At 43.6% G+C, this 63,598-nt stretch overlaps 2 protein-coding genes across 4 annotated transcripts; one reads left to right on the top strand and one right to left on the bottom strand.

Annotated features, from left to right (window-relative positions):
- Positions 1-4,933: 4,933 nt before the first annotated feature.
- Positions 4,934-23,667, bottom strand: LOC122187274 (acyl-CoA (8-3)-desaturase-like). Of its 2 annotated transcripts, none has more exons than XM_042884642.1 (12): positions 22,534-23,667; positions 12,431-12,541; positions 11,658-11,855; positions 10,826-10,927; positions 10,513-10,641; positions 8,618-8,675; positions 8,105-8,181; positions 7,010-7,107; positions 6,406-6,502; positions 6,005-6,084; positions 5,678-5,803; positions 4,934-5,581 (listed from the first exon to the last, which is right to left on the bottom strand). In XM_042884642.1, the coding sequence occupies exons 1-12, from the start codon at positions 22,609-22,611 to the stop codon at positions 5,530-5,532; spliced, it is 1,206 nt and encodes a 401-aa protein (XP_042740576.1). In that variant the 5' UTR covers positions 22,612-23,667; the 3' UTR covers positions 4,934-5,529. The 2 variants fall into 2 exon arrangements, with proteins under 2 accessions (XP_042740576.1, XP_042740577.1); XM_042884643.1 differs by lacking the exon at positions 22,534-23,667 and adding an exon at positions 14,928-15,440.
- An 11,729-nt stretch (positions 23,668-35,396) lies between these two features.
- Positions 35,397-60,086, top strand: LOC122187201 (acyl-CoA 6-desaturase-like). Of its 2 annotated transcripts, none has more exons than XM_042884482.1 (12): positions 35,397-35,522; positions 46,051-46,161; positions 46,973-47,170; positions 47,484-47,585; positions 47,822-47,947; positions 50,289-50,349; positions 50,842-50,918; positions 51,149-51,246; positions 53,842-53,938; positions 55,082-55,161; positions 56,256-56,381; positions 56,887-60,086. In XM_042884482.1, the coding sequence occupies exons 1-12, from the start codon at positions 35,397-35,399 to the stop codon at positions 56,936-56,938; spliced, it is 1,254 nt and encodes a 417-aa protein (XP_042740416.1). In that variant the 3' UTR covers positions 56,939-60,086. The 2 variants fall into 2 exon arrangements, with proteins under 2 accessions (XP_042740416.1, XP_042740415.1); XM_042884481.1 differs by lacking the exon at positions 35,397-35,522 and adding an exon at positions 42,309-42,730.
- The last annotated feature ends 3,512 nt before the right edge of the window (positions 60,087-63,598 follow it).

The following is a 63,598-nucleotide window of genomic DNA, read 5'->3' as shown; positions in this document are numbered from 1 at the left end:
TTAATTATTTTTTCATATATATTACCATTGTGATTTTTTTTTTCCTAGTGGTGTGCATAACTCTAGTGCCCATTTCAATAAATGTTGAAAAATATAAGAAATCCTCCCTCAGCTTCACAAGGACCCACAGCCTATTCACATCTATTGTAACCAGACAGAGTTGCTCAGGCTATTTTATAATTCAAGACAAACAGAAGCAAGACTAGGACTCATTATTGTGAGATTTCAAAGGTCCTAATCAGTCAGTGGGAGTGGAATGAGTAACTTCTGAAAGATACCCTTTAAATCAGTGTTAATAACAGTCTAATTTGCCAGAACTGCTATTAGTTTCTTTCCCAATTGTTAAGTCACTACACATTCAGTCTGTGCATGTCCTACATGATCCCAAGTTACCTGACTGACGTATACACATGTAGGACAAAGCTGCACCACATTTACTTTAGAACTGGGAACCTAAATTAAATTTCTAGGGAATATATTCAACGGAGTAAAAGTTTAAACAGCTAAGAACATGTAATGATCACGGAAAGACCTCCTTTAACTACACGATCACTGCAAAACCTGAAGGAAACACTCAAAATCAGTACAGCAAGGGTGAAGCTGTACATTATGCTTGATATTATGTAGTACTGAGAGATAAAGGCACGTAAAATAATCTATCACACAACAAGCTGTAAAATATTTACATTTAAATGCAAAGTTGCTAGTAGAACTGCCATAGGAAAACATCTACATTTATTAGATAGACTTTTCAGAGTGCCTAGTACAACCTAGTACAAACGCCTTTGCAGACAGTCCTAAAGATACAGGTAATTGAAGCTTTAACCTGTCTGTAGACATTGATATAACAGGTTGTATGCCCATGTAATCAAGACCCAGTTTCATACTGACTGGCGTACAGCTGGCATGCACAGCGCTAGTTACAAAAAAATGAAATTATGACTCACAGGGAAAATTACAGTCGCACAGATTTCTGAGTGTGGCAAGCCTTGTAGAGTATACAGGCTTATTTGCATAATTAGCTTGTGCTTACACAACGTTCTCCATACTGTGCTGGCTTAAAACTGCATGTATCAGCACATCGTTATTTATTGGCACAAGAAGGGCAGCAATTAAACAGGCCCTGCTGCTGTCGCACAGCAGAGCTCAGCGCTGCCCTCCGCTCCCTGTGAGGAGCTGCCATGAGGCCTCCCCTCAGCTCCTCTGCTCTGGGCTGAGCACACCAGGCACCTCAGCCGCTCCTCACACCTTGCCCTCCAGACCTTTCACCGCCTTCATAGCCCTGCTCTGGATGCCCTCTGACAGTTTTATGTCCTTCTGGCATTGTGGCACCCACATGGCACGCAGTGCTGGAGGCGAGGCCCTGCAGAGCAAAGCGGGACAAGCCCTCCCCTCACCCAGCAGCAGTGCTGGGCCTGGCGCATCCCCTTTGGCAGCCAGGGCACACTGCTGGCGCACATCGACTTGCCACCAGCCAGAACAACAGAGCCCTTTCTGTGGGGCTGCTCTCCAGCCTCTCACCCCTGCATCAGTGAACGCTGTCTCTAATACAGCTCAAAAATGGGGATAGAAGTAATCTGAGACACCTTAAATGAGAGGCCAACTGCCACTCTTGAATTCAATTTTGCACCCATAGTACAGCCTCCATAGAGAGGAACATGCTGCTATCCAATCTGTAGGTGGTAAGAATAGCAGTGGCTTGAATCATTTCTGCTACGGAAAGAACTGAATCTAGACAATCATACTGCCATAGCAAATGTGTGTTGGTGTACTGACACAACCATTACGTTATGAAAAAGTGAAGAAATACCTCTTCCATCTCTCTTTTAGAAAGAAAATAAACATAAACCTTCTCTGAAAAGCACAGTCCAGCCAGTATGTCAAGTTTGTTACAAGCATGCCTATGGATCAGACCTCTTGGGCAACACGGCAGACAGGAAAAACTAAGATCCACCCTCAAATGGATGATAAGAGGAAAATTGCTGAGGCAGATCTCTACATGCACAGAAGTGTAACTCAGCAATTGAAGAGCGTTGGAATAACAGCAGAACACACCTACTGAGCCAGGTGTAGTCAACACCTTAAGAAAAGATACTTCAGGTGGCAAGCTGAAATATATTCACCTGTGTCATCAGATTTATTGCAGAGATTGTCTATTTCTTGTTGATTGCCCCATAACGGATATTTATTCTATTTTGTGACTTCTTTCATAAAGTTGTCTTCCAGCCAATTATTTAAGAATTTATGAAGTAACACTGAACAATACCCACAATTTCTTGCAAGACTGGGGGGGAGAAGAGAGGAATCAGTGAACAAGTCTTACACAGGAATAATTTAATAATAATTTAATAATCTTTGTTGGAAAGAGTGCAGGGTTTTTTTACTATGTTTTTGTCTCTAAAGTATCTGTACTCTCTGAAGTTTTCATTATTCAGAAAGGCTTGCCTTGAAACAAGCCTTTTTCTTTAGCAACAGGCTGAGTAACTGAATTGAATGTACATACAACGACCAGCTTAAGGCAAATGAATTTTGAGAACACAAACACAGTTGGTAGACAAACTGGACAATAACAAGGCTTTTAATTCCTTTTTTTTTTTTCAAATAAAATTAAACTTTGAATTCCTGTGAGAGTAGAGACGTCGGGTTGCTGTTTAATAGGAAGCACAGCGCATACTCTGCACAACACTGTATTCACGCAAGTAGAACTCAATTCTGAACAACTGATGACACTTTTCTTTTGCTTTGCAGTTCTTGCTGCCTTCCTTACTGTTAGGGCCCTCCGAAGCTTGGTACTTGTTGACTGTGTCACAGGGTGGCCATTTGTGCCACCCTGTGAGGGAAAGGACCCTCTGACACCTGTGGTAAGCAGACAATTTTGGTGTACACGTGTAAGAAAAAACACTACTAACAGAATCTTAGTATAAACTCCTAAAGAAAGCAATATTATGTGAACAGTTTCCCTGATTTCCTTCTTTCTTCCATGCATTCCTGATTATACATGTTGTCTTTTAGGGAGCATTACTGTTGCTAAGAACTCTAATGCCAACTAAAGTGGCTTGCTAACCTCTCATCAAGGGTTACACCAAACCCTTGAAGTTTCTGAACCATGTTAGAACAAGACAAAGGTAAATCAGTTTCATGTATGTTAATAACCGTTATGAAACAGATAAAGAGGTAAATCAATATTCACATAGAGCAGCACACTGTTAGATCAGCTAAAGAGGCAAAAACATCTTGATTTAAATGAGGTTGCAAAAAACTGACTGAATAAATTACTACAGTCAAACAAATAGAATGCTGGCTAAATGGGACAAAGAATCAGATTGATTCATGAGGCTGACATCAGAAAGAACTACTTTGTGTTAGTCTTGTCTTCAGGGAATTTCAGCAGAAATCAAGATCTAATCACCACAGCTATCATGTCCCATTGGTTAAAAAATAAAAAATAGTAAAAACATCACCAGAATCCTTAATACCAGAACAATAGTGCAGGTAATGAAACACCTGCATTCATCTTAAGAAAGTACCATCACTTAGATACTCCTTATAAAAACATTTCTACTCCTGCACGAAGTTGTGGATAACTGACCTTTGAGTTGGGAGCACAGAATTATTTTAGATTGTAGTAGTTAGAAAAGGCTTTCAAAGCACATTCTAAGTAGTTTTTGAACAACAGTACTTTTTAATCATAACCTTTTTCAATGATATGTATCAGCAATTATTGGGAAATAACCAAAATAATGTTACTAGGCCTGCACATACACACATAAGTTATAAATAAAGCCAACGTTCTTAAAACAGAATAATTAATAAAATAAAAAAAGCAAGAAGAAAATTAAGTCCAAAATTCTTCTTAGGATCTTTACCTTATGAATTTGATAATATTTGTTACTTGGAAGAGGACTGCTGTTGTCTGAAGTTTGTAATGCGTGTAATTTAATCATCAGTGGGTTGCAGATATGTCTGGTTGTCCACAATAATTTTTCCCTTTAAGGTCTTCCCCTTTTTCCTTCCCTGAGCGGTTTGCCCACTGAAAGCCAAAGGCGTAGAATTCTGGGCGTGAATGGCAGAGGAAAAGAATCACTTTTCTTCCACTTGGTCTTTGCTTTTATGGGCAAATTGTATACTCAGCACTGCAGACTACATTCATAGTTTCAGGACATTTAGGTGAATATAATACAATTCAGGTTTTGCTAGTAAGGCTCAACTGTATCCTACTGAACTAAATTTGTTATGATTCATATTAGAAAATGTTATAATTAAATGAAGAACAGACACATTAATCAGAGGTCATATACCCTTCCTAAGGAGACCTGCTATGCCTTGTAGTCATTATGCTTTCCGCTAGAAGCAGCTTTGCAGAACCTTAAGTATGGAGGGGCTAGGTCCTTCCCCTCCCTGTTGGAGGGGCCAAACAGCTTACCGGTACAAAACCTGTAAGAGTTAGTTCTTTGGGATGCTGAAATGGAGGAAAAAAAAATTTGTAAAGGCCAGAGGGGACTGCATGGAATTACAGAATTAGGTATGATTTAATTGTTTTTCAGGATACAGGGATGGAGCCACAAATGTACTTAGTGACCTAATGGCTCACGTATGTAAATACTCATATGTCCTTGAAATCATTGGAAGGTATTTAGAGGGAAAATAATACATGTAAAAGTCAATAAAAGTAATAGAACCCTATAAACCCTTGTGATCTGAACCCACCCCCCAATGCCTACATTTCCAAGGCTCGTTCAAAGTAGATCTACTGAAGCTAAGAATTTTAAAGCTAATCTAACATCAGCAAAAACACATAACACATCAAATCAGAAAGCTAATCAGACAGCACACAATAAAATATATATATTTATACATATAAATTATACATACTATACAGACTTTTTGGACCATATTCAAATTAGGTCTTAGAGAAGTAAAATGCAGCATCCAGTTATCTACTTCCCCATGTATTTCACGAACAGCACAAGTTATAACACTTCAGTTAACTAGTAAGAGAAAGTGGTGCACACACGATCACTAGACACAACAACATACTGCAGGCCATCTTGCTCTTTGCATACTTACCAATCTTGGAATATCCCATGAAGATCCTCCCATCCTAATGTGTGCTGACTTCCTGCAGTTTGCTTTATCTAATTCCATTTTCACTGAGCCATTAAGCAAAAAATGCTAAGAATTGCCATTTAAACTTTCCCCATAATAAAGGAGTTGAGGTGTTTTATGCCCCACCTACACAGTAAATTGATCCAGCTGATTCAAGAGCTACGACTCCCAAATTTAAAGGCCCAGTTTGTCATGGCTCTGAATACTGAGTTTGAGAGCAGCAAAAAATAGAGATATCGTGGTTCAGAACAATGAAAAAAAAATATCTTTAATCCACTTCCCCACCCATCATTCTTACTGCAATTAGCTTCACCCAGTTCCCAAGTTCCTATGTCAGAAGCCACAAACACTCTGCTGATCTGTGCTGACTCTTTGCAGCAGTAGTTGTCTGGTGAAGAAATTCCCTTCAAGAGCTGCCAGCATCTATCCATGCAGATAGGCTTCAAGCCAGTGTTCCCCTGACTCTTTCAGTGAGCTGCAAGAACAGAAAGTTAAAACATCATTTATGAGGAGACACTATTCAGCTTCCATTACAGAAAGAGTGCTTCTACATATCTTAATTGATACTTACTTCAAAATATCTACAAAAGCTCTGAGTAAAGTCTTGCTTTTATACTCAATGCCGTGCTTATCACAAAGGGCTTTCACCAAAGGAGCTGCTTTCCAGTAGTTGTGTCGAGGCATTGTGGGGAAAAGGCTGCAGAATTCAATGACACACAGTTATTGAAAGGCTTGGCTTGCAAAATGCCCTGTACCCATTGTTCAAATTACTTCCCAATCATCCCCCAGGATGAGAGCAAAAGATCTTCTGATGAATGTAGTTTTATTTGAGATAACACAGCCTTTCTCACTTCTAAGTGCCCATTATTATCACACTTCTCCCCATAGTCATACTCACTGGTGCTCAATTTGGAAGTTCAAGTGCCCGGTGAACCAGTCATTGAAGAAAGATTGGTTCACATTACATGTTGCATGAAGCTGGGAGGAAAAAAGACAATGATTTACATTTTATTTTTCTGGAAGTCTAGATAATTACACCTTACCAATCACCTTTGTCTAGCATAACAGACAACTTTTAGTGTCAGAGATTATTGCCTTAATTGACCTGAAGAATTAAACAAAGTCTAGCTTAAAATGGATTCTTGGAATAGAGGTCAATTTGGGTAGATTTTGCCTTAGGAAGAATAGTTTTTTTCACTGATGTGCACACAGGCCTGACTGATACTATGGGATGACAGGACCTTAGTGTATAATTGAGAACTGCAGGCCCATGGCTTCCAGAAGAAAGAGAATTCTCACCTGAGTAGATACCCAGTCATTGTTCTTGTCATAATCAATGTGCATTGGAATGTGGTTCATCTGCGAGACCCAAATAAACCATGTACTCTCTAGGTACCTGACCAGATAAACATAGAAACACATTTAATGTATCTAATTGCATCCAAACTTGCCATTAAAGCAGACATTTTGACATCTGACACAAAAAAAGGGCTGTGCAGGGAGTAGGGGCTGAGAGCTTTTCAGTGGCAGTTACCAAGACTCAAAAAAGTAATGGTCTTAAAATATCTGTCTATCTACCCAGCCTCTTGTAAGACTTATCTTACAGAGCACACTCGTAAAATTCAGCATTTTCTATTCCATTCCTTTGCCTCTTAAATTTTGGGGGAATTGCCTCCTAACTTTCTTTTGAGCCATGAAATCTGTCATAGCAGAGGTCCTTGAGCAGCCTCCCTCCACCCCCAACTTGTAATGATTTTCTCGGCTCACTACTTATTTATGAGCAAACTTTAATTTTGTAAAGTCTGACCAGTATGAGTTATACGACCATTTTAGTTATTTCCATTGACACTCGATATTGTTTACCAATATTAGTCATGGGGACTTTGAGTATGCTGTGTGTTACCTGGACATCCAGTAGTACACCATGAAATTGTTAAATCCCATTAAAGGAATATACATGAGGCAGACTCGGATGTTGTAAGACACCACCAGTAACAGCTCCTGTTAAAAAAAAGAAAAAGATGATGCCTTTTTTGAAGATATCCCTCATTTCCTCTTCTTCACATTATTTCAGCATAATAGATGTTCTTCCTATGATCTCTTACTTATCAAGTGTGAGCTCCATGCAATCATTCAGCCTGCTGTGTGTATCCCTGAAATATTCTCAGAGCACTAACTTTAAAATCATTAACTAAACGTATGTAATCCCACTCTGTCTAGGTCCCTTACTTTTCTGTTAGCTTTTGTCTACCTGCTGTGATGTTAAAAGTCATCTCCTGACAAATTCACTCTGGACTTGTTGAGATAAGCATTCCTACTGCAGCAGCCTAAAAAAACCCCTTTTTTATTCCAAACATCATAATCACCTTGGTTGAAATTTGACATAGCCACCTGGAAGTGCTAGGGGTCAGCCTTAGTAGGCAGCTAAGCACTACACAGCTCCTCGCTCACTTCCCCATCCCTGGGAGATGGGAGAAGAGGAAAGGAAGAGTAAAAGCAAGAAATTTTGTGAGTCGAGATATAAACTGCTTAATAACTGGACATGGAAGACGGAAAAAAAAATACACAGTGAAGCAAGAGATGCAAAAGCAATCACTCACCTCCTCCCACAGGTTGAGGTAGACTGATGTCCAGCCAGTTCCCAAGCAAAAGATGACTAATCTCCCTAAATCTCTTTTTTCCCCTTTTTATTGCTGAGCATGACATTTTATGGCATGAATAGCTCTTTGGTTAGTTTGGGACATCTGCCTGGTTGCATCCCCTCCTCTCACACTCTTGCACTAATCACTGACAGAAGGCAGAGTGAGAAACAGAGGTCTTGATGCTGCACAGAAGCTGTTTAGCCATAGCTAAAAGTGTGGTGACAGCACTGGTTTACTCACAAATCTAAAACAGCACTGTATGAGCTGCCATGAGGAAAATTAACTCCAACCTATCCACAGACAGTACAAGTGGTTACATTTTTGAAAGATTTCTAGACAGTGTAATCGGTGCTTACCAACCACTTTTTCTTCCTGATTGCAAAGTAGAATGTGGACAGCTGGAAGAAGGGTATAAGTGCAAGTGGGGCCAATACTGCAGGAAAGAATGAAAACAGAGAGATGTTTATAACTTTGCTGCAATATAAATCTTTCAGAAATATTCTCCTCTGCAGTGAGAGGAAAACTTGCTGGTTTCCATTTGAGTAGCTTTCATGTGCCCACATAATCTGTTCATTTCACTTCAGCACCCTTCATTCCTTCATTTCTTTCCCATTTAATTTTCTTTCCCATCCCTTACACCTGAATAACACTTATGTTGTTACCAACCATCACGTAGTAGGGGAAGTTCCTCCTCACGTGAAGAAATGTCCCTAATTTTAGAGATTTTAGGATCTCCCTAGTGTTGTGATTGTCTCTGAAGCTGTGATTTCAATGGGAAAAATCTTTAAACCTACTACTTTGGGAAGGAGACGAAGTTGGAGTTCTGTGGCGATGTACCTACAGCATTATAGGAAAGCAGAGATACTCACAGCTGAAATACTTATGCTGATAATTGTAAGGCATGAACTTCTTCTTCTTTTTTCCAAGCTGAAAAAAAAAAAAACAAAGAACACTGTAATGATCTAGTTGGAGAACTGAGATTCTTCATAAATGCTTATTCTTACCTAATGAACACATCAAGAACTACCTATTAAATCTCTTTAATCCAAAAGCAGGCACTGAAGGTCTGAAGCAGTGGAAAGAAATATCTTATTTGAGCCTCCGTATCAAGATATCAATATGTGTTGATGCCAGAACACAACAGTTTCTGTGGAGAGTTCCAAAACTCATAGTAGGGTACCAAAATATACAAAAATAACAAGAAAAACCAAAAGGCATTTGAATTTTGCAGGGGAAGATTCCAGTGGTAGCAATGAGATTCAGTGTAATCATGTTCAGACATTCACCACAGAGTGCTTAAATCATCTGTGCTTGGGGAGGAAGAGGTTATTCAGGTGAAGAGTGAAAACTGAGACAGGAAACAGTGGGTGATGAATGCAGGATGCGTCTGCTGAGAAAACTGCGCCTAAATTTCTGTATCAGATGAGCTATGGGCTGAAGACATCCAACAAAATGAAACCACTGAAATGCTTTCTGCCCATCCACAGTGCATCTGACTCATTTCTGTTAAAAGCTGGAAGAGATGAGAACTAGTTTCCTGCACTTTCATTTCCATCCAAACCAATCTAGCACAGGGACAGATACCTCACTCTAGATACTGCAGGCTCAAGTTGATGCTATCAGACATCTTTCAGAAGGTCACTGTCTAGATGCTCTCATGTTGCAGCTAACAGTTTGCTATTAATAAATACTTTGTATAAACTCTCTTCCCAGGAGTCTTCCTGAGACAGCAGAGCTGGAATTTTCCACATGCATTGTAAAGATTTCATTGCTTATTACCCTCTAATGGAGAGTGACGCATTATTTAAAGAGAATGCTTATCTAAGCAAGAGGTCATTTCTTCATTCCATGAGTAAACTGAATTGCTGATGAAAGAAAAGGCAGGAGATCTTACCTACCCTGATACCTGAAATCCTGGGAAAGAGGGGGAGCTGTGATTATGGATTTATTTTTATGAGATTAAAAAAAGAAAAAAAAAAGGGGGGGGGGGGATTAAGAACTAATTTATATGCTTGTGTTTTGTGCATAGCAGCTACACTGGTGCTGAAGGATTTAGGTGCCAAGCAGGTCCTACAACCAAAAGGACCCAGAGGGAACATCTGACTCAATATCTACAATATCACTAAAATCATCTAACACTAATCAAGTGGACTGACTCATTGTTTGGAAGGCCTTCGAGGTACTTACCCTGCTCTTCGAGCAACACAGAGAACTTAAATACTGATTTTAAGAGTTTGCGGCCTAAGCATCATGATAACCAGGCCCCAGGTTGGTACTTAAGTAAGATATCTTGAACTTGAACCTTAGTGAGAATGCATCCAGCAAGGATCTCCTCCTGGGAGCGTGGGAGTCAGAGCAATCTGACTGTGAGACTCTGAGACCATCCAACACTTTGGAAATTACAGAATCATAGAATTGTTTGATTTGGAAAGGACTCGTGAAGGCTGTCTAGTCCAACTCCCCTGCAAGGAACAGCAACACCTATAGCTAAATCAGGGTGCTTGGATCCCTGTCCAGCCTGACCTTGGAGGTCTCCAGGGATAGGGCATCCACCACCTCTCTGGGCAACCTGTTCCAGTGCCTCACTACCATTATTGTAATAAAACTTCTTTCTTATATCCAATCTAAATTTGTCCACTTTTAGTTTGAAACCATTTCCCCGTTTTTCAAGTTATTGTTACAAATTTAGGCAGAAAGACATAATTCAGGTTATTATACTTCAGTTCTGTCTTTTTTGCCAAAGGTCCTCTAGATCCATACCCACCTCTACAGAGAGTGTCTTTCCCAAGCTGAACAGGAGAGGGTGCATGTTGAGGTCGGGGTCCTTGCGGAAGCAGTTGGGTTTGGCGTGGTGCTGATTGTGCAGATGATTCCACCAGCTGGCAGGTAAACCCTGCAGAAAAAGCCAAATACTGGGGATTTAAATAGAACTCCATCACTGATCATTATTGTCAACCTATCACTGACAACTGCACTATATTTTCCTCACAGGTAATGCTGTCTGAATGTAGAGTCACTCCCATTCATTATTTAGTCCAGATTAGGCCCAGAGAATATTCTCACAGTAAGGCAATTACCTTCAGGGTATTTATCACAATGATCTGCAGCAGATGGTTCCATTTAGGCTTCCTAAAGACAGAGCAGTGCCCCAGATCGTGTTGGAACCAGCCCATCTGGATCTAGAAGACAAAAGAATCGCCAGGGATTCAGAATCATAGCAGTGTTGTACTAATTTGCTCCCGGGAGTCTTCTTAGTACCATGGCATGAGATCATCTCCTCTGATCTGGGGAAGAATTACACGCAGTGCTATCTGCTCAGTGCTGAGAACTTCCTTTCAGACCACTGCCTATTAAAGATGCTCAATGCCAGATATTGATTTTGTTGTACAGCAAAAAATCATTACAATGAGTTTGACTCTTAGAGCATACAAGTCTCTTGTTCCCATCAAAAGTATATATAATTTCCAAGTAACAATCTAGAAAGTGCAATAATTTCCAAATCCAGAGCTTCATTGCACTTCACAGCAGAAAACTGTTCTGAATTAATGAATGGGGTTGGCGCATGACAGACCAAACTTCAGAGCCATCAGACAGTAAACAGAACTTGGAACCAGAAATGGAATTGAGAATGAGATATTCCCTCTTCTGTCGGGGTGAGTGATTAGATCAGCCCATCCCATCTTATAAAGCTGCCTACTTAACCTCACAACGCCACACCAGTCAGAGTGAAAAGGTTTTCAGCAAACCTAGGCTTGCTGAAAGCAATAAAAACTGCTTGTTGTCTTCAATCAGCTTATTAGATCTAAGAGGACATAGTAAGTCAGTGACTGGAAGATGAACATTTCATTGATCCTCTCCATGGGATGAAACAAACACGTCCACACCATTGAATTGTTGTCAGTGGTTTACCTGAGCAATGGTGAAGAATGCCATGCCAACAACGAAGGGCACTAATGATATCCCGAAGTACCAGACTGTCAGCCAGGATGCAGCATCCAGTACCAGGATGTGAAGGAAAATCAGGGAGAAAAAGGTGGAATCTGGATTCAGAAGTCCCATCTTCTCAACAGTGCAGCGCAGCTCACGGAAGTCTTCTAAAAGTGATTTCTGTGGGTAAAAGAAGTATTAATGTGCTAGCTACTTTGAAAATGCAATACAGCAAATCCAGGAATCCTGGAGTGGCCATGGAAACATTCAAGTTCATGCTGGATGGGCTCTGAGCATCCTGATCCAGCTGTAGGTGTCACTGTTCATTGCAGGGAATGTTGGACCAGATGGCCTTTAAGGGTCTCTTCCAACTCAGACGATTCCATGATTCTAAGTCAGTGGAGACACTTCATCAGTGGGGTGTCTTCACAAGAATGAGCGCAAGATCAATAGATCTCAGCTTTGCTTTGACACTCGAACAAGTTGCTGACGGGCTGTGTCAGTGAGACATCACAATGGGAAGAACTGATCAGATACTGGTACTCTGGAGCCCATTCCTCACACCCAAGTATGGATCCAGCTTTTTTGGGACAGTGCTGTGTGTTTCCATGCATGACTATGGCAGCTACCTCCCCACCCAGCCTAGGGCACAATGTCAGTTATATTGTCCCAGAAATTATATCTACCCCTCTTTTGTATTTCTCCTTTCATGCAGTACCCCAAGTCATGTCACAGTTAGTTTCTAGGACACTCACCTTTTTGTTAGACTCAAAGCTGGGTTGATCTGGTGCCAGTTCCCCAATCAGCAGAGACTTCAAGTATTTCTTCACCAGAGCCTTATCACTGTGAAATGCTACAAAGGCATCCTACAAATCAATACACAGATAAGAAAGGTATACTGCTAAATTCAGATGGCCAAGTCTACATTTTCCCATATCATTGATATAATACATAATCCTGATTCCTTTTCTTTCCCAAAGACCTTCAGAGCTCTGTTCCTTCAGTTGTTCCTGTAGTGCTTTGCCATCAGCTGGAGCTAGGCCCAAGGAAGCTGGAGAAGTTTCAAGAAACTAGATGTCATATAAGTATCTGGGTGAGGCTGGTAATGAGTACGAAAGTGTTTGATGAAGAACTATTTGCAGAGGGAAACATTCTCTTTCATCTGTCTCTTTCAACACCATCCTTCCTTAGAAGGCTTCAGCCAGCAGCCCTGCCCTGTGGATGGGACCCAGGAGTAGGAAAACACATCAGTGAGGTGTCTCTTTGCCACACTTCGGAAAATACAATGATGTTAAAACCCTGCCTTTATCACAATAGTATCAATGGAAATAAACATATACAGGGCTATCTAGCTTTCTCTTACAGTTGCCTGTTTTGAGATTAATTGACATTTTGGGCAACGGAGTAACACAAGTGACACAAACATATTTGTCCAAGAACCATTCATAGTACCAGTTTCAAAAGGAAATATAAACTATGGCATAAAGGAAACAGGAAGCCTCAGATAAATCACAGCTCTTCTTCAACTTATCTCCTCAGTGGATTTCCCAGAGGGAAGGTGAAGAAGCTGGCCATGCTCCTTTATCTTCCAGAAAGAGTCAATATTGCAAAACCCTCAGTGTCTGACCAGTCACATCCACACAAATTTTCTCTCTGCAATAAACTGAGGTAATCTTTTAGTCATGACACAAAAATTTTTGCACACTTCCAGACAAGAAGAGGATTTTCCTTGTGCAGTTTGGCATTCCTCTTGAGTCTGACTTCAGAAAAGGCCCATCTTTGAGCACTTTACTCAAGTCAGAGAAAAGTGATGTTTTGAACAGATGGGATTTCTACAAACATCTCATGGCCCTTTGTCACAGGGAATAATTAGAAATTATGCCCAGATCCAGTGGTCTGGGGAAATCTTTCTGCTATGAGTCTGTGTTCTCTCTGCAACTACCTTACTTTACCACCTTACAAGAGATTACTTTAAAGGACTATCATCTGCAATGGACCTTACTTCCCAAACTTGACAGGAGTGTAACATTCTGCAAAGAGTATTGTTTATATTTGCAAAGTAATGCATATAGAGGAAGATAATTCTCACCATATCTTTAAAATGAGCTCTAGGTTGCTCAAGAGTGCTTGGAAAACATCTTGGACTTTAGGTTTGAGAAGAGAATGAAGGAGATCCAAAAGGGTTTTTTCCTTCACTTGAGAACACAAACTGAGGAACAGAAAGAACAGTCTACTTTCTGGAAGCCAGAAAATCTGTCATGACAAGAGTTAAATTTGGGTCCCCTCACTACACGTTTATATTGTAATCCTGGTGTTGCTTCTGAGAGTTCAGAAATTCAATATCAACCCTTAATAAATAATCTATGAAATCTGCTTAAAAATTATCATCTCTTTCAACAGTTAACAACTCAGTGAGATCCTCTAAATCAAAGATTTTTGCATGTGTCTCTAGAACATCTACTTTCAGATGGACTATCTGTAGAAAGTTTCCTCGTCTTCTGCAGCCAAATGTCATTCTGTTGATTTCTTAGTTGTTTTTCTTGTATTTTATTCTTCTTAGAATTTTTGTTCAAGACCTTCTTTTCCATCACTCGTTCAAAATAGAGTCCTTACCTTGGTTACTTTCTTTTCTTGCTCCACTGGCCCCAGAATTAATTCCTCTTTATCTCTGAACATTACCTCCTCCTTATTCATCCCCTTGTTCTATTTTTGATTATCCTTGGCTTCTATCATATCTGGAAGCGTTCAGACATTAAAACAGCAGTATGCACTGAGTGTACCACTTCCCAATCTCTTCCCTTTCACTCAACTGCAACAGAAAGACTTTGCAGATACTTGGAAGACAGCCTTTGGATAGATTTTTCAGATACTTTGGAAGACAGTATGCATGTGCACTGTTTACATTTTAATGTAATGAACCTGAACAGAGCTTTATAATTTACGTAGCAGTTAACTCTGATCTTGAGGGTAACCTGGAAGGTACTTTTACAAGCAGCACAGATACGTCCACTACCTTATTGCAGAATCACAGAATGGCTTGGGTTGGAAGGAACCTCCAAGATCACTGAGCTCCAACCTCTGCTGTGAGCTGGTTGCCACCCACCAGATCACGCTGCCCAGAGCCCCATCCAACCCAGCCTTCTCTGACTGAGCATGGTGTCAACCATTACAAGTGTTCTCCACTGGAGTCCAACAGTGTCCTCCTGTCCTGGCACTGGAACCACATTCCTCCACTCCATCCCTAGATCTTACCGTTGCATCTTGTCCGGCATAGTGGCCAATAACCCGGCTGCCTCCAGGGTGCCGTCTGGAAAAACTGCTGACGTCGTAAACATTCCTGTCAATCACCAGCCACTGCTCCTTACTTGGGCCACGGCCGTTGTGGATTCGGATCTCTTCCCAAGTGAAAAGCTGAAGAAAGGTTGAAACAGGTTTCCTTTCCTTTACTGTGGAGCCAGTCTGTGGAGCCATCTGCACTTCTGGATGTGCATTCAGCACTGAGATTCACTCATCTCAGCCTTGCCGTGCTGCGTTCGGACAGATGAGCCATGTCAGCCTACCCGTTATACAGTCTGAGTCCCAACCACACCCTGTGTTTCCAGGGCTGGTTGACTCCCTTCACACAAACACACCCTCCTCTTCCACGCTCACACCAGACTCCTTGACACACCCATGAGTAAATGCCCTGTTTCTTCTTGTCCTTTCTGAGTTGCCACTGGAAGGTCTGATTACTCAAGAGACCTGTAGGCTACTTCACTGAATACAAATATACACGCACTGAAAGATTTAGGAAGATAACTTAGAATCTGCTATTCAATCAAATCAGATGGCAATGTGATGAAAGAACAATATATTAAGTGACCTTCGTAGAGCATTAGGAAATGGATAAAGCAAGCTGTTAGCCAGTTTCCATATTTGAATGAACATGGATCTTAGCCAGAAGAGAAATCTGAGGAACTGTGTTGGCTGTTCTACAGGTAATATTCTGTGATAATTGTAGAAAACTGAAGCACTTTTAGCATTCCGTAATGCTTGAGCATGTCATTAATCCTACACTTACCATACAGTATATCTCCTTAATGTCAAACAGAATCAAAATTAAAAACTGTAAGGCAGCCTGTGCACTCAGCCAAAAGTTGCCCATAAATATGTTTGCTAGCATATCTCATTCAATTGTAATTCCTGCTAACAAAGCATGGAGCTTATGTCTACACAAACAGAGTGAAAGCAGCAGAATGCTCCGAGGTCTGCAATCTCTCCATGATATATCTCAAATTCTTTCCGATTGAGTCACATCATTTTTGTGCCTGACCCAGAAAAAACAAAGCCCACAATGTATGAAACACTGCCATCTTTCAAATCTGGTATTTTTTAATCTGAAATTACCATCCATGGGTGCTTTTGAGGAAGGTAGAAGAATATGCAGCTATGGCATAGTCTGCCTCATCAGATTTTCATTCTATCCCTTTATAACATAACACTGAATTAAGTCCTGAATTATGAGCTTTCCCCTTTACACCAAACTTTTTGTTTGCATTTATTAATTTACTGCATTTGAAACCAGAAGTCATAGAATTATAGAGTGGTTTGGATTGGAAGAAACCTTAAACATGGAGCTGTTGTTCACAAGCCTTTAATTCCTTACCATTGTGTGATCCATCACTCAAACTCATTTCTCTCCAGTTTAGAAACAAGGATGCTGTGCTTTACAGTGTCAAACACTTTGCACAGATCCAGCTAGATGACATCACTTGCTCTCCCCTTATCCACCACTGCTGTAACCCTGCCATAGAAAGCCACCAAACTTTTCAGGCATAATTTGCCTTTAGTGAAGTCATGCTGGCTCTCACCAATCACCTCTGTTCTCCATGTGCCTTAGCACAGTTTCCAGGATGATCTGCTCTACGATCCCTGATCTGCTGGGCATAAAGTTGAGACAGACTGGCCTGTAGTTCCCCACATCTTACTTTCTTCCATTTAAAAAAATGTGGATTGTGCCACAATGTCTTAAATAGGATGGCAACTTGATCCACCAGTTCCCTTAGGATTCATAGACACATCTCATGGACTTGTGCACCTTCAAGTTCCTTAGATGGCCTCAACTGTGGTCTTCTACACTGGAGGGTTCTTCATTCTTTCAGTCCTAGGCTTTCCTTTCTGCAGCTTGGGCAGCGTGGCTAGAGCATTGCTGGTGAAGAATGAGTCAAAAAAGTCATTAAGATGCTTAACTGAGACACCCCCGTTAATGTAATAGTTGGCCTAACCTCCCCCAGTATTACTAAGACAGGCTGCTCCACAAAATGATTCTTCCCACCTTCTCTTTCTCACCTGACTCACAGTTTGGTCTGTACAGGAAGAAATAGTTACAGTTTACAGGTTCGAAGTCAAAAAACTATAAACTCATTTCTGTTTGATAGTATCACTGCTGTCATGAATGTATGTGTTCTTGAGCAAGGTACTTTAGCAAGGTGAGGTCCAGTTTTGCCTGTGTACTCTCTCTCCCAGACAGACAGCATGCAGAAGGCCTAGACAAGCATTGCTCGAAGGGATGATCTTCTGCATCAGAAGAAAGGCTTCATTTAGTGTATGTAGAATAACTTAACTTTGGAGATTTTCTGCTTAAGAAACTGGAAAGGAGTTTACAGGCTGTCTGTGCTAAAAGTGATTGTGAAGTTCTTCTTACAGTTACCTTTCTTCATACACTCTGTGCAATTCTCAGGCTGCAAGCAGTGCCGAATGTGAAGTCTATTTGTTGTCTTCCTTTATTTTCTGTAACAGTAGCACAAGAACCATTGGACATCACACACAGTAGACATCTGCCTCAGCTCTGCATGGAGCAGGCAGGCATTCTGGCTGACACAGAGCTGTAAATGTTGCAATTCTAATGCTTCAATCACATAGCATCTTGCAAATTAATCACTCAGGCACATAACAGCCATTTAAATATCCCGATGTGTAGCAATGCTTGAACCACCCTAGCTGAAAGAGAAATGGGACTATTGATATTCATTAAAAGGCAGTGATAAAAGAACGAGAGAAAAAAAATTACACTGTCCTGCCACATGGCATTTTGTAACTCTTTATCTTGGTCTAAGTAGAAGTGTCTCCACAGACATGTTTTTGTGTTCACATTCCGGAGATGTGTGTGGAGCAGTACATCGTACAGACAGCCTGATCCACACTTGTAGTGGTGGTAAAATATGCAATAGTTGTTGTAAATGTGGGTTGTTGGTTTTTTAAGCACTTGAAGAAAAGAAAAGAAAAGAAAAGAAAAGAAAAGAAAAGAAAAGAAAAGAAAAGAAAAGAAAAGAAAAGAAAAGAAAAGAAAAGAAAAGAGTGAAGTTACTCTATGGCTGTCCATAAAACTTGCAAACCTAGCAGCTACCTGAAAAGAAACAGATGAGAACGGAGGTTTTGTTTCTGGTCTACGAGGAGATGGAGAACACAGAGCCAAGAAGATATTGGAGTTAACTAACATGGAATGTTTCAAACACATCCATTCCCCATCTGAAAGCAAAATCCATTTGTCTGTGTTATCCAGGTCACAAACACATTCCAGCGCTGCACAAAAACGTCCAGATAGTGAAAGCCACAGCAGGCATGTTTACCCAGAGAAGCTATTGGGAAATCTGTTAAGGTGAATTTGCACCATAATGTTCTGCAATAACAGCCCACACACCCACAAAATCTATATGGTACACATCTGGGAGCTCGTGCAGATGCACAGAGCTCTGTCTGTGACATCTCCTTGCAGAAGCACTTGACATAGTTATCCAGATCTCCAGAAATTCAATGACTGCTGAACTGGCAGCTAGTACAACAATGTTTTTATCCAGTATATATCCAGTGTATATCCATCCATTTTCACTTAGTTCACTGCAGATGAACTGGCACAGCACAGAGCAGCCCTAGATCCAAAAAGAATACAGTACTAAGGTACACAGAACTTAAGTACTTTGTTTCCAAGAAAATATCATCCCTGGAATGTCTGAGCTGCCCTGAGTGCCCTGACGAGCCCTGCAGCTTCTTTCTCCTCCCCACAGCCCCTGTCTCTGCAGCTTCTTTCTCCTCCCCACAGCCCCTGTCCGTGCTCAAGGCCAGCTCTGAATGTGCACAGCCTGTGCACTGCAAAAGAGCCTAAAGGGCTGTGAGAAGCCTTTGCCCTGCATGGGAGCTGTTGTTCTGCTCAGGGAACCAAATGCTGTGGGATCTAGGCTGCTCAAAGACTGTATGAGCTTAGGAAGAATTTCTGCTTTGAAGGAGTGGTGATGCAGTGGCACAGGCTGCCCAGGGAGCTGCTGCAGTTACTGCCCCTGGAGGTGTTCAAGAAGCTCAAGAGACGTAGCACTGAGGGACGTGGTTTAGTGGGGAAATATCAGTGGTAGGTGGATGGTGGGACTAGATGATCTTAGAGGCATTTTCCAACCTTAATGATTCTGTGATTCTGCGATTCAGTCCATTCCTTAAATCTGCTATAAGTAGTAAGCTATTATATATTTCTTGATTGTTTTTCCCCTGTGAAAGCAATTTTTGTATCTTTTTCAAAAGAGAAAAAGCATCCATGAAACCCTACCATTTGAGTGGTAGCAAACTTTGCTTTCACTCTCCGTTGTTTTTTATGGGTGAGCAATAATAATTAAGAAAGATGCTGAGAACTCTGCCATGCTATTACAGTGAGGCTCTGTCATAAGCACTGTGAAACTCTCATCTAAAACTCTACGCATTGCATCATTTGTAACTGCATGCTGACATTCTTTTTAATGAGGGCCAATAATAAACTGTTCAACAATCACCACATACCCCTATGCTGTGCATCTCCTTTAATTCCTAAGAAGTTCCTAAGAGCTTCTTAAGAAGTTCCTATGAAAGCCCCACTGGCATGCTCCAGCTCAAGGTTTAAGGTCCAAATTCAGCAGAATCTAAGATCACCATTCATATTGTTACAGAGGAACTAAAACACACAGTGATCCAAGCTAGAATTGTTAAATGTCCATGACAGAACCATTTTGTCTTCCCACTGTTATAATTTGGGATTTGTTTTTTCATACCACTCAGCATTTTTTTTAGCAGTTTCTGAGTTCAGCACACTGACTGCAAACACAAATGTGCATCCACAAAAGAAATACCCTGCAAAAGGCAATCAAGCTTGAACACTTTTTAATACACGACTTTTGCAACACCAATTAGGAACCACAGCATAAGCAAGGATTAAAACACCCACAATAGTTCTACTGCCTACACACAGAACACCATCCTTTTGTCCTTCCTGCAAGTCTCAGGCTCCCTGCCAGCTTTGCAACACAGGAGGCAGGGATCCTGCAATCACTTGCCTCCTGCCCAATATGGAACCAAACCCCCACTGGAGTTTTCTTGCAGGCAAATTACCTGTGTTGATCCTTATGGCAGCCTTCTCAGGCACAGAAGCACACTGCTCACCTGCATCCATGAGCACTTCTTCACGCTTCCCTTGCTTTCAGAGCGGTGTGGCTGATTTCTCAGCTGCAGAGGCATAATTCAGTCTTCAAATACTATGCAGTTTTTGCCTTTATGGGAGCTGGTAGGTTAGGTCAGTGGTTGGACTTGATTATTTTGGAGGTCTTTCCCAACCTAGATGATTCTAAGGCTGTATAGCTAAGTTAACCAGAGTACTGGTTGTGCCCTCTGGTTTGGTATCAGCAGTGGATCTGAAGAAGGTGCATCCATCCATCACTCAGATCGCTGATGATGTTAGACTGTACTGGCACCAAGAATGCCAAGATGTGACACAAACAGCTGAAGTCAGTTTTGCTAAAATATTTTCCAGATGCAAAACTCATTTTCTGCTTTCGTTCTGAATAGACACATCTACTTGTTGCCAGGTCTATAGATTCATCACTTCCTTACACAGATCTTCAGTAACTTCCTACTGTACTGATCCTTTCCCAGACACATATTACCGTGTGTATTCATGGCATAGCAATATTTGCACGGAGAGGTGGTGGGTACCCTGTCCCTGGAGAAGCTCAAGGTCAGGCAGGACAGGACTTTGAGCACCTGTGTAGTGTAGGTTTCCCTGTTCGCTACAGGGGAGTTGGACCAGATGGCCTTTAAGAGTCCCTTCCAGCTCAAATGATTCCAGGATTCTATGGTTCTATTCTATGCATTTTGACCAGCAGACATGACTCAGACCTTAACTTCTCTCTATCCTCTCCCCATAGACCTCACTTCTTCTCAGTCATATTTTTAATATACATGGCTGAAGAAGCTTTTACTAATTGCTTTAATTTCTTTTGCAAAGTTGACATTTAGCAATGCCTACTTGCACTTTCATGACCTTTTCTCTACTCTCTGCATTTGTAATCTGCTTCAGCATAGATCCTCATTAACGTAAAATACAGTCCTGAATTTATTTCTCCCCTCCTTAGAAAAGAAGTCCTGTAAGGTTTTTATACTGGGGTTCCCCCATAGTCCTAGCTGAATACACAACTCCAGACAGTCTTCTACATGTTAGCAAGGCCAAGTATCCATGCCGGGAGAAACAGACACCTTGAGTAGCTTGTTAACTGCCACAGTTGGTACTACAGAGAGAGGGCTCTTGGTGGAGACTGTGGAAGTCGCACAACCTACAGAAGTGAAACTCAGAAGTCAAGATAGAAGTGGGAGCTGGAAACAATCACAGAATACTAGCTATTCATAGAATCATAGGTCTATAGAATCATTAAGGTTGAGAGGACCACTAAGATCATCCAGTGCAAACATCAGTCCATGCCTGTGACCGCTCTAGACCACGTCCCACACTGCCACACGCACCCTTTCTTGAACACCCTCTGGGGTGGTGACTCCACCACCTCCTGGGCAGCCTGTGCCAGTGCCTCATCACTTTTCTTAATATCCAGCCTGAATCCCCCCCAGTGCAAAATAAAGCCATTCCCTTTCATCTTATCAGTGTTACCCAGGAGTAGAGGCAACCTCCTTTCAGGTAGTTGGTTGGGTTTTTTCAGTATTTTTTTGGTCAAAAGGGAAGCTCCTTTTTTTCTTTTTTTTTTAATAAATTTCTGAATCAGATCTCTCAAACATTAATAATTTGATAACCGCAAGGATACTCGAGAAATGCACAAAGGCAAAAATCTAGCACGTTCAGACCAGGGACCCTAGACTGCAGAAATAGGAACTATTGCTATGATAGGAACTGTAGCCATGTTCCTGTCCCATTTGTTTTGATTTTCTTTTTTGTGCTCAGGCTTATCAGCAGTTGATGAGAGAAATCAGTTTTGCCTCTCTGCAAACAAGGGAAGCATGCTGAAGAAGACCTTACAGGTGCTGGTGAGCAGTGGGTTTATACAGGCAAGAGGGCTGTCCTCCAGCTCAGCACAGGCAAGGAGATTCCTGCAAGAAGATCCCACGTGGAGTTTGGCTGTAAGAGCATTAAACTCTAGAGACATTAGAGAATCCTGACGAGTCCTATTGCCCTGGTATGACTTCAGCTTTACAAACCTTCTTTTAGCGTCAGGAAAAAAATCCCCCATTTTCTGCCTCTAGTCTTGCATCTGATGACACAAAGTTCAGGAATCTGTTCTATTCCTGTATTAACATGTTCAGCCTCACAGCAGTTACTGGCAGTGACTGGCTTTTGCCTAAGTGAGGTCCTCTTAAAAGATGTCTGTTAGACACAGACCATAATAAGAACTAGCTACACAGAATGTCTGAAACCTGAATAAGACTCCAGCTGGCCTTTTTCCTTATTGTTTAATTCTCTAGATCAGTAACTTCAGAATATTTGCTCAACACAAGTATTTGTAGCTTTCTATTTTCAAATGAAGCCACATTTCTGATCTTCTTTGTAGGTGAGGGAATAAAACAAAGAAAACATCAAACTGACCAAGTCACAAACTGAGTTCATTGGCAAAATCTTCATTTTCCTGTCCCTTTTCTTTTCTTTTTTAAACTTGGGCAACATCCAGCATTTATTTCTTCATCTTGTTCATTTTTCATAACAATGATTGCAAGATGATCCTGGAAGGGAATTGCAACATTTACATCTTTTCCAGAAGCACTTACGATTCTGTATTTGAGGTCCCTTCCCACCCAAGCCATTCTATGATTCTGTTTGGTTATGTTTCTAAAAGATTATTTCAGAAGCACTCAAGTTCATCCCAGAGAGTCCACCAGGCAGTCATGCAATGACAACAGTGTTGGTCACAGGACTGCCCCAATCTTTTCCTGCATGAAAGCAGGCAACAGCTTTTGTTTCTTACAAGAAAGTGTCCTCTAGAAAGCTATTATTGAATGTTGGTATTCCCTTAATGGACAAATAGCTCCTGTTGTGTTGAACACTAAGCTAACTAACCTTGTTACTAAAAATGTGCACCTTCTCTGTAGCTTGAACTGGTAATAATTCACATTCTTGTATTGCAGAATACAAGAATGCAGGAGTTTTTGTTTTGCAGGCACCACAACCAATTAAAAAACATCCAGAGAGGATGCATACCCACGTAGAAGGTAGCAACTCTTCTTTATTCCTTTTCCTTTCTAGTCTGTGTATTTACAGACCTTTTTTAAGCATTCTTAAAGCATCCTACAACTGCTCATATTCAATAGATAGTAGATGACGACTTCCATATCTTTTTCCTTAAAATCACTGCATTAATTTTCTTCATAGCAGCCTGTGTGGTTTTCTGTTTCAGACTGGTGACCAAGAGAGCACTGATAACGACCAATATTTTTGCTATTGCTAACAAGCAATACAAAGCAGTGCTTGCCCATCATCAAGGACCTCTCTGTTTCTCATTCTGCCCCAACAAGCAAGAGGGCTGGAAGTGGGCAAGAAGATGAGAGGTGACACAGCCAGCACAGCTGGCATAAGCTGACAGCGGGATATTCTGTACCATATAACACAATGCTCAGAAATAAAAGCATGGCTGAGAAAATTGTACCAAGATTGACATTCCTTGGAGACTGTCTGAACATTTGGCTGCTGATGGGATGTAGTGATTGCCTTTGCATCACTTATTTTCCTTTTTTTTTTTTTTTTTAGCCAGACGTTTTTCTTGATTTTCCTCTTCTAATTCTCTCCCCCATCCCACTGAGGGGCACTGAGTGAGCAGGGTCAACCTATCACATGCCCCAAACTTAAAATCACACCAGGAAAAAGAGAATTCACATTAAAAAATATCTATTCCGATTAACGCATTCTAGCTGGCACATGCCTCTCCTTCAGTTGCTTTATAATCAGGCCTATCAGCCACTTCATCACTCAGTTTAGAGTCAATGTCAAGATGAAGGCTTTGACTATTATGGTTGATACAGGATCCATACTGTTTATCAGATGTGGATTTACATTTGATTGTGTTTTTATCCCAAAAAAGGTCTTTTACGCAGGCAGGTCACACAATCATAGAATCATAAAACAGAATCCTTTGGGTTGGAAGGGCTGATATTCTCACATCAGCCAAAAGTTGCTTTGAACTATGCAGAGTCGTAACAACCCATGCAGCAGAAAAGCCTTGGAAAAATGTGGCTGGAACTGTACCCAGCAGAAAAGGATCTGATGGACTTGCAGGCTTTGAACACTCACATTTCTGTTCTCCGAGGCGGTGGCATCCTGCATCCCCTGTGATGCCTTGCTGCCATCATGTGGCCGTTTCAGTGTTCAGGTTCCATATTTCTAGGATGGCTATGAAGCCAAAGGGCTTCTGCTTAATGGCAAAATTGGGGCCTACGGTGTTCCTAAAAGGTGTACTTGAGCACATACTGGGAGAAACTGAAAGAGGCCTTGGACTTGCAGTTCACTGCTATAAAATTTCAATACCCAAACTCTGAGAGTAACCTGCCACAATGGAATTCAAAAAGCCCAGAGTGATCATAGAAATTGATTTGTTATACAGCCCATTTCTCCTCTTGAGCAGTCCTGCAGAGCTCCTAGCAAACTCAGTATTTACAGCGCTGAGCATCTTGACTCAGGCCTGCTTTCGGTCTTACTTTTTAGGATTATGAATCAGTTCATCATGTCATTTTCACTGATTACCTGGGCAAGTGATCTACTGTATTGCAGATGCTGCTTCTTTCCAGTGGCAGAGGAGACACAAGATCCTCCAAAGTCTTAATGTGTCTGAAGTTCCACTTAGTGCCTACTGTCTTCAAAACTGTTAATTCTTAGATTCTTATCCCTGGGGAAAGCTTAAATTATTTGAATTTTTGAAATTAAATATTTAGATAGTAACATTCTGACTCTGGGCACTGGAAAAAAAAAAAAGCACCAAAAAACCCCATCACTTGCTAGGCAATACCAAGCACTTCCAATGCGAGTGTTGAATACTTACAACTCTCTTGGCACAAGGATTTTTTCCACTTACCTTACTTGTTACAATCCATCTGGTAAGTGCTTTCAAGTAAGCTTCGTGAACTGAGCTGCAGTCTAGCTGCCTTCCTTCAAAAACACACTGGATCTTTATAAAGGATCTCTCTGACTAGAGTACTCAGTATCCAGCAGCCAGAGAAGCAGAAGATCAGTTCCTTTTGACAGATATGACTGAAAACCTGCTCTGACAAAATAGGAAAAGGGCCTTTGTTGTCTGTTGCAATTTTCTACTTGCCGATCTGAATTGAAGGTTCACTAGTCCACAGAAGGAAAGCAAAAATTCTTGCATTCCAGCTCCTCTTGCTACCAGAACACTCTGTATGGTTTGATCCAGCAGTTTAAATTTTGAGTTGTGACACCTGAATTAGATGCTCCCTGGAGGATCTTCAGAAGCATCCTCACCTTCAGTGTTTTCTCTTTTCTAGCATAGCAGCTCCCTACTTGTCCAGCCTCAGCCACATGCTAGAAAAGCCTAGCCTGGGGTATCTACTACAGAGCTAAGACATTAAACCACAGCTGTTCAGACCAGTGTAACAGGACTTTTGCTGCTTGTGGCTTAGGGCCAACAATCCAAGGTTGCAGAAACCTTTAAATGCAGTCAAACATCAATCTTCCCCCACCTTCCATTCCACAACCAAAGTTTTGGGTGATACTGCCCAGGAGAACAGCCAAAGCCGCGAGGCTTGCCCCTGCTGCTATGGGATTAATGGAGCCACTCTGAGGTTTCATCTGAAAGCTAATACTTGTTGAATGCAAGTCCTTACAGAACAGCTCTTGATTTCCTAAAACGCAAACATTGCTAAGTTTCGGAAGTGCAACTTCCAGATCCAGGGGTCATTTTTTCCCTCTCCTCCTCATCATGGCATGTGGTTTTGTTTTGGTACACTTCATTTTGGTTTGCTTGTACTGCATACTTCACACAAGCTAAAAATGACAAAGCTGATTAAGCAATCCCTTCCTCCAAAATACAAATACTGAAGTCTACCACAGCTCTTTCTGCAGCTGTAGGCATTTATTCCATGCTTTAAAGAGTGCTGACTCTTACACAGAAATATTTTACTCTCATGACAGCAATAATTTGTAAGGTAAGAAGTTTTATTATTAAGACTTCCTCCATCAACAGTTCTAATAATAAAAGGAGAGAAACAGCAGGAAAAAACAAGATAGGAAAGAGTGACTAAGGCCCATTTCCTTTACAGTTTTTAAATCAACAGTTATTGATGATTTAATTATATTTTTATTATTTCCATTACGATTTTATTCTGTGCTTAAAAATAATCTTAGCCTGAGAAGATGCATTTCCTCTATCTCTTCACAAGCCATACTCCTTTTGGATGTTGACCAGAAAAAGCACCATTATCTTCCTTAAAATCAGGCACTGTATTTACAGTTAGCAGCTGGGCAAGAAAGAGAGCACAAAACACGTGGAAAACTACATCTTATTTATCCACCTGAGAGACAACAGAAAAAGGGATTGGTCCCCAAAAAACAGACAAAAAACCTAAAATGCTTGAAGACAAAGACGTGATGGAGACATCTTCATTACTGCTATGCCAAGAGCTGTATCCTGTTTGGCAGCTGTAGCACTGGTGCAGTAAAGGAAAATACACTGGGGAACACAGTAAGGCTAATTAACATTACAATCAATCACACAGTAATGCCCTCTTGGGGTGTGTTTTGAAGGCACATCATCCAACAGGGAAAGATCGGTAATGGTTTGGCTGATGTGTGCCTGCAGATATGCAGCCTGCTGACTTCAGTTGGCTGAAGAGTTAGATGTAATTTAAGAGTACCCCAAACCATAATGTTTTTACAACTCAATTCAGTTATTCTACAGGAACCCATAACACTCCTTGGGCCAGAAATGCTGAGTATTCTGCTAAGCAAATCACCCTTTCATCCTGAATTTAAAAAAAAGAAGTGAAGCTTCAGAAGGCCAACACACTTTTTGGTTCCGTAGTAACCCAACCCACGTAGGGATCCCAACTACGGATATTCCGTATTAGTTCAATAACACTCAGAAGTATGGCACTGTGGAAATCATTTGCAGAGACTCCATAGGAAGTTAGGAATGGTCAAATAACTCAGTGGCCTTCAGCACAGAAGAGAAATGCAGGGGAACATACCCACAGAAAATGGCACTCCAGGCTCTCACATCCACAGGCCTGCACTTTCCTGTTCTCTGCCTTAGGTCTCTAATTTCCTCACGCTTATTCCTATAGAACTGCTGCCTGCACCTTTGCACCATCATCCATATATACATTAATAGTGGTATGAGCTCTCATACGCTCCCCACTGCCCCATGGTTTGGGGACTTCTATTGCCATTGCTGATTACACATAGGTTTTTGAAAACATAGCACATACACAATTTCCTCTTATTGCCTCCACATTTCAATTACTCCCATCGCATATTGTCTCAGCTTTCTTACTACATTCATAATGAGAAGCCACCTCAACAAAGCCTATGTTAGACAAGAGATTTCTCTCCTATATACTCAGCAAATGAAGTGTCAGCAGACAGAAAGCAATTTGTTCCCAGTCCCAAAGAAGCCTCCAGCTTGATGGAACCACCTCCTCCATTCTACTTTTCCCTGTATCTCAGCACCAGAGAAGAGAAATGAAAGAAGCACAAGAAGAATTAAGAACACACCTTTTAAAAAAATTGTATAAATCACATTCATCACTGGAATTAAGCTGTGTCACCTCCCCACCTCTGGCTTAGCCAGCTCTCTCTCCTTTGTGCAGTGTCCTTATGGCGATCTCCACAGGAAGAAATAAGGGTGGGGAATTCCTCTGTGAGGATCCACTGCTTCTTATTTATGTAGATAAGCGTCTAGCCAGAGTTCCCCTGAATCTTTCAAAGAGCTGCCAAGAGAGAACCACATTTCCTTAGAAACGAGGTAATAAAATACAGCATCTATACTGTCCCATAAACTCGTGGGAAGAATTCCCATCTACAGATTAAGGAAAGGAGATCCTTAGAGACAAGTCAGTGTAGTCTATAGCTCCTTAGAAAAGATAAGAAAGAAGCAAGTCACATGTCTATATCAGATGAAGACTGGAAGGCTAAGAAAACAACCTGAGTAGAATTAAGCAAAAGGAGCAAGCATGGTAGAAGAGAGATGCATGACTTTTCAATGGAGAAGAAATACTGGGGGTGATGAGGGAGGGAATGAAAAGAGGACACCCCCTTCTATGTCCCTTGCTTGTTCACTCTAATGTTGAACAGCCCTTTACCCAGAGAATGCAGTGAGTTGATACATACTATACTATATCTGCAAAGGCGGTGAGTAATGGCTTGCAGTGGTACTCAATACCATGTTTGGCACACAAGGACTTCACCAAAGGGGCCACCTTCCAGTAATTGTGTCGAGGCATTGTAGGAAAAAGGCTGTGGGGAGTGGAAAACAAAGGGAATTCCATTATTGCCTTGCACAGTTCCCATATCTCTTCTGAACCTAAGCTTAGGAGGCACACAGCCTCACTTTATGCCTACAGCCATTAGCATTCTGCAGTGGTCTCTCACACCACTTCATTCAATAGCTGTACTCAGCAGGAAGCTGGCAATTCTCATTCACTCCTATGCCATGCTTCCCATATCAGAAGTGGTTTTGGTACTCACCAGCACTCCAAAAAGTTTATGACCACCGTATGGATTTCCCATGTGATGATTCCATCTCCTTATAAAGAACACAAAAACTAGCCACATTTTACGTTGTTCCTGCCTTAGCTGATAGAGAGACATGGACCTAACTGGCTCCTCAGGTCTCATGTAACTAGCACTCCCTGAAATACTCTCACATCCCCAACCCACGCTTCAACTCACTGGTGCTCAATCTGGAAGTTCAGATGTCCACTGAACCAGTCATTGAATAAGGACTGACGAACATTACAGGTTGCCTGGAGCTGAGAGAAAAAATGTAACAATTAAGTAGTGTTTGAGGACTGCCCCTTCTCTTACATGCCTCAAAGCCAACAGTAAGCAGGCAGAAGTTCCTTATCACATGCCTCCTCACTGAATACAGCAATTCCAAAAGCCATCTCAAGTCAACATGAGATGGTCATGCTGTGGTATGTGATTGCTAGGAGAATAGACATGATTTCCCCAGTAAGATAAGTGATTTGCTGTGCAGGTCCCCTCACATCTCTCACTTAAACTACGTAATGCCTTCAGTTTAAACGAGACAAAACACAAAGTGTGAGATTCACCCTTCACACATGGGAAGATCTCCATCTGAAGACCACTGTAGCATCTTTGTTTTTCTTTTTTCTTTGACAGAATCTGTGTTCTGCATTCATCTCCATCCCACTTCTGCACCCCCTTTCTTTGCACGTATCACTCACTTCACACAGTGAGGACAAGCTGCTTATGTTTTCCTCTCTCAGTTTCCATCGCTGCTGTGATCAGCTCTCTTGGGTGTTATGCACGTTCCCTCATTCAAGGACACAGCTCTTTGGAAAGAAGGTCTTACCTGGGTAGAGAACCAGTCCACATTCTTATCATAATCAATATGCATTGGGATGTGATTCATTTGTGTAATCCAGACAAACCAGTTACTCTCTATGAACCTGTGCATACAAAAACAACACAAAACCATCACTGATCCCACACCAATACCTAACTAGTCAGAACAAAGCACTCATACTTACAAAAGCTAATCATAAATTGATGAAGTTTTGTATTTATATAAGCTAGTCAAAAAATTGATAAAGTGAACACCAGGAACCCCAAACATCTGTCCAGCAGATCAGGCCTATACAGACCTTCTACAGACAAGTGCCAAACAAACAAGCTCTGTCTTGCTGAAAGGAATAAGGGAATGGAATAGGGAGCAGATGGAAAAGATAACCAGGAGGCTGAAGAGGTGATACGAAGGGAACCAAGTAGAGGAAATGCACTCAATTTTAAGTTGAATGATACCTGACTAACAGATGAAGCCCCAGGATACCCTTCACGCCCAGTAAGGGCAGGTAGGTGAGAAAGAATCGGATGTAGAAGGTCAGCATCCAGGCCAGATCCTGTAATAAAGGGAACAGATAGAACTTTGTTCAGAGGAAGAATTATTGGCATTTAAATCCATCTCTCTCCAATTTAGAGACAAGACTGTTGAGCAGGACCATGTCAAAGGCCTTAGAGAAGACCAATGATGACATAGATGACATCAGTTCGTTTCCCTTGTCCACTGGTGCAGGTGCTCCATCACAGAAGGACTCCAGACAGGTCAGGCAAAATTTGCCCTTGGTGAAGCTACGTTAACTATCTCAAATCACCTCCCTAGTTTCCATATGCCTTAACAGGGGAAGATCATGGAACAGATATTCTAGGTAGAGAGGTGTGACTATAGTTTCCAGGATCTTCATTTCTACCTTTCTTGAACATGGGAACAATGCTTCCCTTTTTCGAGTCACCAAGGACACCACCTGACTGCCACAACTTACCAAATATGACAGAGAGTGGTTGGACAACCACATCAGACCATTCACTTGGGCAACACCTTTTGTTACCCAGACCTGAATGGAACTTTTCAGAGAAGGGCTGCCTGGAAAGTTGCCCCTCTCCTCCATCAAACATTATTTCCCAATCATATAACCCCACCTGCTTGACAGGGAGATGAATGGCTCAAAGATCTTCCTATTAATGCAGCATTTCCTAAACTGAAATGCTTCTGTAATACAAGGAAAAATTACCAACAGCAAAATGGAATTTACTTACCACCCACTTCTTCCTCTGTACTACAAAGTAGAATATGTACCACTGGAAGTAAAGAGGCACCAGAGCTGGGGGACCAACTGTAATGGAGAAAGAGATTGCAGAGATATCAACCATGCCTTCTTAATCACACTGATGTGAAGTGGAAAATTGAGGGGTTGAGAACATGCTGTCCACAGAACTATAAAATGTAGGGTCACTCACTGATGAAGAAGTACTTGTGCTGGTGGTTATAAGGCATGAATTTCTTCTTTTGTTCACCAAGCTGTTAAAATAAGCAAATTGCACAGGCCGTAAAGACATTTCCATATACAATCTTATCAATTCCTAAAAAAGCATGCTTAGATACCTCCTATCAAACAGATATCCTGTCAAACAATACCAGTCTCCACAGTGCCATTGGCTTCATTTTTTCCCTGGAACTTCAGTCTACGACTGCTGTGCCATTTTTTCTGAAGAGAACCTGATCTCCCTGCCTTGGATGTGCAATGGGCTGGGCAGTTTATTGCATTGCTAACAGTAAAGTGCACTGGAAGCTCTTGCCCTACAGAGGGCATGGTTGCTTAAGAAAACATACCACACAGCACTGAGAAGTTTGCTGCCAATATAGAGCTTCATTAAGAGAAGCCTATATTACAGACAAAGGTGACAGTGTGTAAAACTCCCCACCTACTCGCAGTTAGTCTCCAAAGCACAGAAATAAACATCTAGAATCTAAATTGTGCCTACAGGGAGGGGGGTGAACAGATTATCCTCCCCCTGAGGCTGCTACTGTTCCAGTGTTCTCGTATCAAGGTAACAGATCATATTGCTGACACCCCCAAGGAACTGAATGACATCCCTGTCCGTACCCAAACCAATTCAAAGTCCACTAATGCCAACGTGCTTCTTCCATACATTCATTAAATACTGACACAGTCCATTCACCAAACCAACCAGTCTCTTGTCTCCCAGCTCTCCACAGCTTTCCAAAACTGCATGCTGCAACCTCACATACTTCACTAAGTCTCACCTCTACAGAGAGCTTTTTTCCCAAAGCAAAAAATAAGGGGTGCATGTTAACATCAGGGTCCTTTCGGAAGCAGTTGGGTTTCGCGTGGTGCTGGAAGTGAAGGTGGTTCCACCAGCTGGCTGGTGCTCCCTGCAGGAATCATAGAATCATTAAGGTTGGAAAAGACCACTAAGGTCGGCAAGTCCAACCCCAACCCATCCCCACCATGCCCACTGACCACATCCCTCCCTCAGTGCCATGTCTGTGTGTTTCTTGAACTGTTACTGGAGGTGCCACTCCACCACATCACTGGACAGCCTGTTTCAAGGCCTCACCACTCCTTCTGAGAATAAATGTTTCCTACAACTCAATCTGAACCTCCTCTGGCACCACTCAAGGTCATTCCCTCTCATCCTATCACAGTTACCCAGGAGAAGTACGTTACAACCTTTTTTCAGGGCACTGTAGAGAAGAAGAGTTGAGAATGCAGTGCCACTAATAATCTGCACCTTCTGCCCATAGTCCTCCCTCCCCAGCAGCTCCTTGCATTTCTTTCTTCTTATACAGAGGTTGTTTTTAACAGCAGAGACTCCTGGGCTGTTCTCTGGTAGATCACCCAGCACTGGTTGCTCACCTTCAAGTGGCCGATCACAAACTTGTGCACCCAGTGGTTCCATTTGGACTCACTAAAGACTGAAAGATGTCCAAAATCATGTTGGAGCCAGCCAGCCTGGGCCTGGATGGCAAAAAAAAAAAAAAAAAAAGAAAAGAAAAAAAAGAGTTGGGAGCCTTTGCTTCCACAAAGGGGTTTCTCCTCTACGGTTACCATTCCCACATTCCCCATGAGACATCACTGGTTAGCAAGAGCACGTTCCATAATCACAGAGAAGCATTTCCATTACTAATACCCGATCAAACAATCACCTTTTGCTGTATAGCAGTGCAGTTCAGACTCTGCTAATGACATTTAGACCCAGACTAAAGGAAGGAAAAATTAGCGTAGCTAACAATCAGCACTCGTTCTCTTACAAAACTGTACTGAAATTGGCAACAAAGTCCCCTTTTAGGAGCAGCTTGCTGCTGCCTTCTCCAAGTACTTGTAATTCCAAAAGGATCAGCTGGCTGCAGCAGGAATAGCTGGGGCTTTCAGAGCTGTTCTGCCCTCTTCTCTAACTCACTATATGTTCCCATGGGAACTTGGTGGCTTGGCCAGAGCGCAGTTCCTTACAGCTCTGGCACAAGAGACCTCAGAAGTGCAGCACGGCTTTACTTTGTGTGAAGAAAGCTGGAAATAAGGAGAGCTTTGATGGGCTGTGGGAAGCAGAAAGCAGCATGAAGTCTGCTCTACCAAAAAACTCATGACATGGTACTGCAGTTCTGACCCCTCAGTGGAACCTGAGGAAAGGCAGAACTTTGGGAATTTTACAAAGACCAAACTTTCTCCCATGCTCAGTCTGAAAGGACTACTGTTAGGGGTTTCTGGGACTTTCTTGGCTTTTTTTTTCTTTGCTCACTTTCTGTGAGTAACTGCTTACCTGGACAGTGCCTAGAAGCAACGCAGAGAAGAGGAAAGGCATGGTGGATGATCCAAAGTACCAGATGGTGAGCCACGCTGCAACATCCAGCACCAAGATGTGACAAAGATGCAGTAGGAAAAAGGCACGGTTGGGTTTGAGAAGTCCCATCTTCTCAACAGTAGCACGGAGCTCACGGAAATCTTCTACCAGCCTTTTCTGTAGGGAGATGCAAGAATATGTACCTACTGGTTTGAAAATAACCCCAGGAACCCCAAGAGGAGTGTTGTGCCTCCTCTTCAGGGAGTTACTGTGGCAATGGGGCAGTGCTGGGGATCAGTCACTTCAGAGACCCATCTTCAGCAGCTGCATCATGACCCCAAGTAGGCAATGACTTCTGGGATCCTTTCTTAGCTGACTGCATCTGCTCTCTCCATTCTCACCTATGGGTGATTGGTTGGCATTCTGGCTGCTTCTAAGAAAAAGCAAACAGTGCAGCTTCAACCCAAATACCAAAATTTTTGAGATACTTACATTCTTGTTGGGTTCAAAGCTGGGTTGATCTGGTGCCAGTTCCCCAATCAAGAGTGGGCTCATGTACTTTTTCACCAATGTCTTGTCAAGATGAAATGCTATGAAAGGATCCTGAAATACAGATATAGGAACAGGATGATAAAAACGACAAAAAACAACACTTTGGGTGGTGGCAAAAGAAAGCTATTTCATGATGTCCTGGATTAAGTCAAAAGCAAACCAGTCAACAGAGTTGGCAGGATCTGATATTTCTGCCATGAACTTTACTGCTTTCTTCTCACTGTGAATAATTATTTGTAGCTGAATTTTCTGCATTAGTTTCTATTAGGTTGCTATGAAGTACAGCTCACCATGGAACATAGGCTTACTCTCACCTAACCTTAAAATTCCATAGAATCATGAAGGTCGGAAAAGACCATCACGATCACCCAATCCAGCTATAAACCCATCACTGCTATGCCCACTAAAGCACATCACCTAGAGCCACATCCGCCCTTCTCTTTCACAGTGTGCTGAGCCCCAAGATCTGTCACCTCAACCACATATTCCTCTCTCCCTCTCTTTTGTCTTTAGCTTCTATCTAATTGTCCTCATACAACATACCAGGAAATTAAAGCCAGACTGGGGACAGGGACAAAACATTAGCACAAAAACAGAATCAGCTGGCTGAAAAATGGAGCAAGAGGGACCACAGACAGACGATGGCAGCTCCTGGTGACTGACACCAGCCTCTCAAAGCCCCCACATTGCTCCAATTGTTATGAGGCAATCCCTAAAGGCCATACTCCCACACCTCACTGGAATATTCTTGTTTTCTTGGTTGATGCTTCGTGCTCCCAGCTGGCTCCCCTCCACATCACAGAAAAGTACCCCAGTAACTTTCTTTTTCCCACTTACTATGCTGAAGATCCTAATTAGGGAAAGCAGTTACTTTTATCAGCTAATTGCAATGTCAACCATAGAATCGTTTGAGATGGAAGGGACCCTTAAAGGCCATCTGGTCCAACTCCCCTGCAGCGAAAAGGGACCCCTACTAGATCAGGTGCCCGAGCCCCGAACGGCCTGGCCCGGCAACCAGACAGCCAGGTAAAAAAAACACCACTGGATTCAAAACACGAGACCGCGGTGGGTTCCAAACAGCGGCAGCGCAGCCACAGGGTCAGTTCCGCCGCAGCTCGGAGGCAGCAAGCTCAGGGCGCGGATCGGCCGAGGGGCTGCAGGGGGAGGGCGGCCCTCGTCGTGTCTCCGGCAGCGCGGAGCAGCGGGAGGCGGCAGCGGGCCGGGCGCGGATGGCACCACGCGCTCAGACCAATGGCCAGCAGCAGCGGGGCGCAAAGCGCGGAGCAGAGGGACGGCCGCCTCTCCCTGCCAGCGCCCAGGGCGCAACCGCGGCGCCCAGCACACGCAAAGCGGTGCTCTTTTCTTCTTTTGTTTGTCGTTTTTTTCCCTTCCCTCTTATTTTTTTATATTTTCTTACAGAAAACAACGGCATTTCCTTACAGCGCGCTGCTGAGAGGCAGTAGCGGAAACCAACGAACCGCCCCGTGTCCCGTTCCATTCCAGCAGCGCTCACGCCCCATCCCTCCCCGGCCCCGCGGCCCCTCACCGTGGCGTCCTGCCCGGCGTAGTGGCTGATGACGCGGGAGCCGCCCGGATGCCGCCGATGGAAACGGCTGATGTCGTACACCTTCCTATCTATCACCAGCCAGCGCTCCTCCGCCGCCGGGCCCCGGCCCGTGCGCTGCGCGATCTCCTCCCAGGTGAAGCGGCGCAGACCCGGCTCGGCCCCGCGCTCCTCCATGGCTCTCCCCGCCGCCCGCCCGAGTCCCCCCGCCGCGCTCGGTCGCAACCTCCTGTTGCGAGCCGCCCCGCTAGCCCGGATCTCATTGGCTCCCCGCAACGCGAGGCCCCGCCCCCCTCGCCGGAGCTCCGCGCCCATTGGCCCGGGTTGCCTCCCGCCCGCCCCCTCGGGGCTGCGCGTGGCCGCCGGGCGTTGAGCATCTTGGGGCGTGAGGAGCGCCGAGCCCCGCGGCGTGCCCGGCTCTGCGGGGTGTGCCCGAATCCTGCCGAAACAAAGCGAGATCCGCCTGTGCGGGGATGCGCACGCATCGCAATGAGTGCCCCACGCCCTTCTCCCGGACCCCAATTTCCTTTGTCTCTTCCCGCACCGCCCGCTCTGACCCATTTACCGCAGCCCTGTCGGTGGTAGCCATGGGAACCGAGCGCCGACCGGGGCTGCCCGGATCGGGATGACCCTCTGCCCGACCAACCACGGATCCAACACCTTTTTTCCTCTTTTTTTTTTCCCCCTTCTTTTAGCTGGCAGTGACGGTAACAACGTACTGATTTTCCCATTCAAATTACCTCAAATTAACTGTTCACTTCTTTTCCTGAAGCTTTTCCTGATACGAACTCTGCATCTCTAATTCGGGCATCCTGGGAGCCAGATCAGTCACCAGCTCCACTCACTGCAGGGCTGATGTGTTGCACCAGCAGCTCCTCCTGCGTGGGTCATCTCTAATGGGCCTCACGCAGGTGAGAATGAAATCTTTGTCATAAAGACAGCAAGGGAAAGCCAGTTGCTGTTACACACTTAGCAACATCCTAAATCCAGCTGTGGCTGTCTGCACTAACAGTGTCAGTCTTCATTTAATAGCTTTAGGTGATTAGATAAAAACAGATTGTGGAGCACACAAGGACTTCATGACCAAGTTGGCAATGTGGAGAAATGGAAGGGGGGGCTGAAAGTGCTGCAGACCTTCCTGAAGCAGAGGAAAATGAGTTGGGATAACAGAGGGATTGGCAGGGCCTGAACCTGTGGCGAAGTCCCACTAATAGAGTCAGCTCCTGGCTGTGGCTCACCCTGAGCGAAGCCCAAGGTGCAGAGTGCATGGTGTTGTGGTGTGCCAGCAGGAAGGCTGAGAACAGGGCAGGGAATCGGGGGAGAGAGGACATCAGGGTCGGGAGCAGCTCCTCTGAACAGAACGAAATGCAGAAGAGTTACATGATGCAGGCTGCTGCCAATGCAATTCCAGCAGCTGCTCTGCAGGAGGAAAGCACCATATTTAGCAACATTTCCCTTGCAGGGAAGAGATGGAAACTCAGGAGTTTCAGCTCCCTGCATTCCAGCTCTCTGCAACATCACTCAGCAGCTGCAGCATCACTGGGAGCAAGCTGCAAGAGCCGAATGGTTTGAACAAGGAAAGTTAGCGCTGTACCCAGACCTCTTTGCTTGGGTTACTAAGTTTAATGACACTAACAATTCATTCTTGGGTTTGCTTATATGCGTTTCTTCAGACCGCATTAACTGCATGGAGTGTTTGCTCTGCCCTAAAAATGAGAGGTGATACTTGGCAGAGGGAAACAATGAAGATAAGATGCGGTGGACTACTGGTGGAAGACTGTGATCTGGGAAGAGGTTTCAAACTTGCCTGAAAAAGCAACCAGAAATCAGCATAAGGGACCAAAGAGCCAAGATAAAAGCAAGCTTGCCCTACAGAGTATGTAAATTAAGATCAGTAACTGAGCAAGCAAAGTGCTAATTGTCTGGTTTTTCAAAGAGAAATCTGAAGAAAGAGGAAATGCAAGAGCCCCCTGATTCCAGCTGCAGATTACAGCAGAACGTCTTCATTCTAAGTTATTGCCAATGAGATCACACTGATAGGGCAGTGTTAGAACGGAACTCTTCTCTCTTTAATCTCACCCCAATGAGTATTTGCAATGTCTGCTGCTTCCTGTACTAATTAAGTGCTATTATACAGCCTGCTTCCTTGGCATCCAGACCTGACAATCCCCCACGGCTGATCCAAGATCCTCTACAGAGGGTGGAATTGGTGCCAGTGACAGCACTGTAACGGGAGGTTGTGGATCTTTTTGTTTGTTTGCCTTGTAAATTCGGTCAGCTCTTCGGCACTGTCCCATAGCTAGAAGAAGTGTCACCAGCTCTCTCCAAAATGCTGGGATACGTCAAAGGAAAAATTAATTATATTTCTTTTTTCTATCCTTAAAATAAATTAATTAAAAAAAATGCAGGTAGACATTAAGAAAGAGTGGGAATTTTCCATGGCAGAGCAAGGGGTGTTCCTTGCACTTCCAAAAGGTACATCCTATAGCCACAGGATCACAGAATGTCCCACTTAGGAAGGCACCCACACCAACCATCAAACCCAACTGCTGGCTCCACGCAGCACCACGGCTCATCCTGAAGCTCCCACATCCCCTGTCCCCACTCAGATGTAACCAAACCCCCAAGCTAACAAATACATTTACACAAACAACACTTGGTCCAGTAAGAAATGTCAAGGACTCAGATGGCAACAAAATGGGCTCTGCTGGAACCGACTGTGAAATGTAGCAGGATGAATGGTGGTTAGAGACTGCAACATTTGGTGTGAAACTATCTCCCTCCTTTCTAACTGTAATAGAGTCATTTCATATTTTAACACCTACGGGCCTGGCGCACAGCCTTATTGGCAAGTTGCTGTGTAAATACATGTTTTGAAAGATCCTCATGGGCCCCTTCCAACTCAGGATATTCTAAGAACTCATCAGCATAGGAGAGAAGAGAAAGAGTGTGGACACTTGCTGCTGACAGAACAGAAGGCAGTCACAAGATGGAGGTAATCAGATGTGTAAGAAGGGACACTGACACTCAAAACTGGGGGCACGGTCATTAAGAAACAGTACTACTGGCAAGGCAGCCTTCTTGAGAGCTTCGTGTTGACACACGAATGATGGGCAGAGTAGCTGAAGATGATTAAATTGCTTTGAACATGGAATCACTGTCCTGCAGCTATTTTCCATGTAGAAGGGAGGCTATGTGTACCACCGTAGCCTGGTATTCCAGTTTAAACACCTCTTTGCACTGGTGCCAGGAGAGGTGCTGCTGCATGTCACTGCCTGGAAAGCTCTGGTGGGACAACACCAAAGTCATCCTCCAAAAGGCATACTTTCAGAGTCTTATCTTGCCAATCTCTAGATTATATTCCATAAGAGGACAAGAAAACTAACACCAAAATTGAATTTTCTGTTGGTTTTTTTTTCAGTTTCCTCAGGAAGTGTTTCTTCCCTTAACATCAACAAGTCAATGCACAGCACTGAGCAGAGACACCTAAATTCCCTTTCTCTCCTCATTCCATGCCAACTCAGCAAGATGGCCTTCACTTACTCAAGGCAGCTCATATATTTCTGCAGTGCTCAGAGGAGCAGACATACCCCTTCGATGTGTTCCTCCTATAAAAACTTCCCTGCTCTATATTTCTTTGCTTCCTTTTTCTATTTCCTGATGTATTTCTCACCACCTCCTGACTCTCCCATTAAACTTGGGGCCTTTGTGTCCATTACACAAGCTCTTTGTGCTGCTAAAGCCACGCCACGCAACAAGTACAGCCTTTCACCTAGTTGGCCACAGCACCGAGTCTGTTCTCTTCCCATCGCCCAGGCTAGTTTTGTGCCCAAGAGCCAAACAAAACCTAGAACAAGTGCCACAGAGAGCCTTGCCAGCATTACAGCCTGTGCTGCAGAAAGATGATAGCGCTGTTGCTGGGTGGTTTTTTTGTTTGTTTTGTTTTTTACAGGAACCTTTCTATGGCCTGCTGTTACATTATTACACAGTTATCTATGTGAAATATCTAGAACATGAAATGAGGAGTTGTATTAAAGACTTCGTATCAATGTGTATCTAAAAGATACAATGGCAGATTCTGCTTCTTCCCGATTGATTCTTCTTTCTTATCAGTGTATTTCCACCAATTTCCACTGATACATTTATTTCATTGACCACTGACCTGATGGACTATGATCATCAGTCCACACTGCGAGTCACAAAAATCCATGTCTTTATCTCTATAAGGTCAAAAGAAATCATGACTTTGAATCTGCTTTTGGACACAGAGGGCAGACCTTGAATTAGAACACTGGACAAGCAAAAATATGTCATGAGTCTGCAGATCTAAATTCCATTCAAAATATCTGGCGTTGTCATGGATCCCCTCTACTTTCTTTCTCATGATAAAATATCCTTAGTGAAGCATAAAGAAATGCATCCTAGGGCAATTAATTGCAGATAGAAAAGAAAGAATTAAAATAAAGAATATTTATCTGTACTAAAAATGCAGTTTTCAAATTGAGGTCTGTAGACATCTCAGTGTTTACGGATCTGAGTGTTCAACAAAGATAGCCCAAACATTCACATTCACTAAACACAGATCTCTCACTGGGAAACTCTTCAGGAATAAGAGATCAAAGCAGCAAACTACTGCCATATGGAACTAGTCAATATAGATTTGGCCGTCAGCCTGATTTCCCTTAGGATTCCTTTCCACACATGGAATCCTGGAAGCTCATGGCAGCTCTTTCACCACAGTGGCCCAATGGCCAAAGTGAGCGAAGCTCTGGTGTGGGTTCTGTATTACTATTTAGCAAACAAAACTTGTAGCAGTCTCACAGTTTGAGCCTGTGTTTCCTGTGCAAGGTCACCAGGATGGGAGCATACCCAGCTGAAGCACTGCCACGGCAGCCTCAGCTACATGGTGCTGAGAGCACAGAGAGCACAGCCTTAGTTAGCACAGTGGGGGTCAAACCATCCCATGTGCCATGCCCCATTCTGGGACATTCCCACAACACAGCACAGAGGTTACAATGGTAAAATTTCCCACATGACACGCAGCAAGCTTCGGGTCCACTTTTACACCGTTACACCAGCAGTGCCCTGCTGACGTTTGTTATTACTGTCCTTGTCAGAGGTCTATTTTGAACTGAACTAAATAAAGTCTTGGGAAAACATTCATTTCTGACTTCCATCATCCCGTGCTGCAGGAAGGACTGTTTAACGGTCCAAAACCCTCATGCAGCAGCGAGACCAGGCAGAAGCGGGAGCCTTTAGGATGCCTTGGCGTGAGAATGGCACCAGGTGGTTCTCACTGGCATGGAAGTGCTGCATGTTCCTTGACTTTGCTCTCCATTCCTACAGCCTGTGTACGGCGTGTGGGTGGAAAGGGTGGGGAGCAACGGCTTCTTGAATGCCCGCTCCCTGTTCTCAGCTCTTTCATATCAATTGAGAGCCTGAAGTGGGGCTGGGGCTGGCCAGGAACACAACAACACCAGGGTTGCAGACACTGCTCTGCTTCCTCAAAGGAGGTCGTCCCCTACCCCCTGGATAGCAAGATCACAGGATCACAGAATCATTAATGTTGGAAAAGGTGTCTAAGATCACGAAGTCCAACCTCCAGCATGCCCACTGACCACGTCCCTCAGTGCCACATCCACACAGTTCCTGAACACCTCCAGGGATGGTAACTCCTACCACCTACCTCCCTGGGCAGCCTGTGCCACCGCCTCACCACTCTTTCCAAAAAAAAATGTTTCCTAATATCGAATCTGAGCTCTCTCCTTTAGTAGTGACATGCAATAGATGGCCAGCCAGAGAGTAAGCAAACATTGTGAACTGAAGTTTGATTGTCAGCCATAGGGGATCCTACCCCTCCTTTTGCAGACCAGGTCAGAGAATGGGGTCTGAGTTACAAATCCAGTGTTGTTCCTGACCTATGATTTGGTCATACAGCAGAAAACCACCTTTGTGCTGCAAGTCAAGAGAGGCAGTTTGTACCCTAATAACATCAATGTATGAAGCCTACTTAGAATCAGCTAGAGACACTGAAGGAAAGAAAAATGTGCCCTTCTTTCTTAACGAAAAGAGTCACAGGGGACTTTCTTGCCTATTGCCAAGAAAGCCATTGATCATGATTGCCTCACCCCAAAAAGCAGCTACAGGTACCCTCAGGCATGGGATAGACACCAGTGAAAACACCACTCAGTTGGCTTTGCCCTTGTGCCTCAACACCTTGTGCAACATCCTGGCAAGGATTCTGTTATTACAAAGCGCCCCAAGGCAAAGAAAGGATGGGGCTGTCCCACTGATTAGCAAAAGTGTTGCCCAGAGCAGGAGATTGCCTTGTGAATGGGACCAATCACTCCTGTGACCGAGGGGCAGCTTAGAGAAAAACAATGTGTGCTTTGGCCACAATAGCAAAACGTGCTTCCTAAATTAAAAAGGGTGGTGGTAATTCTGGAGGAAACAAAAAGAGGAAGGAGAAGAAAGGGGAAGAATAAAAGAGAAGGAGGGAAAAAAAAAAAAAAAAAAAAAAAAAAAAAAGAAAAAAAAAGAAAAGAAAAGAAAAAAGGAAGAAAAAAAATGGGGAAAAAAAAGAAAAAAAAAAAAAAAAAGGGAGGAAAAAAAAGAAGCTTTTAGAAGCAGGAGCCGAAATCCTGCCGTAGAGGAGGCGTGGGATGCGAGGCTCTCCCCCCGTGCCGTCGGGCCGCGGGTTCGCGGCCCGGCCTGGCCGGCCGCCGGCTGCTCCCTTCGCAAGATCGCGCGGGGCCAATGGCAGGGCCCAGCTCGGCGGCGGGAGGGCCGGGATTGGTGCAGGGGCTCTGCTGATCCCTGTGGAAGCCTCACCGGTACTGAATGGAGGGGGATGCTGGGGAAGCGGGGGGGGGGAAATGGGCCGAGCTTGTCTCGAAACGGAGCTATGCGGGAGGAGAAGTACATCAGTGAGGAAAAACGTAGCCTAGGGGGCACTTCGGAGCCAGCGACGGAGCTGGTGGAGCGCCGGGGCCGGGCAGCGAGAAACAAAGAGAAGGGAGGACATGAGCAGAGGAAGCGGGGGAGAGCCGGGGATCAGCTGAGCTAAATCGGGCACGGGAAGCTCGTCCCGCCAGCACGGCCCCGGGCCTCGCGTATCGAGAGGACAAAGCGGCGGCCGGCCCCATGGGGAAGGGGGGCGAGAAAGGAGAGGAGGAGTGCAAGCCGCAGGTCCGCTTCTTCACTTGGGAGGAGATCCAGAAGCACAACCTGAGGACGGACAGGTGGCTGGTGATAGAGCGGAAGGTGTACAATGTCACCCAGTGGGCGCACAGGCACCCGGGCGGCCAGCGGGTCATCGGCCACTGCGCCGGCGAGGATGCCACGGTAAGGGACGGGGCCGCTCCGGGCTCCGGCACATTCCCGCGGGCACGCGCCCGTACATCGCCCCGCACACCGGCGATACCCGCGTGCGCAGCGCCTCCCCCGCTGGGCAACATCTGGCGGAGCGGTCGGGAGAGGCTCCGCTGCGGGGCTTTGTCTGCGTTCGTGCGGTGCCGGGAGTTGGGGACTCGTGGGCTGAGGGTCTCCCCCTCCTCCGTGCGCGGCTTTGGGCGTGCCGGGGAGCACGCATAGGAAGGGTTAAAGCCCGGCCCCCGTTTCGCTGCCGCTCTGTTGCAGAGGTGAGCCGAACAAGGCGCCGTTCAGCTTTTCCCAGGAGAGAATTCCCCAGAGAATTGTGTTACAGGTTTCTACAGAAGAGAAGGGAAAAAAAAAAAAAAAAAGAAAAAAAAAAAGTTTGCTGCTGCTACAGCTGGCTGGGTTGTTTCAGACACCTCTCCTGTTTCAGCAATTAAAAAATAAGGGAGGGGGTTGGAACAAATTGGTTCAGAGATTGCTGCCTGCGTTTTCCCCCTAAGCCACCTTGTGCAGAAATGCATCCCAAGAGCACGTTCCCAGGCCGGGGTGAATATATGCAGCTGCCCCCAGCTCTCTGCAGGCGGTAAGCAGAGCTGTAGCATTAGCTGCTGGTCTGCCGCAGCTCTGACACCTGAGCAAGAAGGATCTGTGTGCCACAGAATTGCTAACGCTTTCCTTCAGTCTCCCTCTGCCTGCGGTTATTCCCCGCTATTTTCCTGGAAGAACTGAGATGCATTTGGTTCTTGTCCGGTTCCACTGAATGCCCCAAATGAGTAGCTTTCTGCCTCAGAAGGAAAGGGGTGGGGCTTTCTCTCCTCTGCACAAGCTGCGAGCTCCTCTGATGGCTTCCTATCCCTGAGAATTCACTGCGATTCCTCCCCAAGGAATCTAAAAGCATCTGCTGTTGCATTTGTCTCTGATCTTTGCAAGGCAGACTGAAAGACAGGGCTGTGACACCCCTTCCAGCTCCTCCTTCCCAGCATAGCATCCCTCTATGCTCAGAGAGCACTCCGTGAAGGCACAGACTGAAGGGTGCTTTGCCCAGAGCACTCACACAGAGTTGGCATCTGGTTTCCAGCTTCCCCCCTGTGAATAACATTTTACCGCCAAAACATGTCACCGTTTCATGGTGAGAAAGCTTTGGCCTTGAGCCTGTTGGGGCTTTGCTAAAAAGTTTCAGTTTGAGTTGCAAGATATCACAACTGGGAGAGCTTTGGAGGAGGAAAAAGTAATGATAAAGATTCAGCTCTTAAACTGTTTCTGTCCCTGTCCCAGGACAGCTTACATGTGAGTTTCCCCTGCAAATGCCAGCAATGCTCTGCAGTCACTCAGTTTAGGCCCACTGACATGGCACACCAGTCTGGGACAGGGACAGCCTGTTGTGGCACCACATTGTGCACAATTGCCTTCAAGAAATGAATAAGGCTTAGCATATGTCCCAGCACCTTGCAGCATCTCTGTTTTAGATGATGTTTGAGGATGCAAAAGAATATCTTTGTGTTGACTGCACCAAGTACTTTGATGCTTATATAGAGCTCATGCACCAATAAATAAAACTGTTTTCCCCCACCAAAAGCAGCTGAGATAATTCACCCTTTCTAGAAGACGCTTGGCTTATGACTGTGCTCTAAGATGCATGACTGCATTTCTGACCAGTTGCAATCTTTCATGTAAGGCAGAAAAAAAACGCAGCTGTCAAGTTCAGATATGGAGGAGAGCTCTCCCTGGTAATGTCATGACATGTTCAGAAAACAGATATGCTGCTGTCAGGAAAGCCTTGGGTAGACAGCTCTCGGTGCTTCCTACAGCAGAACTTCTGTGATCAGAAGCTCAACCCAAAGTCCTGGAATAAGGTGAAAGTTTACATGGACTTTGGTGCACTTTGGAACCAAGCTTGTTGGCTGGGAATTTGGAACTCCAGAGCCAGTTTAGGAATGGAGGTCAGCTCCCATCAAGGTCAGCTAGCTAGGCACAGTGAGCACGTACTGATCTGCCCTTCCTATTTATCATAGAATCATTAAGGTTGGAAAAGATCTGTAAGGTCACCAAGTCCAACCCCCAGCCCATCCTCACTGACCATACACCTCAGTGCCACATCTCCACAGTTTCTGAACACCTCCAGAGTCACTGATTCCACCACCTCCCTGGGCAGATCACCACTCTTCCTGAGAAGATTTTTCCCTAATAATAACTTAGAGCAAGAGGGGAGATTTTAGTTGGTCCTTGCAATTAATTATTAGTTAATTGGATGAAGGAAGAATAGCTGAAGCATATTACTACTGAATTCTGTTTTTGTCTGTGTCTTGTTTGTATTTTATTTATTCATAAGGTGAAGAAGATAAGGATTTCAACATAATGAGAAAAGGAGACCATAGCCACACAAATCATTAGCCACTGACAAAGTTAGAACCACATGCTTCCTTTAACTACCCTCCCTTTTAAATCATAGGCCTTCTGGCCTCATGAGATCCATTGGTTTGCTTCCATGAGGCATGGAAGGCGTCAAGCTTTCTCCAGGTGTGACAGGATCTCAGTGAAGGAGGAGCACAGCGAGCAAAATAAAATAAGCTCTAAATGAAGTTGGAGTTTGTATGCTGAAGACCATCTCAAAAAGAGAACTGTGGCTTAGTGCGGTGAACTTATCATGGAACTGCATCTTTACAGCTCTCTGAGGTGAACTCTGCTCAAATCAAATACCCTATGAAAACAAAAGTCAATCCCCTCTCCTGAATGGCCTCCAGGCAGCAGACTTTCATAGGGTATTTATATCCTGGTGGGGATTTGCACACATTCCTGTCGGCCTACCTTCCTAGGGAATTAAGCAGGATTTAGGTGCTTAGTTGCTTAGGAAATTTCTTGGGGTGCCTTTCTCTGTCCCTCCAGATACCATTGCAGGCCTCACCGTTTACTTCCTTCTAAATAAGCAAATTCAACAGCCTCTAGCAGAAGGCTTCTCTGGTGGAATCATAGAATCATTTGAATTGGAAAGGGCTCTTAAAAGCCACCTGGTCCAACTCCACTGCAGTGAACGTTGACACCAATGATCAGGTGCTCAGAGCCTGATCTGGTCTGACCTTGAATTTGTCCATGTGCGGAGCTTTCATCAGCACAGGAGTACCACACTGAACAGAGATCGCACCTCTCTTTCACACTAACAGTCTTACACCACCCTTAGTGGAGGGATCTACTGCAAGGAAGGGCAGTGCTGGAGATGGGCAGGAACAGAACAACGCTCAGGAAGAAACAGCTACTGCTGAATCTCACAGTTACTCCTATTTCTACTCCAGGATGCATTCCAGGCCTTCCACATCAATCCCAACTTGGTGCAGAAGTTTCTCAAGCCATTACTTATTGGAGAGCTTGCTCCAGGGGAACCCAGCCAGGACCGAGATAAAAATGTGAGTGTTTGCTAATGAGCTGGTGTTTATCATGGACAAGTGCCACCATTTTTTCCCTCTCAAAATGTCCTCCAGGTAGATTATAAAGGGGCCTTCACTACAGGCAGCTTATCCTGCTGAGACCAGTACCAGGAAAGCTCTGGAGGACAACCACAATTATGTTAACAAGTAGTAGGAGCAATAGTGACCCATGGGTGAGAAGACATCCTATTTCAATCTAGCTGTTTCAGCAGCAACAACCCAGCAGCTACCATTTCTATCCTCTCCATATTCCCCAGTCCAGTTCTGTACCTTTTCCAGACATCTCATTCATTCATTATTCAGGCACTGTGCATGACATGACTAGTTCTTGCTAAAAAACAAACAAACAAAAAACCAAAAACAAACAAACAAAAACCCTTAATTCCATCCTGCTGTTTATGGCTGGCCATGACCATTGGCATATTTGTCCTACTCAGAACAAAGGAGGTGATGCTAATGGCTCTCTGCCACTTGTAAAGCTCATTCAGAAGAGTCACCAAATGTTGTAAATCCCAACACAGCAAGGTAGTCCTGGTTCACAGCATGAGGCTTGAATTACTCTCCTTGCTGAGGGTGCAAAGCCTCAGGGCAAAGACTCAGACCAGTCAGGGTGTTTACTCTTGGGAAAGTGCTATGAAAAGCTATAATAAAACTGTATCCTTCTTTAATTCTGATGTAGCCAAACGAAGCAAGAAATAACCAGAGTCCTTTGCATGGAACATAGACTTCCTTGCATGCATTCAGACTTGCTTACAAACTGCATGCTGTGTCTTGCATGTCTATTTTGCAGTCCCAGCTGGTGGAGGATTTTCGGACCCTGAGGAAGACAGCAGAAGACATGAACTTATTCAGAGCCAGTCCTTTGTTCTTCTCTCTTTACTTGGCCCATATCATTGCAATGGAAGCTTTGGCTTGGCTAATGGTTTCGTACTTCGGTACTGGCTGGATCACAACTCTAATCCTTGCCTGCATCCTTACAACTTCCCAGGTAAGAAGTAGTAGGGACAGAGATATTGGTTGCCCAAATCACTACAGAGGAGATCAATGTGTGCTAAACTTTTCTTGTTAGACCCATCCAACTAGGAAAAACATTCACTACATGTCAGGTCCCATGGTGCCTTCTGGCCCCCCCTACACAACGGTCATTATGCTTCACACGTTTTCCTTATCTCCTGTGCCTTTCCTTCTCCAGGAAATGGAGGCACTGACCTCTTCAGAACTTGCCTTCTGTCTCTATTTCCTTTTATGCTCAACTCTGTTTTCAAGCAGCAGTACAACTAACTTACTTTCCATCATTTCAGGCCCAGGCAGGTTGGCTGCAACATGACTTTGGACACCTCTCTGTCTTTAAGAAGTCTTCCTGGAACCACATCGTCCACAAGTTTGTGATTGGACACCTGAAGGTAAAGATCCTTATGGACATGGGGGTCTGTGGAAATAGCTGCAGTCACTTTGACTGTGTCAAAGCATTACGCTGCATCTCTCAGTCTTTCCACAATAAGCAGATGCAGAGAGAATTTTCTGTTTTAAAAGCAAACAGTAGTTTAGGTGTAATCAGAACTGCACTGTTTTAGTGCATCTACCACTAGAGGAACTGTGCTTTTACATGGATTAATTCCTTGTTCTTGTATCTGCCCAGGGTGCCTCTGCAAACTGGTGGAACCATCGTCACTTCCAACATCATGCTAAGCCCAACATATTCAAGAAAGACCCAGACGTGAACATGCTGCATATTTTTGTCCTTGGAGAAAGTCAACCTATTGAGGTAAGGCTAAGTGGCTAAAAAGTGGAAAATGATCATCTTTAAAGACATCAGAGACTGCCTCTCTAAAAAAAGAAGTTTGCTGGTCTTGCTAAACACACAAGAATGCTAAGAAAGCAAATGCTTCTCCCATGAACTTGATTTGTCTATTGCGATCTGTTGGAAGTTACACCCTCCCAGATATTGGGAGGAAGTGTAGGACTGACTGTATAATTCCCTATCCATTTCCTAGGAAATATTATTTGGGGGTAGCTTAGGAAAAGCAATAAACAAGGGATGGTAGAAAGCTGTTAAAGAAAACTTCATTCTGCTGTATTAAAATATCAACACGAGGGGAAAATATGGTGTTTCTAATTACTTCGCCAAGAATATTTCAAAACTCATCATCCGTTTCCACAGAAAATATCCTTGAATATTTTGGACAATGTCCTCTGTACTGGAACATTTGCCATGCATGTGGGAGGATATTGCTTGCATAGAAACAGAAGGACATCTCTGTGGGTTTTTTGTTTGTTTGTTTGTTTCTCAAGGCAAAATCTGTGGAGATTTTGATTCAATCTGAGTGTTTAAGCCAGCAAAGCTGAATTAGAAATTCAAGGCATACAGAAACTTTCTGCCTGTGTAAGCTAGCTGGAAGTGATTGCACTCTCACCTCACTCTAGAGATCGTCAGGCATCATTTAATCTTGAAATAAACATTTTATTCAAAGACCAAGGGTGAAAGCCAGACCAACTGTTAATTTGTCAGGTTACACCAGATTACTGGAGTCATCTATTTACAATTTTATTACATTAGCTGTGTGCCAAGAGGCTGCACACTAAACAGTAGGCAGTTAAAGTGTTGTGATGCAATCTGTCCTTCTAGAGTCAAAACGCTTAGAATTTCATAAAAACCTACACACAGAAAATAAACATTTGGCCTTTTTTTTTTTTTTTTTTTTTTTTAACAATTAAACAAATATTTCTAGTTAAAAACAGCAGCAACAACTACAACAAAAAGATCTGCAGCAAGTACAGCTCAGGGAAGTACCAAGTGAAAAATCTAATGCTCTCTCATCCAGCTTTTATCCTCTTAAGAAAGTAACCCCAGAAATACGTTGGGGACATACATGCCAGTAGTCGGATATGTATAGAGAATATATTGCACACATAGTATTTTCAAGATGCAGAAATATCTGTGACTAAAATGAAAGCCTCCTCCTGGAGCATAAAGAAAAAAAGACAGTGTCTACAAAATACAAATCAGGATCTTCACTGTGTTGGTACATCCCATTGGAAAACGTTGTGCCTGATGATTGGGTTTTGAAGTAGAGTGTGGTTTACTTAAAGGAAAAATGGAAAGTTCTCCCATTCCCAGGATGAGATCTGCTCTGCAACAACACTTTAGCCTGGCTCAAGAGCTGGCACACTGGAAATTCATTGGGCACGCCAGTCCCATGCTCATCACCCAAGACCACCAGGAAGCCTGCTTTGCTGTCTGTCTAAAATGTCCTGTTGTGGAGATTGATGGGGCGGTTCCAACTGTTTACCAGGAAGAACAGGGAAAAAAATAGATTCCTTTTCTGTCAGTCCTCACTAAACAGACTGAATTTGATCAGATTTGTCTTTGGAGGAATGTCTGCATCTGCTGTGTGTAGGTGAACCACGGTTAGATAGCAGTTGGTACAGAACAGCTCTCAGGGGCAGCACACTACTTCTAATCATGTCAAACTAGCAACACAGACGTTGTAGACTTAAATACACCTATATGACTTCCTGTGCAAATAGCAAAGGGCCACACTAGTTTTTCCGCTGTTGATAAAGCACAACTTTACAAGCCCTGGCAGATGGCAGGGCTCATGGGGCTGATGGCTGCAGAAGTTAGAAAGAGTTGGTGGTTGGGTCATTTGGGTGGAAGACTAGCCAATGTTCAGTATCTTTCTCTGCCAATGGTATCCTACCTAAGAACATACCATGGGTCAGACTTTGCTATGCCTTAGAATCATAAACTCTGGAAAAGACCGCCAAGATCATCTGGTCCAACTATCAAAGTCTTGAATTTATGTTGGAAAAATGGCAATTCTAAGCACAGCCATAGGCAAGGCAGGAAGATCACAAATGAATGAAAATGTCACCAGGTTCACAAATACAAAGAAGCTGTACATCAAGACCAGAAGGCTTTAAAAAGGAATTTACACAGAGAATTATGAAGTCAGGATATTTATCCATAATAAAATACTTTCTAGCTTTGATGGCATGGGAATTTGGTCAAAACTCTCCAGTCAATAAATAAGTGTTGCAGATAATCCTCTCTTATACACTGGTGCTGTTGTCCAAGACTGAGCTTCCTCATCTTTGTCCTGCAGTACGGCAAGAAGAAGCTGAAGTACCTGCCTTACAACCACCAGCATGAGTACTTCTTCTTAAGTGAGTATCTGCAGCGTGTTCCTCCTCTTTCCCTTCGGTCAGGGGAACTGAATATCAGTTCAGTTTCCAGCCCTACTGTATTAGCAGAGCAATGCATAAGTCTCAACTCATCTTTACATTCCCAAGACCTCCAGTCCCATTAATGGCATACCTGCGCAGGCCTCAAAATTAATGCAGTATATTCTCACAGGTATCCAAGCATTTTTAGTGTAGCCAGCGTGGCTATAGAAAGTAAGACAAGTGGTTGAGACTGGAAAGTAACCTCTGTGTGGGAGGCTCAGTGGAATACCTGCATATGATGAGTCAAGATGAACAGGTGTGAACCAGAGCCTCCTTCACAGAGAAGCCACCTGTCCTTGTCACCAGCACATCGCTTCTTTTACCAGTGCTGGGCAGCCTTTCCCAGAAACAATCCCTGTATCACCAGCACACTCTCATGTCACGCGCTTTTCTGCCTCTCTGATGTCCGAAACATTTCCCTTTGCTTTGCAGTCTTCCCACCTCTGCTCATCCCCGTGTATTTCCAAATCCAAATCATCTCAACCATGATCAAGCGCAGGTTCTGGGCGGTGAGTGCCGTGTTCCCTCAGTCTTTGTGGGTTGTGACACTTGAGCAGGGAGAGAGGCCAGTGGTCTCTCCAGCACAAGAGACCCGGCAGAGGGAGGGTGGGAAGGGATCACGCTTTGCTGTGCTAATGATCTAGTGTCCCTAACCAGATCTAATGGTCTAGTGTTACCAGCAGAGCCACGCTGCATGAAATAGGCTAAGAGATGCCTCATGTTTTCTCTCTTCCTCTAGGACCTGGCCTGGGCCATCAGCTACTACATGCGCTATTTCATCACATACACCCCATTCTATGGCATTCTGGGATCCCTGTCTCTCCTCACTTTTGTCAGGTAGGAGATAAAGGACCTCCCATGTTGGGCTAATCAACCCCCAGCTCTGCTATGACCCACAGGTCTTCCTCATTCTCTGCAGTCATTTGCCACACTGTGTGTTGTTTTATTGGGTATTCCTACTGCTTTGCTTTCTTCCCATCATCTCCCAGTTCTACCTCCTCACAGCAGAGCTCATTCTGGTGCTCAGCACCTTCCTCAGCCCTCGGGGTGGTTCAGCCAGGATTCTGGTATCTTTCCTCAGTCCCCGTTCTCACAGACTGCCAAATCCCAACACTTACGCATTTTCCACACTGGCCAAGGCCAGATCCTTCCATAGTGCCTTGGGCTAAACTCTTCCCAGCTCACTTAGGTGCCTCGTGAGCCCACCTGAGCACCAGAATGAAAACGCTCCCCACTTCTCACATGCAGAATAGCTCATGTCCTGCACATTTCACACACACATCATTGCTTCTATGCAGAGGCCAGCGCCTCAGAAATCTGCTTCACACCTCAGATCAGTGCTCCCACCCCTACATTCCAGTAGACCCCCCCCCAAACCTACCTCTCAGCTCTCCTTACACCTATGGAGAGGTTATTTTTGTGTGTCTTGATTGTGACTGGTCTTCTGCCCCTTTATTGCCACCAAGCTCCACGATGAACTGCTCTTGACTATTGCTGTACAACAGATGGGTGGAAAGTTCAGCAAGAGATCTGAAAACATGAACAGCAAGCACAGGCTGCCAAAATGAATCAGGCAGGGCAGGATTGGGAAGCTTACTCACTGCATGGTTATACTATTCCAGATGGTAGCACTGAATTTGTATTTCTATTTTGCATGTAATATCTGCTGCTCTTTGGCTAATACCAAAGGATGGCATTTAATCCTGCAGTGAGCATTAGTTTTAGAAAACATTTCATCAGAGTGAAACACTTTTTTCTAAAAAAACCCCACATTTTTAAAGCGAAAAGAAATGGCAACAGATATGCAAAAGCCTTTGCAAAATCTGAAGGTTTGCCTCCAGGAAACATAATGTCACTGTTCATGACTTCAGTTTTCATAGCTTCAAAACACTTCAGTCCTGATTTTTTTTTCACTAAGAACTTCAAAAGATGGACAGCTGTGTGTGTGTAGACAACATTTTTGATCTGGATTCAACAACTGAAACCAACTGACCTAGTATCTCCAAAAATTTTCTGTTTTGATCAAGCTGAAAAATGAAGAGCATTCTCCTTGCAAAACTGTTTTCAGTTCCTCATGAAGGCTCAGCAGGAGATGGTTCCCTATTACTACAGTTCTGTTATACTCGAGTCAGTAAAAGAAGAGCCCTGGGAGCTTTAGAGAACAATGCACCATTGTAGTCAGCTCTCCCATGGCTCAGAGCAATAAGGATACGCAATGAAGGCCACCACTCTCAATCTAAATACGTAAGGCATAGAGTTAAATAAAAACATTTCATTTTGTTTTCACCCCAGATAGGAGTAATGAGTAAAAAGTTGAGATTGTTCTAATTAGCTGACGCATGACATCAACTGTCTTATTCAGACTTCTGTCAGACAGATGAACATACTGGAAAAGCAAACAATCAAAATCAAACTCCCAAACAGCTCTGAGACAGCTCTGTTTAATTAGCTTACCCCAGTCAGTCATTGTACGGATTTACTGCTGGTTACATTACAGTGATTGCTGAAATTACTGGTGAAAGCAGACCATCAGATCATCTGGTTGTTTTGTTTTTGTTTTTTGAAGTCTATAGGCTTGTTTTCTGGAAAAGGGTGCTTCTAAACAACTGCCTTGCTATATACATCTCAGTCTCAGCGCAGTGAAACAGATTTGGGTAAACAGAAGTGCATTTCTGTAGGCTGTTCTCCAGAGGCTAAAATTGTGGTTTACACAATGAGCAATAAACAAGCCAATCTCAAGTTCAGAATGCAGAATTATGGTAAAGTTACAGAGAGAACAAAGAGAAATTGGGAGCCCCCGAGCACTAAATCTGACAACCAGAAAGTTAACACCAATAAGCAGGTGGACTTTGAAACTGCTGTATGTCCAGCAAGCAATTGCAAAGAAAATCAACTCAGAATTTCTAAACCGTGGCTTCTTTTTCTCAAGTAATTGGATTATAGAATCATTAAGGCTGAAAAAGGCCTCTAAGACCACCAAGTCCAACCACCAACCCATCCCACTGACCACATCCCTCAGTGCCCCATATCTTTGGTTCTTGAACACCTCCAGGGATGCGACTCCATCACCTCCCTGGGCAGCCTGTGCTAATGCCTCACCACTTTTTTGGAGAAGAAATGTTTCCTACTGGCCCTTCTCAATATTACATCTTTATTTAGAGAAAGGCAAAATTAGCACGAGAAATTGATCCACTCCTGAGGAAGGAGAGGGACAATTGCATTAGTCCCAGAGGTATGAAGAGAGAAAGAGAAATTAATTGCAGAAGTGATTCTCTCTGGTTTCAATAGGAAGAGGCACTTAGTTTTGCATCTTGGGGAAATATTTTTCTCACGTGCTTTACATCCTGCTGCTCCCTGCAAACACCATCTATTTACCTCAGATCCTGGTCTGCAATATAAACAGTTGTGTTTTTTGTCTGTATGTTTCTGAAGGTTTCTGGAGAGCCACTGGTTTGTGTGGGTCACTCAGATGAATCACATTCCAATGGAAATCGATTGTGAGAAGCACAAAGACTGGCTGAGCTCTCAGGTAACGGGGAGGGAAAAGAATACCTCTGATTCCACTCACTCCAAACTGGATTAGAAATTTACTCAGAAGAGTGGATGGAGTACCAAATAATCTCCTGATGAAGGTACAGAGTGCTATAGCACAGAGCCTCTGCCCATGACCTCTCTACCACAAAGACCATAGAATTACAGCTTTGTTAAGGTTGGAAAAGACCTCTAAGATCATCTAATCCAACCATCATCCAATTCCATTTGTTTTCCCCAGAGCCAGCAGTGCTCATTTAAGGCATGGAAGTCCAAACTTCTGTATTGATTTCGGTTATCAGAAGGTTATATTTTATGTCTTCAGTTCTGAGGCAGTCTCAGGTGCACACATGGTATACATAGGCATACACATACGAGCAAAGAGAAATGTCTCAGTGGAAATCATCTGCTGATTCTAAGTGATAATTTAAACCAATGTGCTATCCCTGCACTGAAAACACATCAACTCCAGTTGAAGAAAGAGCTTAGCATACTTAAAAGTGTGTAGTTTTCTAATGGAATAAGGGCTGAAATGAAGATGCACTGCTTTCTACGTACAAATCTCTTTAATGCCTGGTCAGACAAATGCACACCTTTTATTTGTGGTGGCCCAAGTCTCATTCAGACCTAGAGAACAATGACAGCAACTTTGGCACTGACTACATGAATCTTGTGTAACTGAGCTGAGAGAAGCTCAGGCATACTGGACAACAACTAGAGGGGAGTAAAAGTAGGCTTCCTGCATCCATGGTGTTTTCTTCTCCGGTTTCCCTTCCTGATACTGTTGTTAACCATCTGGTCTCCAGCTAGATATGCTGACATTTAGGACCCTGTCCTTGGGCTGATATGTCACCAAACATGGCTATCTTCCTGCATTGCCCCTTGATCACTGTTCAAACCTGCACGGCATCGTCAGCACAACAGCTGATAGCAAGCCCTAACCAAGGATTAAAGCTTCCCATGCTGCAGTCAGCTGTCTCAGAATGGCAACCTTCTACACAATGACCGCTCATAGTAGAGGAAGGTACTTTTTGTCCTCCAGTTCCTGCCACAGGCAAGAGGAGCTTTGTGCTGATTTTAGGGTGAATAATTCATATCTATTAAGATCACTAGCATTACAGCTGCTTTCTTGCCTCCACAGCTGGCAGCCACCTGCAATATTGAGCAGTCCTTTTTCAATGACTGGTTCACCGGACACCTGAACTTTCAAATTGAGCACCAGTGAGTATGGACCCAGCATCGTTTGGTCATTACCAGGTGGTCATAACACTGGACTCGTGGCAAGGGATAGTCTGCTAAAAACATATGTGTGAGACAGAATCACAGAGAAGCCCGAGGTTGGAAGGGATCTCAGAAATGATCTGGTTCAAACTTTCATGGTAAAAGCAGAGACTACATAAGATTGTCTAACACCTTCTCTAGTCAAACCTTCCACTTCCCCTTTGGAGCACTACCACATTCCAACCAAAGACAAACCCAGACAACTGGAGGTTGTTGTCACTAGAGGCACAGCATCTATCTCTCGTGCTACCCAATACTTCAGCTTTCACTCTCCCAGTTTTAATTCAGGTTTCAGTTAAGTCATTGGTACAAAACTGCAAGATACAAAGGCTATGGATTTGGATACTAAAGCTCAAGAAGTTATCTTAGGATATATTTCAGAAATGTCCTTTCCCTAAATAAAAGGGCATCAGCATTTTACGGCAGGAAATGTGGGACTGTACATACTGCTGACTACCAGGTTTCAAGAGGGGTACTAAAACCAGGGCAGTCTGTTGTCAGTGCAAAATGTAATAGAGACCACATTTAGGGTAAAGCTGACTGGTTTGGAAGTCAGCTTAGGAAATCTCCATTGAAAAGTATAAGGCAAGGTGACCCCAGGTTCTTTACCTGTTTCTGTGTTCCATTAGATGGAAAATGGGGCCACTGATAATTCAGTTTGGCAAGAAACAATTAGTACTGCCCAAAGCAAATGGGCAGCTGTCTCAGCAGAGCGAGGCTGCTTCCTTTCTTCTTGTTTGCTTTGTATTGCACTAGTAGCACCCTTTGCTTCATAAACTGACTTTTATTGTCTCTCTTGAACACAGCTTTGTTCTGAGGACTGATAGAGCAGCAGAATAGATGTATTCTGTTCTCACAAGCCTTCTTGAAACAGTGTAATGTAAAGCATGGATCTCCACCTCTCTTTCTTTTTTCTATTGGTGCAGCTCAAGAAGGCATTAATAATTGGCCCCATGAGAAGGCGGATGGAGATGCCCATCCCTTGGGATTATGCTCTAGATTTTTCTCAGATGTTTTCTCTTTCTCTATTCAAGCCTGTTCCCAACAATGCCACGGCACAACTTCTGGAAAATCAAACCCCTGGTGAAGTCGTTATGTGCCAAGTATGGAGTCCAGTATGAAGAGAAGCCTCTTGGAAAAGCATTTGTAGACATAGTTGGGTAAGGTTCTTTTATTAACATCAGCAGCTTGCAATTCAGTGTTACACAAGCATCCTACCATTTCTACTACAGATCATTCAGAACACTTTGAGAAATAGCATATCAGCATTTTGTGATCTGGTATCACTAGAGTAATACCTTCATATCACAGCCCAAGGAATACCTGAAGATATGTTGATCCTGCAGAAATGGCACGGCCACACAGCCCCACTGATGTAGTGGACTGATGCCAGATTGCAACTGCCATGGAAATGGGAAGATGGGGAGGTGGGGTAGGAAAGTGCTATCCCCCAAAGCTGCTTCTGCAACAAGAGCACTTCTATCGAATTCTTTGAAACTGGTCAATTTGGGGGCCCAAAGAGCAAAATAAGCAGCTCCTCTGGTATTCTAAGGTATTCATTTTGTGGGATTCATGTTCAGACCCAGTAACAGAGTTCTCCTTTCTAGGAACAAAGTGACAGAGGTTCACAAGCCAAACAAGCCTCTCTCCATTTTCTTTCCCCAGGTCACTAAAGAAATCTGGAGATTTATGGCTGGATGCTTACCTCCACAAGTGAATACGAGTCTTAATGGGGAGATGCGAGTCACAGGGAGGGATGGGGGTAAGGGGGGAGATCACATACGTGTCTTTTACTATCAGAATTCGGTCTATTTCTATGTGCACAAATTGAGGGGAGTTTCCTGTCTTGTGAACTGCTACTGGTGTGAGCTCAGGCAACCTGTTAAATCCAGATGGGCGTAAAATGTGCTTGGCGTAGCCTTCAGAGGACAAGATCCAACGCACAAAAGGAAGGGTGGGAGAGAACAGAGAGAAGTGTCTAAAAAGGAGACATTTAGCATCTGCCCTCCACCATCTCCTCGCTATTCACTCATTCTGCCTAAAGCACACAAGCTGCTGATTCACATACACGACTTGTTAGACTTCAGCAAGCCCAGGGACAATTCTAGGACACCCGTGTCAGCTCTGCTGCAGGAACCTCACCCCATGGGGCCCAGCAGCCATACGCTGTGGCTTTCAGTCCTGCCCATCAGTAAAGCATACTAATTGCCAATCAATCCTGTGTAACCACAAATGGTTTTTTCACCTGAGCAGAGCTTCAGCAACACCCAGTTCTGCCTGTCTGCACGTGCCCAGCAGAAACCAGGGCTGTTTATCTTGTCAGAGGCCTGGGCTACATGCCCTGCTCCTGAAACCAATCAGCAAAGAAAATGGATTCCTTCTGGAGGAGGAGGAGCTTCCCAACCGCTCAGCCTGACCACAGGCTCTAGGGGGAGGTGGCTGAAGGCAGAACTGACCAGGATGTGCCAGTGATGTGAAACCTCCCATAAAAACATCTTACAACTTCCTTATAACTCTGTTCCCTGTGCAGTGTCCTAATAGCCAAAACCCATGAATAGCTCAACCAGATGATATAGTTTAACAGCTGCCAGTCGCTTCACTAACATGCAACCCAATCCCAAGCCCACTCCAGGTAGATCAAGACCTTTGGATTCAGCTGTAATACAGTGGAAGAGACAGATTCTCTACAAAGAAGAGCCGTAGTATCAACAGCAGCGCTTGGTTCCGACAGCTTATCTCAGCTCCAAACACATTTCCTAGTACAAGAGATGCTCTAGTTATTAGGCAATTGCACGAATAATTGCATTGCCCAACACTGAAATTGGATCCTCACTTTTGAACCTTCAATGCCCGTAAAGCTCCACCAAATCTGAAGGTTCTGCGTGCAGAGACAACTCCAGAGCTGTGGCTGTGCCCTTCCAAAAATGTATTGTCACCTCCCACTTTGGAAAATTGGATGAGATTTCTATGTTTACAGACAGGAAATTCATAGGTAGGACTATAACTTAACCTAGCTACTAATACTTCAGATTTACGAAGGGCTTGTTTTTGTGTTCTTGCTCATCCCTCACCTGAACATCACAATGAATTGTTAGGATTAAAAGCTACTCCAGGTTATCTGACACTTGAACAGAATGTGAGCAGTTCTTATAGTTGATTTCTAATAGCACAAGCAGTGATGTCCTTCTGGATGCTGTAACTTCTCAGACAGGTAGTAATGGGCTAGTCCAGAATTCTGACCAACACTGCTAAGAATGCCTTAATATGTCCATCTAGTTTTGACTCCTCAAATGGGCATTTTTCTTCCCAAGACCTTAGCACAAGATACCAAATAGAAGAAAGAGGGGACAGGAGAGATCTTGATATTAGCTGTTTTCCAACTACTTCCTCTTTCAGACCCTTGAAAACTCCCATTTTTATACAAATTATGCAGCTGCTTGAATCCAGAAATAAAACCTGTGTAATGCTATTGTAAGAAGTGACTTCCAGGATCATACACTGTTCTTGCTGCTGCAAGATATAAAGGTCTTTTTTCTTTTTTTGCAAAGTACTGGTCACCAACCCCTTGTAGTGTAGTTTAATAATTGTACTTTTATGTTCAGAAAGTTTGTCTTGTGAAAATGCAAGAAGCTGGTTACTTTTTTCAGACAAAGCCTCACTGACAGCCTTACTCATGTAGTTTCTTTCTCTCCCTCCAAAAAATCCCAGCCCACCATCTTGGGACACACAGTGTTTCACATGCACCTTAATGTTTGAGTTCTCCACCCAATAACTCAATCAAACACACCCCTGGCAAAGAGCCCTGAAAATCTAGAGAAATCTGTCTTGTTAAGATTTTTACAAAAGTGAAATCTGAAGTGCTCCAGAAGTTTCAGTAAAATTGCAAAGTTGGCCCACCAAAGGACGCAGAGTTCACATGACCTTGCTGAGCTCTGTTCCCAGAGCAAAAAGCTTCCCTTTGCAGGTTCCAGTTAGCCATCAAAACAATATAAACATTGACATCTATGCACAGTTTTGCTCCAACATTCTGAGGACTAAAGCTAATTAATTTCTCTGAAACAAAATGAGGTGAAAACTCACACATTTTTTCTCTTGACAAAGGCAATCCACATTGCAAACACACATCAAAATCTCCCAAGCGTGCCTGAAGCCTGCCAGGGCTTGCAAATAAACTCACCTGAACCACATTGTTGGCCACACGAGCACTTGGCAACGTACAGAGGCCATGAGTTGGAAACAGCATTTGTTTCGGTCAGATGATGGAAGAACAGACAGCAAAGGGTTGGCTTGCTTCTCTTCAGTCATGCTAGCAGGGTTTGCCACTGAAGTTGGAGGAGCAGCATGTTCAGAGATGCTTAGAAGAGAAAGGCATTAGCTCTGGACAAGAGGGAGATGGGCATGTGTTTTAGAAGGAGTAACACAGAGCTGGGAGAAACATGGGAACGGGCAGAGTGGGAAGACAAACACCAGTGCCATGGACAGGGAAGAAACGGCACCTTGAAACCAGGTGCTCACATTCCCCCAGTAATTGCTAGTTTCTAATTGGCCAACAGCTGAGGTAGGGACGCTTGTTTTGCTCAGATACCCACAAAGTGAGAAGAAACCAACCCTCACAAGACAGGTTAAAAGCAGCCATCTTCCAGCCACGGCCTCTTCTAGCAGATGCTTTCCTAAGAAAGACTTCCTAACCGAGTCCTAACATTTCAAGTGTTCCCTACGAATTGATAAAACACCCGATCTACATTCCTTATAGGACAGCTCCTGTTTATTTCGTTCCTCAAAAAAAAAAAAAAAAAGAATCTCAAAATATTTTTTCCAGTGTATTCTATTGCTCATTAAAATCATAACTATTTGTTGACCATAAACATGCACTCTATGTTTTCTTCAGTCATATCCTAAGTCATTGCAATGTCTCAGTGGAAAGTCCTTTTCCACTGCGCGGGGTGAAATGGCTATTATGGCACTGACAACAGAGAGATGTCTTCATGGCCTTCCCAAAGCCCAGAACAATGGCAGTGTTTACACTTGTCTTGGAAACCACCGCCAAAAGGAGTCTTTGCCATGTAAAAAGGTTGGCCCAAATGTTCAAACTCAGTCTCCAGGCACTTCAAGAAGGCAGGTGAGATCAACATGGATACAGAAACACCAGTAAAAGCTTCCTACAGTGTGTCAAAACTCACTTTTGCTGCCCATTAATGGCTCTCCCAGCAGTGCAATAGGCAGCTTGCCAGTGGCTTCTCCAATGGGCAATGTGGTCCAACAGAGTTGGTGGGCTTTAGGTCAGCCCAGAGGCTTCCACACAACAACATGCAATGGAACTGGAAGCCTGCCTTGCGGATAAACTCACCTGAGCTGCACTAGCAGTAGCAGAAGCACACAGCAGAGACAGAGAGTAGGAATCACATAGGCTGACCCAGATCTTACAACACAAAGTCAGGGAAGGACAGTCCATAGTTATCTGCTACTTTCTATCAACACAGTTTTTCAGAGTACACATTAATTGCTTCATAGGTAAACTAATTCTGCACAGAAAGCATTCTATGAGAAGTCATAGAACTCAAAAGGGAAAATGACCCTACCTTGCCTCATTACTAGGATTTCTATTTGATCCTAAAATAAGCACATTCCCTTTAATACATTACACAAAAATGAAACGTTGCAAATCGATACATTACTTGCCTTTCCTTCTTGGTACAACTGTTCCCAGAACCCCTGAGCATCCCAACACAACATAGCCCTAAGGGGAACAAGGGCCTGGTCGTTCTGAGCTCATGTCCTGGATTAAGATGCCTACACCCAAGCCATGTATGACAGCCATATAAAAACACTTCCTGGTTTTACTCAGTGCCCTATTCAACTCTATTTTAAACTGCTTAATGACCTAAGAATAGAGAGATTTGTAATTGGCAAGATATAAAAAGAAGCCTTCATCCATTAGCAATATTGCTTTAAAAAAGTCTTTTTGATTCTTCTGTAAAGGCTCAATTCCAGATATCTCAGAAAACAGCATATAACTCTGGACAGAGAACCATCATCTGCTTGAAAGCTGTATTATGAGGAGTATAAAGGGGAAAATGCAAAATGCCAGGACTGAAAGGCAAGCTGGAAAATGAGTAATCCACCCATGGTATATCTAACACTGCCATAGGACAGAGCTGTTTGTCACCACACAGTCTTCCTTTACATCATATAGTGGTGGCAAGAAACTCTACACAATGATTCCGTCATCCTGGAAATTTCGTATACAGGGGCTTGAGAGTCAAGAGGTTGTTTTTCTTTTTCAGAATGACAATTTGAGACATATCGTTTGTTTAGCAATCTGAAGTCTTTTCCATTGCAAGTGCATGTTTTCAGATGCACCGTAATCCCCTAGCACAGGGGAAATCCCCTAATTTAGCTGGATGCTCACCATCTCAGCCAGAGCCTGAGCCCTGGGCTGTTCCAGCAAGAGATACCAGAAACATATTGCACAACTCTGACTAAATAATAACCTTCCTCTAATAGAAAAGGAGGAGAAGAGGAGAAGGAGAGGAGGAGGAATTTCAGAGCGTGGAGTTTGCAAAGGTGGAATCCTTAGCATACAGATGAATGGCACAGGGAAGAGAAGATCATTACAAAAGCTCCCATTTGTACAGAAGTAAATATTCTCACGTTCCACTTACTGACAAATTTAAGATGGGTGCGGACAAATACTGCCCAGAAACAACATGGGAACAATTACACCAATAAGAGGATAACCTCTGTTGTTGGTGGTTTTTTTCCTGTTTCTGAATGAGAAATTTACTGAACCTGAATACACCATTGAGATTGCAGTGCAGGTGACTGATCATTTCTACATCTGAATCTTCCCCACGTGGCTTATGGACTGATTCATGAATTGTCTAAATTCACTTCATTCCTGTTGGCAACCACAGTGTGCTCAAGCTGAGAATGTGAGTCATATATAAAGTTTAATCTAAAAACAATCTGCTGTAACCCTGAACAAAAACAGCAGACACCCACTTCTATGGGGGTTTATAGGAAAATCTTAGTGATATAGTCCAGCAATCCAAAGATACTGATAAATAGCGTCTGTGTGTTTACCATGTACTTCCCTTTTCCTTATAAACATAATGTAAAATGACAACAGTGCCATGTGTGTGGAAAGGTAAGCTTGTTTCCTGAAACATATCAGTGCAAGGCTGCCGATTATCGATCTGACACATTGGCCCTTATGGTAACAAGCACTGTGTGTACACAGCAATATAAAATCGAACCATAACATCAGTATTACCCAACAATTTGCCTTCAGTTTTTCTGGGCTCAATGGAAGAATGGACTTCTTCTAACTCCTGCAGAGGCTGCTTGATTGCAAAGATGGGGAAGTTCCACTGATGCAAGTGGTGGCTTTTGACTTAAGGATGGTGTGATTCTGTAGCAGTGCTCTCCCACCCACTGCTAACAACAAACATGTCGATGGCAAACACAGCTCAGGTCAAGCCAAAAAAAGATAAGGAAGGCTAGGGAGAAATTTAAGGCTTCTGGGAAATGACTGGGAAAAAGGCAAATAAAAAGGATCCTCACACAGAGCACATCTCTTGCCTGGAGCAAAATCCTCAGCACAGGCACATGTGTGCCTTATTAGCCAGGTGCTGGATTTATATGACCGTGAGAAGGTTAATCACAGTAATTGCTTGCAATTGCACATGTCCACGCTGAAATGGGTGTAGCTGTTTTTCTTGTCTGGTTAATTTAATTGACTTCAGTTGTTACTCAGATCTGTTGAATTGTGCAGTGGTCTTATGTAAAACAGAGGAACCATACTGCACACTGCCTCTTCTGTGACTGTGTGCTGTTGTCATCATGGACAGCACAAAGTTGGAGTCTCTGTGCATGGGTCTAGATTTATTCATTCCAGCAGCATTGCACCTTTCACATCCCTACAAAAGTCTACAATTTGCCTGAAAACAAAATGTCCGGGCTTTGAATACTGCAGCATGAAACCATCTCCGACCTTGGTTGGCCAAGTCTCCTCTTGCAGACTACCTCTTGGAGACTACCTCTTCTCCCCTATGTTCTTCTTCCTTCATTTCCCATTTAAATGTCATGTCCTTTGATCTCCAATGGTGCCATTTGTTTAAGCTGGAACAGGCTTGGATGTGGGGTGCTTTTTTTGTTTAGTTGGTCGGTTGCTTTTGGTTTTGTTCCTCTTTTCAGGGTGAGGTGGTGGTGTTTGTTTTAATGTCTTACCACAAGAAAGCCACAATTTTCAGTGGTGCCTTCAAGCGCTGCAAGACCAAAGTTCACTGCTATTGATTCTGGCCCATGAAAAGAAGAGGGAACAGCAAAGAAAATGTTGTTTTTTAATTTTCTTTTCTCCAACCCATTATCATTTCTG

The sequence above is a fragment of the Lagopus leucura genome, unplaced genomic scaffold, assembly GCF_019238085.1.
Source record: "Lagopus leucura isolate 7727_CA_CO unplaced genomic scaffold, USGS_WTPT01 Super-Scaffold_100044, whole genome shotgun sequence".
Taxonomy (NCBI): domain Eukaryota; kingdom Metazoa; phylum Chordata; class Aves; order Galliformes; family Phasianidae; genus Lagopus; species Lagopus leucura.
The sequence above is the reverse complement of the archived record's forward strand: the minus strand, read 5'-3'. Positions and strand labels throughout refer to the sequence as shown.

Excerpts from the sequence above, each read along its gene's own strand:
- LOC122187274 (XM_042884643.1), bottom strand. The coding sequence starts at position 15,146 with ATGGCTCCACAGACTGGCTCCACAGTAAAGGAAAGGAAACCTGTTTCA. Across the intron at positions 10,642-10,825 it reads TTGTGATAAATACCCTGAAG|GGTTTACCTGCCAGCTGGTG; the intron begins GTAATTGCCTTA and ends CTTTTTCTGCAG. Across the intron at positions 8,182-8,617 it reads TCAGCATAAGTATTTCAGCT|TATTGGCCCCACTTGCACTT; the intron begins GTGAGTATCTCT and ends TCTTTCCTGCAG.
- LOC122187201 (XM_042884481.1), top strand. The coding sequence starts at position 42,530 with ATGGGGAAGGGGGGCGAGAAAGGAGAGGAGGAGTGCAAGCCGCAGGTC. Across the intron at positions 46,162-46,972 it reads GCCAGGACCGAGATAAAAAT|TCCCAGCTGGTGGAGGATTT; the intron begins GTGAGTGTTTGC and ends TCTATTTTGCAG. Across the intron at positions 50,350-50,841 it reads GCATGAGTACTTCTTCTTAA|TCTTCCCACCTCTGCTCATC; the intron begins GTGAGTATCTGC and ends TTTGCTTTGCAG.